The sequence below is a fragment of the Natator depressus genome, chromosome 4 (genome assembly GCF_965152275.1).
Source record: "Natator depressus isolate rNatDep1 chromosome 4, rNatDep2.hap1, whole genome shotgun sequence".
NCBI classification, from domain to species: domain Eukaryota; kingdom Metazoa; phylum Chordata; order Testudines; family Cheloniidae; genus Natator; species Natator depressus.
In genome coordinates this window covers 37,236,917-37,309,005 of record NC_134237.1, presented here as the reverse complement: position 1 = coordinate 37,309,005, position 72,089 = coordinate 37,236,917, and the positions used below count along the sequence as shown (strand labels likewise).

The following is a 72,089-nucleotide window of genomic DNA, read 5'->3' as shown; positions in this document are numbered from 1 at the left end:
AACAGCTTCTATAATACCTTATTGGTTACCCAGAAACCAACAACACAATTCCCTTAAAGTTACCCAGTCGTAGGCCTCCACTCAGACACCCAAGGCAAATATGATGAGGATTACTGAAAATCTTATTAGTCATATAAGAAAGTTCTACCAATCCCAAAGGATCGGAGACATTATCTCCCAGGTTAATGAATATTCCAGATCTTACCCGAATACACACTTACAGCCAATTCTTATTAAACTAAAATTTATTAAGAAAAGAGACAGAGTATTGGCTAAAAGATCAATATACATACAGACATGAATACGGTTCTGAGATCAGATTCACAGTAGAGATGGTGAGCTTTGTAGTTGCAAAGAGTTGTTTCAGAACTAGTACACAAGTTATAGTCCAATGTCCATATTCACAGTGATCCAGGTGGGACTGGAGATTTCAGTCTTCGGACTTAAGCTTCCTCTACATGAAGCATCAAGAAGATCTGAGATAAAAAGGATCAGGAACCAGGTGTTTTTTGTACAGTTCCAGGCCTTCTCTTGGCAGCTTGGAGTCCTTAGGCAAACAATAGGCGATTGTGGAGACTTTGAAGTAGACCTATTTCCTTAGTATCACCAGTAATTAGCTACAGGGATTAACATAAGGCAATTGCCTGTTTTTTCCATCATTCACAGGTGATTTGTTATACATTTCAACGAGAGATGAATACAGTAATATTACTATGTTTACAGTTCATTTAATTGTTAAGATTTCCTTTGTTAAGATCTCTGAATTAACAAAATACAGCATAGACAGGGACTGTTTGATTACACTGTTAACCTCTAACAATATATATGTAAACAGAAAAAAAAATACAAATGTTATCTACCTAAAGATTGAATCTGGGTCAATTATTCTGCAGGATGCTTAACCCTTTCTGTCCATGTGTCACATACTTCATACAGTAACTGGTGCCTCTTTTTAAAATGTATGCCAGGGTACGGGTCAGTGTACACAGTAGCCACTTCTTTCAATCTCAGATTACAATTTTTGGTTAATCACTACTTTGGAAATTTGTAACTGACTTTTGGTTGGTGTGTTTTTTGAAGTTCTGCTGTGATTGTTTGTAGCAAATTTACCCAAGGGAGAGTGACTGATGTCAAACACATTCAGTTACCACTAGGTCCTTTGGTGACAGTTTTACATAATCAGTGAATTGCATTAATCTTTTTTATAAAGTCTTTGATTTTGTTTGTTTTCCAAAGAATGGTTGTTATGGCATAGAGTATTTTCATGACTTAACGGTTCATTTAAGAGCCAGAAAGGGTAGGACTGGGTACAAAAACCAGGGATACTTTTGATTCACATGTGCCTTTGTTCATAGATTAGTTAGTTAATAAAGCTTCTTAATCATGTAAAGTGAATGTATTTTTATTCCTGCAGGCTGAGTAGGATGGAGAGTAAGAGGCTTCAGACTCAGTTACTTGAGAGCTACAATTTAACTAATCAGTTTAGGCAGTATTTTATCATACAAGTATTGTTATACACCTACAAGCACATTTTTTTTTAAAAAAAGAGGTGCTCTATTGTACCTACGGAAGTGCATATATAGAGGAGGGAGACTGAGTTTCTCAAATAAGCTGTTGTGTGGGGAAGACAAGCATTCATGAAAAATCAAAATGGCAAACAATTATGTACAGCCACCGCCACTGTTTTTGCCTGCAAATTTTGTGGGCCTAAGGCCCTAATTCAGGTAAGCATCCCCATTGAGGAAAGATGTTTAAGCGCATGCTTCAATGATTTTCTGAATTATGACCTAGCTTTAGGTGTTTATTTCTCCATAATAAACTGTTATCCAAAACGTTATTTTACTTACACACACACACACACACAATCTTCCCCAATGCCATTCTAAGTTACTTCGCTCTACCTAGGATAGGGAGATAACTGATATTTCAAATAATTCTTTGGTGGCCTTTGCCAATTGTTGACTTTCATTAAACGCTGATTACTATATTCTTCATTTATTAACCGTCCCCTCCCAGTACACTGTTTTCTGAGAAGGTTTTGGGGAGATTAGAGAAGCAAGGGAAGACTTTCTCAAAAAAAATCAACCCCCCGCCCCCCCCCCCCAAAAAAAGAAACACACCTAAAGGGTCTCATTCACTTCTAGTAGGATTCTGAAAAAGTTTTGGGGGTTGTTGTGGATAACCAGCTGAACATGAGCTCCTAGTGTGATGCGTTGGGCAAAATAGCTAATGTAATCCTGGAATGCATAAACAGGGGGATTTCATATAGGGGTAGAGAGGATATTTTACTTCTATATTTGGCACTGGTGCAACCAATGCTAGAATATTGTGTCCAGTTCTGATGCCCTCAATTCAAGAAGGACGTTGATAAACTGGAGAGGTTTCAGATAAGAGCCTTAAGAATGATTAAAGGATTAGAAAACATGCCTTATAGTGATAAACATGAAAAGCTCAATCTGTTTATCTTAACAAAAAGAAGGATAAGGGGTGATGTGATTAGAGTCTATAAGTACTTACATGGGGAACAAATATTTGATAATGGGCTCTTCAATCTAGGTGAAAAAGGTATAGCATGATCCAGAGACTGAAGCTGAAGCTAGACAAATTCAGACTGGAAATAAGGTGTACTGGATACTCCTATTCAGCTGAGTATCCCCGATGAGCTTCAAATGTTTTTCAGAGTCACTGCTACCCAGGACAGTCCCCCATCCTGAGAATATGGCCTATATGCTTTGTTTCTAGATGTATACATTTACCCATATTAAACCCATATGTTTTTGTGCTCAAGCAATTGAGATCTTACTGTATTAGTGATCTGTCCTCATCATTATTTACCGCTCTACCAATTTTTGTGCCATCTGCATACTTTATCAGTGATTGTTTTCTTCCAGGTTATTGATAAGCATGTTAAGTAGCATAGAGCCAAGAACTTATCCCTGCCGGACCTCACTAGAACCATGATTCCCTGTTTACAGTTATATTTTAAGACCTATTAGTTAGCCAGCTTTTAATCCATTTAATGTGTGCCATGTTAATTTTATATTTTTCTAGTCAGAGGCAGATTAAGCCTTTGTGGGGCCATGGACCAGAGCAAATGGGAGTCCCGCCCCACACCTTCCATTTGCAGTCCCCCTGCCCCCACTGTGCTCCTGCCGAGGAAATGAGCATTGGGCAGGTGGAGCAGGGCAAGCCACCTCACCCTGATCCCGCTCCTTGGCCTGAGCTCCAGGCAGGTGGAGCTGGTTGGTGTGTGGGGGCACCCATTTTTCCAGAGGCCCCCAATCCGCCACTTGTTCTAGGTTTTATCTAAATGTTGTTTAACTCTCCTTACAATGTGTATGATAATCAAGTTGGGCCATTTCCAGCACAAATCCAGGAAATGATCATCATACACATTGTAAGGAGAGTGATCACTTTAGATAAGCTATTACCAGCAGGAGAGTGGGGTGGGGGGAGAGAAAACCTTTTGTAGTGGTAAACACCCATATTTTCACATTTTGTGTGTATAAAAAGATCTTCTGTACTTTCCACAGTATGCATCCGATGAAGTGATCTGTAGCTCACGAAAGCTTATGCTCAAATAAATTGGTTAGTCTCTAAGGTGCCACAAGTACTCCTTTTCTTTTTGCAAATACAGACTAACACGGCTGTTACTCTGAAACCTGACAGGCCTGAGTCATTCCTTTTACACTTTTTAAATATTGGCACAAAACTAGCTTTTTTCCAGTCTTCTAGAAGTTCCCTCATGTTCTAAGACTTACTGAAAAATCAACATTAATGGTCTGGAGAGCTCAACAGCCAGCTCTTTTAAAATTCTTGGATGCAAGTTATCTGGACTTACCGATTTAAAAATGTCCAGTGACTTTCATTTAACTTGAGATACTAGTTGAATCAAAAGAGTGTTATATGATGAGACTACATCATCTGTTCTCCCATGACCCAATATAGAACATATATGGAAATATATATTGAACACTTCTGCCTTTCCTGCATCCTGATTTATAATACTACCATTTCCATCTAGTAAGGGGCCAATATTATTGTCAGGATTCTTTTTGTTCCTAACGTACTTAAAAATGGCCGCCTTACTGTCCTTAATTTTGCTGATCAGATTTCTCCTTGTGTCCCTTAGCTCCCTTATAAGTTTACTACAATTCTTAGATTCTGATTATATTCATTACTATCAACTTCCCCTTTCTTTCATTTGTTATATATTATTTTTATAGCTGCCTTCACTTCCACTCTAAACCAGGTTGGTTTTTAATATGGCTTTTTCTCTCAGTTGTTTCAGAGTAGCAGATGAAGTGAGCTGTAGCTTATGAAAGCTTATGCTCAAATAAATTTGTAAGTCTCTAAAGTACCACAAGTACTCCTTTTCTTTTTTCTCTCAATTGTGTTTTTTTGGGGCATCTAGACAAGTGTTCTTAAGCAATTCCCAATTATGATTAATATTTTTCTGTTTAATCAGCCCAATTTGGCTCATAATTGTTTTCAGCATTGTGAAGTTGGTCCCTTTTAAAGCACCAAGTATATGTATTACTGGACTGGACTGTATTCTGCTTGCACATTATAAATGTGATCAAATCATGTACCTACTTACCATTATAGACAGTATATCAAGAAACCAGAGAGAGCCACAGGAGAATTCAGAGAAGAACTTCTATTGCAATGGCCGGGAGGAAAAGACAGAAAAAAGATGATCATTCTTCATGTTGAGGAAAAGCCGCTTGAGATCTGGTGCTTTGGGGAACACTTTTTAGGAACAGTTCATCTCTATGAAAATATGACTGGTAATGCTGCCGAAAAAAATCAGTGAGAAGTAGAGTTCTCTCCTGTAAATGGTTAATGCTGATGGAACCCAATACAGTCAATTTCCCACCCGACCTCTGACCCCAAGATTACAAACGTTTTTCGAGAAGAAATCTGTGTGGAGTTAAGGCATTTTCCTGTCTCTCCTCCCTCTCCCCATTTTGTACATTCTGAATACCTCCACTTTTGCAAGTTTTTTTTTTAAATGGTCACTAGGAGGAAGATTAGCTTTACTTAAAAGGGGGTTGAATAATGTTGCCTCTTCATTTACATGGTGCACACAGAAAAAAATACACCGGGGCCGAGAGCAATTACTGGAAAAATGCCTCAGGAGACTGGATTTTTGGCAAGAGGTTTGTTTGTAATGTATTCATCATAAAAGGTCAACTGAGACAGCAACTTTTTTCCCACTGTGATCCTGATTTTGCAAGTAATTTTGCACACTGCTCAAGTCTTCAGTGGAAGACAAAATTATCTGTGTCAGAGGGCTTAGAAAAAAAACTAATGCTGTTACAATTATGAAATCATATTGAAAATGTGGGGTGAGATTCAGCTTGGTTTTGCACAGGCAGAAACACAAAAATATCTTTTGATAGAAGAGTTGATGTTGGAGCTGGGGTCGTGGTTATGCTGTTAAAGTGGGGAAAGCACATATCAAAGGGATGGAGTCGTTTTTTATTAAATGCGTTAAGCCTGTAAATGGATATATAAATGCTATGTATCTTAGTATGTGTTAGTAAGCTTTAATAAAATGGAAAATTACACATACACAAAATAAGTCTACTTTGAGATAGATGGAGGAAGGTTGTTTTTACTTTTCCATTTGACATATAAAATGTTAGGTACTCTACTGACATACAAGTTTTATTTATTTCCTTCAGTTCTAACTCACTAAATGCAGCTGTTCTCAGTGATTAATGTTAAGGCCTCAGTGCTGCAAACATCTTTGCAGAATCAGGGCCTAATTAGGGTCAGAAGAGTAAGGACTTTAACAGATATATTGGTGGTGGGGAAAGAGAGGAAGGAAAAAACACCAAAGCAAGTAGTCTCATTAATAAATAAGGAGGAAGACAAAATATAAGTATTTTAAAAGAACATAAGTGACTAAGCAGCCAGAATTCCATTTTCAGAAGTGATTTCGGCAATCTGAAGCATGCATCTCAGTGAAATTCAATGGCTCCTAAGTGTGTAAATCACTTTCAAATATCATAGAATCATAGAATCATAGAATATCAGGGTTGGAAGGGACCTCAGGAGGTCATCTAGTCCAACCCCCTGCTCAAAGCAGGACCAATCCCCAATTAAATCATCCCAGCCAGGGCTTTGTCAAGCCTGACCTTAAAAACTTCTAAGGAAGGAGATTCTACCACCTCCCTAGGTAATGCATTCCAGTGTTTCACCACCCTCCTAGTGAAAAAGTTTTTCCTAATATCCAACCGAAATCTCCCCAACTGCAACTTGAGACCATTACTCCTTGTCCTGTCATCTTCTACCACTGAGAATAGTCTAGAACCATCCTCTTTGGAACCACCTCTCAGGTAGTTGAAAGCAGCTATCAAATTCCCCCTCATTCTTCTCTTCCGCAGACTAAACAATCCCAGTTCCCTCAGCCTCTCCTCATAAGTCATGTGTTCCAGACCCCTAATCATTTTTGTTGCCCTTCGCTGGACTCTCTCCAATTTATCCACATCCTTCTTGTAGTGTGGGGCCCAAAACTGGACACAGTACTCCAGATGTGGCCTCACCAATGTCGAATAGAGGGGAACGATCACGTCCCTCGATCTGCTCGCTATGCCCCTACTTATACATCCCAAAATGCCATTGGCCTTCTTGGCAACAAGGGCATACTGACTCATATCCAGCTTCTCGTCCACTGTAACCCCTAGGTCCTTTTCCGCAGAACTGCGGAAAATATGAGTTGGACTTCTAAGTCACTCAGGCATTTTTGAAAACGTTACCTCAAATCAACAAATATCCTAAAAGCTACAAGCTCCTAAATTGTTCCTTTATATGTCATTAAGTGGAAAAAGAAAGAAAAGGAGAATAGAAAATGAATAAGTAGGGGGTTGTTTCCACAGAACATTTTGACAAACAATTTTTTGGTTGTTTCATTGAATTTTTCCATGGAAAGTTCTGACTTTAATTAAAAACTGAAATACTGTGGCCAGCCGAAAAACTTCAGAATTTGTCCAGGAGTATATATGTGTAAATACAGCAAGTTTCACTTAACATATACCCAGACTCTGCATAACTGATTTCTCTTTTACTGGGAAGCTGACCTCTCCCAACATTTGCTACCAAGTGACAAAGGGGTGGTTTGTATTAATTTGGACTATATGGACTTAAAGAGTCAAAAGTATTAATATGACCCTGCAACTGTCCGACCTTAAATAAGGTTCGGGGCTTGGTATACAGAGCCCGCAGCCTGCTTAGTATCATAGCGAACATATAATTAAAAATCCTTTTTAAGATACCAGGGGAAAAAAGGAAAAACAGTTAACTCATTGTAAAAAGAGAAGAAGTTAGTTGCAATGGAGTGGTTGTTGTCAAAGTTCAATCCCATTTCCTTAAAGACAAGACAAAACAACCCCTTCCCCCAAAAGGGGAAAGAAAAGAACAGCAAAGATAGAAAATGCAGCTTCTGGCTCTGGCATTGACTTTCACTTGCAATCTTGCTACCAGAAAAAAAAACCAAACAGTCACAATATGTGGTCTTACCACCTCTCCAAGACTTGGCAAACCTTTACCACCATCGGATTGTTTAGGGCATTGTTTTCAGTTGCCTCTCTGGTCACAGGCTTAAGGGAGTGTTGCAAAATATGCAGTGGTGGCCAGCTAAGCCAGACTCTTATTAGACAGAGAGAAAAAAAGAGAAGAATAGGAAACAGAAGAAATAAGGTGGGGGAAGGAAAAGGACACATGGGCAAGGGGAGACAAAATGTCATGTCCCAGGTGGTTGTCAGGATTTAATCAGAGCCAGTGGAGGTAGTAGTGTCATCTAACTCCCTCTCTCTGGCCTGGTCTGGTCAGGACATCTTTCAGGACTAGGCTGAAGAAGGTCTGGGGTCCCAGGAGATGGTGGTGTGGCAGCTAACTCCTTCCCTTTCTTTTGTCTTTCAGTCTACCAGTGTCATGGTAGTCAGCTTTTCCCCCCAGAGACTTTTCTTAAGAACCCCCAAAAGGAGTGATAGGTGGAATATCCCATCCCCTCATTTTTTCCATCAATTAGGCCTAATTTCTGACACATCAGGTTTGGTTAACTGACTTTCTGGTTTACCAGGCATGATCTTAGTACTGTCCTTGAATGATATTAATAGGACTTTTGGTTTGGACTAATTCAATCCATCTCTTTTTTGCAAATTTTCCCGTCAACATTTGTTGTTATAAGTTGTTGTAACATTTTATGAATGTTTAATCACTGTCCATAGTTGAGCTCACAATTAGGGTAAATTTGTAAGCCCAATTATTACAACAGGTGACACCAGTGTCAGAAGAAGGATGCTATTGTTGGAAACAAAGGATAATAATACTCATGAATTATATATAGATTTTGTAATAAAGTCAAAATATTTACAATCTCTTTGTTTCCTAAGTTCTAAGGAGGCTGGGAAATAGGGGAAATGAACATCTACATGCACTCTTCAGATCAAGTGCATCAGTTAAATTTTATTTATCCATCTATCTAGCTCTGTGTTTATATCAGGCTCATAACTGAGGTATCTGAGTACCTCAGTTTATGATGCACCTTAAGTAATTATCACACTGAGTGCTGTCAACATCCCCAGGCTGGCCCTATGCATAGTGGTGTGACCACAGTGGATATTAGTTGGTTATGTTTGGGTAGTGATAAAACCAAAATTGTTCTGCTTCTCACCCAAAAATGCAAAGGGGGATCTAGGAAGTTTTTTTTTTCCTGGTCAGAGTAATAACTTGCAGTGTATGGATAAGGAATGTTAAATAGTTTTGCAGAGAGAAAGAAAACTTTTTGCAGAAAGAAAACTCAGTATCAAAACCTATGCATACAGTACCTCTGCTGCCTCCAGATTCATGTGTTAGAAAATAAAAGCTCTTTCAGGTCATTTCATTAGCTGTTTCAATGAGATGATTTCATATTGTAATTAGTGGCGTGAAACACACTGCCAGCGAAAGGCAGGAATGTTAGCTAAATCATAAGTACAAGACTTTGAGTGATGTCTGACTGGTGAGATCAATGCAATATTCTAAAATTTATTTTACAGCAATGTACTTGAATTATATTTGTATTAAGACTCTAATTCATTTTTTCCAGAAAGTTGATGTTAAAAAATGCAGAAATGGAGATGACAAAATCTAGTTAAAATTTGTATTTGTTATGCAAATTAGCATCTTCACGACCCATATGTCCAACTCTGGGAATGAGCACCTGGGTTTGTACACCTTTGTGAATCTGGTCACTGTTCTTTGGAGCTGACCAACCTGAAACTGCAAACTTTGCCTCAAGTTCAGCTGGCTCACAAGTACTTTGAGCTCTTCCCGGAGCAGAAGGACCCTCCCTGACAGTGTTGCAGGACTAGTTCTTTCCAGCTGGAACTGTACTTTTCAACAAATAATATAGAATTCTAAACAGAGGGGTGACAGCTTCAAAAACCTCTCCTAACAAACAAGGCTACAGAAAGTCCTTGATATGCAGCCCTTATGTACACAATTCGGTGTACGATGGGATTTATTTGGTCAACATACCTCAGTTCAGGTTCATATCTAAATTAGTCATCACGGGGGTTCTCAAACTTCCACAGCATGAACCACAACTTAACTAAGACTGTCTTGTTGACCACCTGCCCTCCCATAATGGCCCTGTAACATGAAGAAAACGTCTGTGTCTGTTTAACTGTCTTAATGCAATGTTCACAAAAGTTGTTACTGCCTTCTAATCACCTCCTTCCCATTGTACATTGCATGTGTTTGGAATTACTCTTGCCCAAATATGTTAGCTAGAGGTGGTCTAAACATTTTTTAAAAATGCAACAACATTAAAATCTTGAACTTGTTCCTATTTTGTAGGGTCAAAGTCGACCAATTTTTCTCTCCCCCTCCCCCCAATTTGTTGTGAGTTTATCAATTATAATTGAAATTGTTATCAAAAGTGGTTATTACAGTTTGTCTATGAAAATCCAAATTTTCATTAAACAAACTATATCAACCTAATTAGAATTTTGCTTTGGAAAGAAGGTTATTTTCCCCCTGCCATTATTGAATTCCTCCTTCATGGACTCTCCCCAGACTCCCTGTTTTTGTGTGCAATTATCTTCTGATTGCATGATCATATATGAACATAAGAATTGTCATAATAGATGAGACGAGTAATCAATCTAGCAAAGTATACCATCAGCAGCCAATACTGGGTGTTTCAGATGAAGCTGTAAGGAATCATAGAATATGCTGTTATGAGATAACCTGCCCTCAGGAAAAGTTTCTTCCTAACTGCTAGTAATTAGGTATCAGCATATGCCCTGTAGTATTGGGGGTTTGTATCCTCTCCAATACTCTTCTTACTTTAAAAAAAATATTTACTTTTGGAACTCTGGATAGTCTTATTGTCCATATAAATATCTAGTCCTTTCGTGAATTCTGCACTTCTTGCTCCCAGTGATATCCTGTTCCATGTGGCTCCCTTCTGTTTGGCCCTGCCTCACTTCCAGGTCACACATCCCGAGTGTTCTTTTCCACCCCAAGATTCAGATTTTCCATGAACCAGCAACCATGCTAGTGACTATTTCCTGTTAGTTCAGCACATTTCATAGCAATCATGAAGTGTGTTAAATATATTTAAAAAAATCACTAATGATTCATACGTGTGGATTCACTACTTATACCAAAACTATCATGTGAAAAAACAAACAAACAAAAAAACTGAGAGCTGTATCCTGAAAGGTGTGGAGTGCTTTCAATTCTCCTTGGGGGTATCAGAAATTGTAGAGAATAAAACAATATAGTAAAGCCTTTCATTTATTAGTGGAACAGGACCTCAGAATTACTTAAGGTAATGAAGAGGAATGGGGGAGGAGAACAAGAACTGTTTCTATGTTTTTAAATCAGAACATTATTATTATAATAATAAGATAAAGATAAACTGTACTATATTGTATTGTACACTAATGAAGTTGTGCATACAAATGTCCCAATAGCAGCTATAATTATTCCAGAACTTAAAGGAGAGCAAAAAGTGCTGGAGAGGAAATGCTTATCAGGCACTTTACACAAGATTAGGTGCTACTTTTACAGCAAGATCTTTTCAGCAGTGCAATCCATGAGTAATAATATTTCTAAACAATCTGATTCTTTTGATATGTGCATACACTGCATTTTTAATGTTTTGTGTAAACACTCAATTTACTGGTTAGTTAATAATGATAAAACAGGTGATTAAATAAAGGTGCTGGCTTGGTATGACTGTCACAGCTGTTCATGGCTCGGCTTCAGTTACCAATAATGTTTATTACATGACAAACATATAAGACATAATGAAGCTGTTGGGATTAGTCTGAAGATTCTAATAAACAGATACAACCCGATGAGCTGTTTCATGTGGAATGGAAGCCATGGGTACTAAATAGCAAGGAACTGACGGCCCCTGCACACACATTAACAGAGTGGCAACAACATTTGAACCTGACTGTCAACACATGATTTTTGCAGGCAAAGAAGAATGAAGAGTCGCTCCAATGTCATCTTTTGACAACCAAAAACATTATTTCAAAGCAACATCCCTAGAGAAGTTTTTTGATTGTCCATAGTTAGGAGACTTGATGCCACTGGTCCAGCCATTTTGCTCCAGTGCTTCAGGAAAGAAAGTAGGAGCTGGGGAGAAGTCACCTGAACCTATCCAACCCTGAGGATATTGAACAAGAAAGGTAGGGAGCAGGCCAACCAGCCACTACCTGATGACCCATCCTCCAGAAGACAACTGAAAGTAACAAGCAGAGCCCGGGGCCCATTTGTCATTTGAATCTTCAGCTTGAGTTTTCTGGTTTGACAAAATGAAGCACAGGAACTCCAGCAGCATGCAAACTGACCAGATTTGGCAATGCTTGCTTAAAATGCTTCACAAGTAGTCTCACTGATGTAAATGTGGAATAAGCAGTACGGTACTACTGAGCACAGATCTGGCTCTAAATATGCTGATAAGGTTTGCTGAAACTTGTGCAAATCAAAGCTCCTAAGTTTCATACAGTCCTACATGAAACCACTACAGTCTCAAAACAGGGAATGTCCTTTGGTGCTGTCACAGTTCAGGGCAACTGCACTTTTACTGTCTTTCTGTGGTCCAACAAGCGCACCCACTCTCAGGCTTTTGGCTCCCCAGCCAGCACCTCCTTTGGGCAGAGACACGTGTCTTGCTTCCTCCTGACTAGGAAATTTCCAGACTGCATAGTTCCCTGCCTATTCTGTGAGTTCCCCATTAAAATCAGACTGCTACAGCAGGCCTGCTTTGCTTTTCTCCTCAGAGACTATAAACAGTGTAATTACCACAGTTATAAGTTACCATACAGCTTTTTCCAAGCAACTACATATATTCTTAAGGTAAAACATTACAAATAGCACATTAAAACAATAAAATAACCTACCCATGTGCTAATAAACTTGCTAGAGATTTGTCCGACTCCAGCAAAGGCTCTGGCCAGTAACAGCCCTTCTGATTCCACTGTTATGGGGCCAGTGGCCCTTTAGGAGAATTAGGACCTAATTGGTCCATGCCAACTCCATGGGCTACCTCTGGGAATGATTAGGTGTTCCAGGTGGTGCCCCTTTTAGCTAATTAGAATTGGAGCAGCTGAGTTAAGAGGAGAATAGTATAAAGAGGAAGTTGCCCTAAGAAAAGAGAGCTCTATCTGGTCAAGGTCTGTGGTTGCTGTAGATATGCACAGGTGGGGAAATAGATCTCTGGGTGGGAAACAAGCTATGAAGTAGGGTTGATGGAAGATAATTGAGGTGCTTCTGTCAATAAGCTTGGCTGCCTATTGTTGCTAGAGTGGGAAGAATTGTATGCCAACCCTTGCTCCAGGGAAGGGAGTAGGAAGTTTCTTTATGTTGATTTAGTGACTGTTGATAAATGATATCTGCCCTGAACGGGGGATTGATAGAAGCAAATCCTGAATTGAGACCAATTTGTCTGACAAAAAGGGGAAGTGGAAGTAGGGCACAGTGTTTGGGTCTGTGACCTCCACAAGATATTTTTTTCCTGTGGTCACAAGTTCATAAAAGCTTTAAAAAAATAAAAATAAAAATAAAAAAAAAGCACAGCTGTGAATCTGAGAGTCACTCTTTTATCCAGTTTGGGCTTCTGGCCTGGTCCTAATGTAACAGGTGATTAGAAAGCAAATGATTTCTCCTCAGGTGCAGCTTCAAATGGATGGGTCCAGAGGTGAGTAACTTGCATTTCCCTCCTGCCAAGTATGTTCTAGGAAGCTCACTCAGCTAAAAGTTCTGTCTTGGCTGGGCTATTGTTCTAAGAGTCCTTCAAAGCTCATAATACTTCCCAGAGCTTATATTCATCCTGTCTCCCTCTAAAAGAAGTTACGTACAATCTCACAATAACACACAAACACTTGCATTTTTTTTATACAAGGAACCAAGATACTTAAACTTAGTTCAATAAGGTGTAATTCATTCCTTTTCAGGTATGAAGAGCTCTGTGTGGCTCAAAAGCAGTGAAGTTGGTCCAATAAAAGATATTAACTCATCTACCTTGTCTCTCTAATAGCCTGGGACCAACATGACTACAACTGCATTACCTATTGCAGGAAACTGTCATATTTATCACAGGTGCATTCCACCCATGCTGAGACAAACAGGAAACCGTTTAACTAAAGTAAAATTTCAAATTTTATACCATTTACCACAGTGTAATATTAATTTTTACTGTGATTAGTATGTTGATGGACTTGTCATCTGGTGGGAGGAAGCATAGCTTCCTGTTTATAGCCCAGGGATGGGGGAGGTAGGTGATGACCCCCTTACCTTGCCCAGCTCTAAAATGGGGATAATACTACTTGTCTGCCTCATGTTTTGAGGCCTACTTCATAAAAATGGACTAGGTGTTGAGATCTTCAGACTGAAAGCTAAGTAAAAATATGTATATGTAAAATTAATAATTGGAGTGTATTTTTAATATATATTTTTCTTTTCTAGGTACATAGATTTCTTTCCTATCCTCGTCAATGCACCTAGTCACTTTGTTTGATAACACAACACTTTCATTCAGAGGATGCTCCCAAATGATCTGCTTTCCTGGTCCTGAAGGCCAAGATCATCACCATTCCCATTGGATCAGGCACACTCCTGGTATCAGGTATAACAGAGCATCCCTTGTTGTTCACATGGTGGCTTTTTCGTTAATGAACCATAGAAGAAGTGTAATGTAACTGCTTACTATGTCTAATATGAAGCAAATCAATTTTATTAATGAGATATATTTAACACTGGCAATGTCATACTATCATGTTTGTAAACCAATGCATTAAGTCTTAAAATTCAAAATTTCTTACAGCACCGGTGTATGCTTGAGGAGCCAGCTGCACTGAAGTTCAGTTTCTATGACATGATCACAGCTGGATCCCAAGTCCTTCTAGAGTTAAGAATTCTGTAGAAGAGATATCTTGAACTTCGGTGGTACAGTACACATACAGAAAGTTGGTTAACTTACTTTCTCACCCCCTTGAGGTGAGAAATACAGGTGTAGATGATGAAAGTAGACTGTAGGCTAACTTTTTCAAACTTGGTGGCTAAGTTATGGTACCCAATTCCACTTTCATGTACAAATACCTCTTATACCTACGTGCCCAAGTCAGAAATGGTGCCTCATATGGATGTGCAAATTGCAGATTATGCTTCCCCTCTCTGTAGTGTTATCTGAAACTTAGAGGTCCTGAATATCTCTATTGTAGCGGCCCAAAGAGGAAGCCGTATACTTCCATAAATGGATATGCTCTCACCTTCATACTCAGCCTTATATTTGCAAGTTCTGTGAACATTAACTGAAAATCTGTGTATTAATCTTCAGGCATTAAGAAGAGGTTATACACTTATGATTAAGGATATGTATGGAAAATTATTTTTTTCCTGTCTCCAGACAGTTTAGTTATCTTTTATGATATGTTGTAGAATAGCAGCAGTGCCTACTCACTTCAGAAAATTAGGGCATCAAAATATATAAATCACTGGATCCATAAAAGTTATTCCCTTTGCCTAAAAATGTCTAATGAGAAGCAAAATACAATAGATTTACAGGATATTCTGTGTTGAAAGGGCAGATACAGTATAGAGATATGACAGTAATGTAATTTTCCCAGCTTTTGTCATTTTAATTTCCACTCAGGAAAATTAGGGTTGTAAATCTTGTTCTAATGCCTAGTGATTCATATTAAAAGTTAGCTTTTGCCCTAAAAGGTATTACACGCCTAACTGCCATTACACATAGTTAGTACTGAAAGGTGAAATCTTAGCCAGGTGTTCTCCCAGGCAACAAACACTGGTGCACTTGCTGTACCATTCTTGAACATCCTACATGGTAACTTTTAGTCATGCACCCAGCCCACTTTCAGTCACTTATCAGTTCCAAGGATGACCAGAAGAATCAAGGGCTGTTCTCCCCACTGGGATACTGACTAGCCTCCAACCTTGCACACCATGTAGACTCTGGCCTGGAGAAAGTGAGGTTGAAATACAACAAGAATTACTATATTGCATTTTATTTACCCATCTACTAATATAGTACTGTAATTTATGTCATAACCACAACTTAATGCCTAAAGAAATTGGCATGTTAGAACATACATGTTGAAAGGAATTCAAATTCAGATCTTTTCGGGGCACATGATCTCTAGTCCTAAGAAGCCTAACTAGAGCCTTGTCTACAATAGGGGATTTTTTATAAGTCCCCACTGCAGATAACTCTGATTACAACATTGGGAACAAGAAGTCTCCCACTTTTCAGCTTTGCTATGGCTAGTGACAATGGGAACTCTAGTAGCAATCAAGCCTTTCTGGGTTCAGCAGCCAGTTCAAGGACTGATGGTAAAACCTGTACATAGCTAGTCCAATTGACACCAACTTTAGGCCAGCTGTGTAATATTTTTAAGTGTTTCAGATTGAATTTTTTTGTTACACACGTGGCTGTCAATTTCACTTCCAGCTGGCAACATGAAAACCCTCCTGGAGAAGCAGTTACCTTTATCATAAATTTAACCTGACGGCTACTCTGCAGCACTTTCAATTAAAATCCAAATGTGTTGGGGAAATGATATTTTGTAGTAAGCCTGTATGTATGCATCTTGCTCCAAGTCAGGATCAGGATTCTACTGTGCTAGGCTCTTCAACAACACAGAGATAAATATTATACTGTAATGGCACACCATTACCTGCACATTCCAGTGCTACAGTTAAGTAACAGGATAGGGCTCAGTTGGCCATTTCAGCAGACCTAGGCATTGGAAGCCACCCTTCACCAAAGAGCACTGGCTGTAATTATGGAACTCCCTCATGCATGCATTGCATATATGTGAGGGATGACAACTCAAGGCTGCAGACTGTAGTGTGCAGCAGCGAAGCCAGTCAAATCAGATTTCTCCCATTTGAACTTTGCTAATTCCACAGAGGTTTCCTGCTTTCTGTGCTGCTGAATGCATTTATTAGAAGCAGCAGGAACCTAGCATTTGAAAAGCTTTGACTCGCAGGAGGTGAAAGTTTGAGCATCAGTAAAAGCTTTTTCTGCTTGGAGTGTAAAGCTTTAAACTACATATTTGATAGATTCATCAGCTCCTCATTTTCCTATTTCCTGGCCATGTCTGCTCCTGAGGCCTGACCCAGTCTCCATTCCTTGCTTTAAGTCACAGGCTTTGTCACCTTTTGATGCCATGTCAGGAAGATCATCCGTGCATCATTTCAGCATCAACTATATTTGTCTCCAAAGCTTCAGATTCTGTTTCATTGAAAACAAAATTAACTTTCTAGCCTACCTAGTCATAAAGAGAACCTGTAAACATGAATTAAGTGTAATCTAATGCAGTGATATCTGCCTGAAGCTACAGAAAGCGTTAAACAATTGATCCAATAGGAATGAACTAGGGTACACATGCTGTAGGGACTTGCTGGTTCAGCATCTAATTTGTGAAAGCCACAGACACCCTGTATCAGTAAAACCAGTGAAGATTCACAAGTGGTGAATCTGCAAGTGAGTTATGCAGGCCATCTCAAACAAATGCTAATAAAACAAGATAGATCTAGGTATAATAGAGGGAGATATGATACACATTTAACAATTAATAGCTAAACCAGAGGCATGTAAAACATGTTCCTTTCTTCTGGTTACTAATGATAGATAGAAAGCAGCTGAGAAATGATCCACTTACAGAAAGAAACCAAGTTCAAAAGTTTATTGGGGTCTCACCACATTGAAATTCTGATTCTTTAATGTAAGTTTTTTATACATTGTTTTTTTAGTTAGACTTACATAAAATGTATACAACTACAAACAGTGAGGGCAAAGTGCTGAAGCTGATGGCAGTTGAGCCCTCCCAACCTTGTAAGGGGTGCTCAGTACCTCACAATATTAGGTCCCCTACAATTATTTTTCCTAATTAAGAAATTCTGAACCTTTGGTCTGTCCTTGAGCCTTAACTAAAAACTGGTACTGAAATTCCTTGCTGCACGAGGCTACCAGTAAGAGTAGATAAATATTATAAATAAACAGCAGATGGTTTATCATGGTTACCAAATACTTTCAAGATACTGGGCTTGATGGAGCTCCCTTTGAGGTAAATAGCAAAATTCCCTTTGACTCCAGTAGGAAGAAGATTGGGCCAATAAGCCCAACTATATTTGTCTTGTGTGTGTTGTATCTATATGGGACTGACAGATATTATCTGAGGAATGAATAACCTAGAGCAACCCTTGAGAATCTGAGCAAATGAATGGTCTATTCTTTAAGGGGCATACTGCTGAATATGCACCTCACTGGGCAATTTCCATGTGAAGGTACTTCATTGTTTCCAGAAGGATGTGGAACACCATCATAGGTAGCAACTATGAGCTTTAGTGGTTGGTGGAAGGACTTGGATTGAAGAGAAATCCGTTAAAATAGATTGTCTACAGCTCTGAGGGGCCACAAGATTCTTTTTCCTGAAGAGCTTAAGATCTCAGGGTAAAATCTTTTTCCCCTTGAAACTGATGGTAAAACTTCTATAGATTTCACTGGGACCAAGATTTCACCCAAAATAATCAAGAAAAATTAAAGATGGGGTGGGGTAGGAGATGCACAGACAAGTGAAGGGTTGGATTTTTAAAGTGAAGTGCCCAGTGGGGTTTTTTAAAGCATCTAGGCATGTAGCTTTCAGCCATCCATAAAGTCCTCCAGACTACATAAACCTGGATTTATTTTTGTTCCCTTCTCAAACAACCTTGATGGAATTTCTCTATTGACTTATCTCCCAGACAAAGGAAGGAAAGAAACAAGAAAGGGGAGAGGGGGCAGCAGTATGGCATGGACAAAAAGGGGAAAATGTGGTGGCAGACCAAGACCTTGGTATGACTAAAAGCTATTAGCAATTAAAAAGTTTTGGTTTTTTTTTTGTTCTCCATGCTGTGAGCCACTTAACAGCTGTGGGATGGATGCTCAGTCAGCAGGGGTAGCTAGAGGGAAAGAGTAGAAGTCCGTTTCACCCCCCCCTCCTCCAAACCCTGCTCCTTGCTTTGGTGGGGGATGGGGGACAGAGGGAGAATGAAGACACTAGCTACCTTCCCATCCCTTCCAATCTGGAGGGGAAGAAAGGTACTTTTGGAGAGAAGAAAGAAGAGATGTGCACAGAGCTCCTGGCATGGGGGTGGGGGGGAAGAATGGGGGACCCTGATATGGGGCCAGTGGGAGCATGGAGAAAAGGGGTCCAACCAGGTCCCTCGCAGAGATGGTGGGAATGGAGTATGTTCACAAAACCCCTGGCATGAGGAGGAAGGGACATAGAGACCCTGACATGGAACGAATAATACAGAGATCCTGGTAGGAGAGGGGGAGTGGGAGATTATGGGGAGTCACTGAAATAGGGGGGGATAGGAGGGTGGCTGTCCTGCTCATAGTCTTCCGTCCTGGTTTGAGGCTTTGTTTCGTAGGGCTGACTTAAAAGCTCCCTTGAGCTCTTATCTGAAACAGACAAAGCTGATTAGAAATCCTGTAACATTTTTGACATCTTCATATTAAGTTAGCATGTGTCTAAAAGTAGAATGAGGAAATCGCACTCTCTAAGCATTTAACACTGTTCTCTAGTGAGTGTGTCTCATTTCAGGTCAATGCATCCATTCCATTAGTAGTATGTTAGCAGTAGTAGCTGTGCCTGTGTTGTGTTTGACTCACAAAATCTGTAACTCAGCAAAATGGAGCACATTTCATATTTTTATAAAATGTTTCCAGTACTTAATTTGAACCCTTTCATGTATCTTTCCTTAGGTGCTATATTATCTTCCATTCTGAAAAATCAGTCCCAATAGGAATAAACATTTTTCAAACAGGTTGTATTATCTCACTGATCTATGTTCTGCTTCTCTCATATTCTGAGGATCTAGAGAATGGAACTGATTTATGAAAAGGACTTTACTGATGAAGAAAGATTAAAAACTAAATAGATAGTGCTTTGCTAAGCCAAGACTTAGGGGGAATATAGACTGCTATTGTGCCATATTTAAAGAGTGGAAATGGGAAAGAGGAATTATTTAGCATAAAGGAATATAACTAGGAGCAAAGATATTAAATTTAATAAGGATTCAGGGCAAGGTGGTATTTACCTTACTCATGTTGAACAGCACCTGACACCATGAGTAGTCTCACTGAAGTCAGTGGGATTTCTTGCAGAATAAGATGCTCATCAGTGTTAAGATACATGTCAGATCTGGGCTCAGATATGAACTTTTCGTCAAGGATTATGTTATAATAATACAATCTTCCCTTAGTACGTGCTGACCCCGGGACAGACTAGTGGCTAAACTATGAGTCAAGTCTCCACCCACTCCTCACCATGTGCCCTGGAGAGGAAACGGCAACAAGCTACAGTCATCTTCTGAAGATAAGCAAAACAGTTGACAGAACATATTATGTTCTTCCTTTTTGTATACATACATCTTTTGATGTTTAGGTAACAGAAGAGAGTGGAATTGAGATGGTGTACATTATGAGTTATAGTATGGAACATATGGCTTTGAAAAAAGTTATGATGGACTGGATCAAAGCTCATGGGATTAATTGACTATTTAAAGTCAACTAAATGGCAGGGGAATGTCCTGCCCGTAAGATTTATTTATAAGACTAGGAAATAACCATAAATATGTGTATTCTGTTGAACCATATATTGATTTCAGATTTGATCATAAGAAGGGGTTTTGGTGTCTTCCCTTAAAAGAAGGAAAAATAAAACATGTAGAAGAGGCCAAAGATCAAAAATATCCATCCATCAACTTGAAGGTAACTTTAAAAAAAAAAAACCCTGTATGAGTTTTAAACTTTAGAACTCAAAATACTGAAATAAACTTTTCTGTTCCAATTAAATACAGCTATATGGCTTAGGGGTAAGGAGAATTTCGAACACACTAGCATAGCCTGACAATAATAATGATTGATAAATACCTAACTCTTTATAAAACACTTTTCATCAGTAGATCTTTCTGTGCTAGATTTTAATCACAGCTTTACTCATTTTTAATGAACGGTTTCAAGAAGTGTCTAGAAAGATGAATATTTTCCTCATTATTCCTTTATTTCATCAGTGCAGGTCTTTTCTCTCAAGTTACTTCAGAGATCACAAAGTAGAACTGTCCAATCTGCTGTACAGACTGGGACAATCTCCATCCTCATGGCTGAGGCAGGAGGCACAAAAAGTGAGGTAACATTACAGATGGAACAGGGGCAAAATGCTTGTATCAGATGGAAATTCCTAGATATCCATCCACATGCAAGTACAGGAAAAGATATTTGTATTTCCATGTTTACTTAGAATGTGTGAAACTAGCATGCTGTCTGTAAACATCTCTCAAGGAAGCAAAACAATCATAACAAATATCCCCTGCCCCTTCACAAATACTGTAATTAGAAATGTGAAGCAATATTTCAAAAAAAAAACATGGCTACAATTCTGTATCTGGCTCCGTGCAGTCAGGCCTGTACATCCACACAAAGCAGCGCTGAAGTCAATAAAGTGCTGCAAGCATTTAGGGATCCAATCACAGAGCTAAAGCCCATACGAGTATTTAACTTTACACAAGTACAGTGAATGAATAGAAACACTGAGGAAGGGATTTGGCAGTTCTTTAATCCTGTTTTATTAAAATGTGTGTTCGACATAAAAAGTGAAGAATAAATTTATGCATTAATTTATTTGTCTTTCTTTTGTTTGTTTTAAAATCTAGAATAACTTGGGAAATCAAATCTTTAACAGCAACAATCATATCCATCTTAATTTTGGTCTTTCCTAAGCTTATTCTGCTTCAGTACGCAAAATCCCCATGACACCAACACATTGCTTCAGTGCTTTTGTAATTCTGTGAACTAAGTACTGGAGGACAAAATTGAGTCCATCTGTCACACACGGCTAGGGGTACTGAATTGCTGTAGCACACGGAATGTTGACCATTTGAAATTCCAGGGTTGCACCAATATATAATCTTGAAGATAATTGACCAGGATTTCTCCAGTACTATAATATATTCTTCTGTTAGGCAGGCCTACAGTTACTGACTGGAGGTGTTCAACTCTTCCCCTCCATGTATTTGATCAAATGTAGTCATAAACAATAAGGCTCATAAACTCCCATTATGGAGATGAAGAAGTACTAAAAAACCCTCATTTTTTTTTTTAACTGAAAGTTTAGATCCTGGAGAATGTGTACAGAAAATTGTCTCTAGCTGGCAACTGTGAATCGAAATATGCAAAATGTGCTTTAATAGGTGAGGCATAGCCAAACAATATTATGGCCCCAATTCAAGAAAGTATTTAAGCGTGTGCTTATGTCCCAGTGATGTCAGTGAGACTGAAGCATGTGATTAAAGGAACATACGTGCTTTAATGTATTTCTAAATCGGGGTCTATGTACCTAAATGAGTGCAAGGCCAACAATAGCATCCAACTTTTTGTGGGGGCTCCGCAACACTCTGTCCTTTGTCCCCTTCTCTTGTTCCACTATACTTTATCTCTGGGCAATGTTCTTCACAAATACAACTTCTTCTACCATCTATTTCAACTCCACACCCATCTCCAAAATGATTTTAGCCCAAACTAAAATCTCGTTCTGTGTCTCTGATATCTCGTGGATTTCTAGCCATCAGCTCAAACTCAACATAGCTACAATAGGACTCTTAATCTTTCTCCCCAAACCCTCCCAACTACCTCCTATCTCAATCACTGTGGACAATATTGCTATTATGCCTGTTACTGAGGCCCATAACTTCGGTGTCATCTTCAACTTGGACCTCTTTCTAGGTTGTCGCATGCGGGTTATGTCTGAAACTTACAGATTCTTTCTTCATAGCACTTTAAAATATGACCTTTCCTTTCTATCTGCACAGCTAGAACTCATCCAGGCTGTCATCATCTCATGTTGGTTGTTACAGCATGGCCTACACAAAGGCAATCTTGGCCCACTCATATACATTCACAATGCTGCTGCAAAGATCATTTTTCTTTTCCTGTCACTTTGACCATGTCACCCCTCTCTTTGCATCCCTCCACTGGCTCCTATTTCTCTCTAGGATCAAATATAAGCTCTTTATATTCAGCTTCAAGGCCCTTCACAGCCTTTTCCCACACTACCTATCATCTCTCATTCAATATTAAAAAGTGCAATCCCACCTCCAACCAGTCCATGATGCCAGCCTCCGTTGCGCACTTGTTAAAATTGCAAACCAACACTTCAGTGCTTTCTCCCATTCTGCCCCTCAGATGTGGTAGGAGCTGCCTGCAAAATCCTCCTTTAAAACTCTGCTTAAGACTCTCCTTTTCTGTGATGCCTAGAAAATCTTGACAACAGTTAGGTCATTTTTCAGAGTAACAGCCGTGTTAGTCTGTATTCGCAAAAAAGAAAAGGAGTACTTGTGGCACCTTAGAGACTAACCAATTTACTTGAGCATAAGCTTTCGTGAGCTACAGCTCACTTCATCGGATGCATTCAGTGGAAAATACAGAAGATGGTTTTTATACACACAGACCATGAAAAAATACTCCCCTCTGCCATGTACATTGGTCAAACTGGACAGTCTCTACGTAAAAGAATAAATGGACACAAATCAGATGTCAAGAATTATAACATTCATAAACCAGTCGGAGAACACTTCAATCTCTCTGGTCACGCGATTACAGACATGAAAGTTGCGATATTACAACAAAAAAACTTCAAATCCAGACTCGGGCAAGAGACTGTTGAATTGGAATTCATTTGCAAATTGGATACCTTGCATAATGACTTAGCCACTTCCAGTCTCTATTCAAGCCTATTTCCCCTTGTTTTTTCCTACCCCCCTTCCCCCCCGACATTCTTGTTAAACCCTGGATTTGTGCTGGAAATGGCCCACCTTGATTATCATACACATTGTAAGGAGAGTGATCACTTTAGATAAGCTATTACCAGCAGGAGAGTGGGGTGGGGGGAGGTATTTTTTCCACGGTTTGTGTGTATAAAAAGATCTTCTGTACTTTCCACAGTATGCATCCGATGAAGTGAGCTGTAGCTCACGAAAGCTTATGCTCAAATAAATTGGTTAGTCTCTAAGATGCCACAAGTACTCCTTTTCTTTTAGTTAGGTCATTGGTATGCTGAAGCATGCCAGTCCCTCACAGTTTGAATCTGACCCTGCCATTTCTTATGTACATGGTACTCATTATGGTATATCATGAAAAATCATAGTTTGCAGTATAATAAATGGAAACACTGAACTGTACATGTGGAATGGGACTACTTATGTACTCAAAATTAAGCAAAATGCTTAACTGCTTTGCTGGATGGGGACTCTAATGCATAAAATAGTAACAGATTAGGTTGTGTTCAGTGGCCTGGCCTTTCTTTTAATGCACACTGTGCATGAGTGTATTACATTGGGCAAAGCCAATTCCTGACTTCAGGGTGAACAGTGGCTATCAGACACATCGAACAAACCCGAAGAGCCAGTGATGCTTTAGGCTGAGAAAGAAGACTTATTTTCAGAAGATTGCATTTCACGTTTGATTAAGAATTTAATGTGTAGTTAGTAATACCTCATATAGGACATGTTTTGGGGGTGGAGAAGTGGTGAGCAATGTTCTTTGTGGACTGTCAATTACAGTTGGGACTGCTTCTTTGAATATAGGTGTTCTGGAGCTGCTGAAAAATGAGGAGTGGGGACATCAAGGGTAGAGCAAGATGTCAAGTAGCAAAAGCTAATATGCTGAAGAGAAAGTGGAGTTAACAGATACAAATGAGCAGCATGAGACAAACAGCTTTCCGAAACCAGAGAATATTTCTTTGTTAGGAGATTTGCAGTCAAGTTAAAAAGGGGGTTAGAAGCATGAGTGCAAGATAGTTTCTTCAAAGGCTGCTTCATGAAACGTGCTGTAAAGGAAAGCAAGGCTATATTTTGAAGACACAACAATAAATAGAAGTTGAAGAGAAGCAGAAGCAGTGGGGTAGAGTGAGGGAAAAGTTTGGGACCCCAAGTCCTAAAACTGTGTCTCTGAAGTCACATAAATAAGATTGGCTTTTTAAAAATGGGATGTTGTTTGTGAGAGGTCCTCCACAGTTCATGCTTATTTTAGTTAAATAGTAACACTGTGGGAGATGGGTGAGAGCTGAGCAAAAGGATTAGCAACACAGAGGCAAACAGAAACTGGAGAGAGCACCAATTGGCAAGCCTCTAAGGGTGAAGAGTCATCAGAATAAGACTGACTGACTGAGACCACTGAGTTTCTGTGTGTGGCCTATCTTTGAGGACAGGAGAAAGAGGACAAAATGAACCAAGAGAAGTCTGAGTCCCTGAGCCATGAAGAGCAAACCCCCTATACAATAGTAGGATTAAGGAAAACGGACATATAAATTAAAATTAAGTAACCGATTAACTGAAACTAAAATTAATAGGTCTATAACTTCATCCATTTAATTCATTCTCGCAGGCTTATTAAAGATATTTTAAACTCTGTATTGCCAATTTATTATTAATTCTGGAACTTTATTTAAGGGCAAAGTATGTAGTACCTTTCAGGGTTTACCTAAGTATAAAATGGCCAACATTCACTGACTATGAACAAGACAATTACAGTATAATTAATTATTCATAATTTATAGTGAGATCCTTATCACTAGTTAACGGTTATATTTAGTTTCTCTAGCCCCATACTGAGAAGGATTAGAATCCATTATAGTAAACTAAGTAGTTCATTTTACTTATGTTACATTGGCATGAATCTACTGGCTACATCTACTATTGAAAATTGGTGAAATTATCAGGAATTGATTTTCAGAAGACTAGTAAATGCACAATAAAGAGGGATCCAAAAAAAGGGGGACATGAACCTTTAGGTCAGCAACAGAAGTAAAGTGTGGTGGGAACATGAAACAGAATGTGACTAAGTAGGAACATAGGTATTGCCATGATGGATTAGACCAACGGTCCATCTACTCCTGTGTCCAACAGATGCTTCAGAGGAATATACAAGAAACCTGCAGCTGGCAGTTATGGATTAATCTGTCTAAATGGCATATTTCTCTTAATCCTCATTTAGTTAGATGTTGGGTTTTGCCCTGAAGCATGAGGGTTTATATCCCTACCTAAACCATTTTTTAAATACTTGGTGATATAATTATGGGTACTCTTGTTAGCCATAGAAATATCCTAGCCATGTTTGAATCCTGCTAAGCTCTTGATTTCAGTTATGTTTTATGGCAATGAGTTGGCCTAAAACTGCTGAAAGAATGGATGCAAAAAGGAGATGTTTTGGGCCAGATTTTTAAGGTATTGAGGCAGCTAAAAATGGGAGTTAGGCATCTAAGCACTTCTGAAAATCTACTAGGTACCAAGTGCATCTTTATGTGCCTATCTCCCTTTAAAAATCTGCCCCTAAATTTGACTGTCATATTTATCTTATCTATTCTAATCCTTCCGCCCTCTCACTGCTACAACAATGTAAATGTGAGCCATTATAGCATGCATTGATCAATGGATGTTTTGCAACAAATAACTTGTATTCATTTAGTCTATTTAGCCTCAGCTACTTTTCCTTTTCACATTGTCCCACTCGTATGCAAGTGGCAACCACAACCAATTTGGTTGACTTAATATAGACACATTAAGATGAGGAATGATGTGGGAGCTGTCACATGGTGCTATCATAGAAACGGGGCTAAACAATTACACCAACACATTAAGAAGACCACTTTGAAATATTTGCATTTGTTTCTGTTAGTGTAATGACTATGTATTATTTCAAGAGATAAAATTGGATTTCTTTGGGACCTCAAAGAATCACAAGAGTAAAATCATCTGAAGGGTAAAACAAATTCTGATAAATTTGTACCGGTATCATTGAAACGTAATAGTGCTGGTGACTTTTCTACTCAACATCATTATTATCAACTTGTTCATCGTTATGATCTCTGTCAAGAGTGTGTGGATTATGACCATCTTCATTGCCTTGGCATGTACACCGTTCTGTGCAGGGCCGGTTGTTCTGAGTACAAGCACAGTTGATTGTGCAGCAACCTCTACTGGTACAGACACAAATATGGTCGTGTAGCAGCTCAGATGCCACTGGGCCCTTGAAGAATACAGGAAGTAGTTCATCATTCACACTTTTGCATCCATGTTGCAATAGTGATCCAATATCTGGTATACATGTGTGTTCAGACATCCAAATGTTTGTTTACCATGATGCGTTTTTGACACACTCTTCAAAACTGTCCTCAAGTGTTAAGGAGTTTGGCCAGTGATTGTTCTTTTTGATGGCTAGTTTGAGATGCAAGCAATTCAGGTCTCTTTGGGTATCCTTGTCTTTGACTGGTCATTCAGCACTATTACCAACTTCCTTGCTGCAGAAATTATGGCTTGTCCAGAACTGTCTGTTTTTTTTTTTTTTTTTTGCATCCAACATTAGATCCTGTCTACTGCTACCTTTCTGCCATTTTCACAGTTACTGTTGTCATATCTGTCAAACAATTTGATTACAGAATTAACTGTGTCAAATACCTTTTAGGATCTACCTCATTCAATTAATCCAATGTGTGGAATTTGTCTTCAGCCATCATTTGTATGACAGGCATGGTATCTCTGATGAACACTGTGGTTTCTTTGTTTCATGCTGTTAGCTCATGAATTCTTTCAGTTTGAGCTTCCAATTGATGCCCTAATGTAGCTGTCTGTTTTTCTGATTGTTTCAGCAGCATGGAAGAGGGACTTGTGCATAGGTCTTATTGGGTGACTAAGAATAATTGTCATTTAAATATGATCTCCGCATCTTGCTAAGGAGAGGACTCTGCAGAAAACAATTTCTGGACTGATAGCTGCTGTGATTGTCCTTCCCTTGCCAGACTTAAATTTGGTCATCTTGGCCATGTCAGCATATGTTTGATGCAATATTTAATGACTGGGCTGAAGAAGCTATATGTACCATCAGAATCTAGTTCTGCACCTTTCTCAAATCTCTCATTTGTTGTTCACCAACATCTTCTATTTTCATTTGAGATTCTTGTAAATTTGATGTTACATGCAGTCTTGTAGATAAGTTTGATAAACACCTCTGGATGTGATTCAGGGTCAAACCTGTTAATCAGGTTCACTCACCAGAAAACCACCCACAAAGCATTTGGATGACTTAAATTCCTGCTTCAGATTACTAGCTGCTTGGATAGCATCAGCTAATGTTGTTGCACTGTGTAAAACAATGGTAACTTGCCTTGTCCTTGCTGTGCACAGAATTAAATTGAAGAACCATCATGTTTTTCTAATCTTGCCTGTAATTTACTACTGGAATAGCTTCCAGTTTCTACATCTGAGGAAAATAGGGCTTTATATCTTTCTAGCAGCTTGGAGTGGATCAGATATAAGATAATTGTCTATCTTTTCAATCAGTTGATAAAATGCAGTGTCATAAGGTGACACTACTGATGCAATGTAAACCAGATGGTTTTGCTTTAAGAGTCATTTTATTCAAGTAGGAAGAAAGGTGTGTTGAGTGATAAACTGCATCCTTAGCCATCAAGTCTTCTACAAATATTCAGCACAACATGTTATCTCCTCTTTGAAGTGCTGCCTCCCCTTAGATTGGTTGCTCATAAAATAGAAGCATTTGAGAGAAGTTTTTTGTCTTTCTTGTTTTTCTCAAGTAAATAATGTGACAGGACCAAACACTGAAGGATGTGCTTGCTCTGGTGTCTATAGAAGCAGGTGAACATGATGCTTTCTAATCAGATTCAGAGTTAGTTTTCTTTTCTGTATTCAATACAGCTCTGACATGCACCAAATTCAACTAGTTCATGTATTTCTGAAAACAACTATTGTGATAGAGTATTGGTGGCACATCATCTAAACTAGAAAACTCATCCAGTAGCTGCCAGTACAATTCATCTCTCCTGGCTTCTGCTGTCAGCATCACAGAATTCTGTCCAGCACTGGTGGCTTTTGACAGTTTTGTAATCCATTGATTTTCTTGACAAATAACACATTTTTTTCAAAGTTTGTGGCGAGTCCTTTTCTCTTTGATGTAAGCTTTAAGGGGCTTTTATCCTTCATGTCCAGATACTGAAATTTACCTGTGGAGGTAAAATTACTAAAAAATATTGTTAGGATTACCACCTACACTACTACCATTTTTCCTTTTGTACATGTGTACAGACTGATGCTAAATTAGATATAAATTAGGTCTATTTTAGTATCAAAATTGCCATTTTTATTTAGTGAGCACTTTGATTGAAGCCCAATATGAAACTGTGTATCTAACACTAATCCTTACCTGTGTATAAGTGTCACTGAAATTAAAAGCTAGTTTCTGGAATATCTCAAAGGCTAGTTCTGCATGCATAGGCATTTACAAATTAAAACCTTCTACCAGGCAGAGAAAGTGCTACATTGTATAGACAAAAGCTTACAAATAGAGAAGCATTACATTATGAATTCACATAAATTTACACCTACCCACAATGCAGTACAAACTAGGGGCATGCAATCTATTGCTACTGGTGTAAAACCTTCAGTGTGAGACTGATCTGGTCAGCAAATTTCAACTGAAAATATAGAAAACTATTATAATCACTTATTAGCTATTTTGACAATTAAGAATATTTGATGTGAAAACATTTCATGTTAGTATACTGCAAAATGTTGATTTTTGACATTTTGGGCACATATTTAACAGTTTTATCATTTCTGAAAATTATTTGTGCATGCAAACCAATAAACATATTTTAATACATTGTTGTTTGGAAGCTCTGGCTAACAAATACCACATTACAGTTTTTACTTTTAAAATTAATTTCAGCACCTTAATTAGTCATGTTGCAGTATTTCTGGAACTGTGCCAAAAAAGAAGATCCTTCTCAATTTTAGGTACTATTGTTTCACTATGCCTATAGGCTTACAGCCCCACCTGACAGCTTCACATCATGCCTCATCTAAATTTACATGACATTGGGTGTGTGTAGGGTGGTTACATTAAACTCCAAAAATATGGTTCGTTTTGGAGAATTGCCACATGCCTGTCCTAATTTTAACTATTTCTTTTAAATTCCTTATGCTTTATATCTGTAAGAAGCTTAGCAGTCTTGTAAAGCATACAAAGCCAAAATGACCGTCCACAAATTGATCATATTTTTATACAGTGAAACCAGCCTTAAATGACATGTCAAGGGATTGATAAAAATCAATTGCTTAGAGGTCTTGTAATAAGTTGGAGCATAATTGTACTCAGTGGGTCATACACTCATTTGGTTTAAATTGGCATACTCCATTGACTTTAATGAAGCTATGCCTATTTACACCATGTGAGGGTTTATCCCAATATAGATGGTGAAACTTTGGAAAGGTTTCTTAAGACAGCTTTCCTAACAAGGATGGTATCTTACAGAGATTATATGGTATAGCTTTCATTTTTATTGGTCAAAAATTTAAAAGCATGGTTATTATTAATAGGAGTAGTGTTTATTATTATATGTTATTTGTATTGCCATACTGCCCCAAGACCCTGATGAAGTGGATTTTGCATTGGGCGCTAAAACTGTTCAGGCTTAAATTGGTTCTCTCTCCTCCAGTAGAGAACTTCGTTGTCTAGGACCCTCTGATGAGAGTGCCCTGTATTCCATTCCCAAATTTTTGTCCTGGGCTGTTGTCACTTGTCAGTAGATAATAAATGGAGCGGCAATGTTGGGAATAGCCTAGGCTCAGTCTGTTGAGAGCCTTTAAATATTCACAGATTACAAAGTCGGAAGGGACCATTGTAATTGTCTAGTCTGACCTCCTGAATAACACAAACCAGAGGATTTCTCTGAATTAATTCCTGTTTGAACTACAGCATGTGTTTTAGAAAAATATCTAATCTTGATTTTAAAATTTCCAGTGATGGAGACTCCACCACAACTCTTGATAAGTTGTTCCAATGGTTAATTACCCTCACTGTTAAAACATGTGCCTTATGTTGAGTCTGAATTTGTCTAACTTCCACTTCCAGACTTTGGGTCTCATACCTTTGTTGGCTAGATTGAAGAGCCCACTGTTACCAAACGTCTGTTCCACATGTAGCTATTTATAGTGTGTGATCAAATCATCCCTTAGTCTTTTCTTTGATAAGTACATAGATTTAGCTCCTTAAATCTTTCACTATAGGCATGTTTTCCAAGCTGTTAATTATTCTTATGGCTCTTCACTGAACCCTCTTAAAATTTTCAACTTCTTCCTTCTATTGTTGACACTAGAATTGGGCACAGTATTCCAGCAGCGGTCACATCAGTGCCAAATATAAAGCTAATATAACCTCTCTACTCCTACTTGATATTCCTTTGTTTATACGTCTAAGTATCAATTAGCTTTTTTGGCCACAGCTCTGTACTGAGAGTTCTGCTATGTATCCACTGTGACTCCCCAGTCTTTTTCAGAGTCACTGATTCCCAGGATACAGTTCCCGTTCCTGTAAGTATGGCCTCAGTTCTTTATTCCTAGATGTATGACTTTACATTTGATCATATTGAAACATGTTTTTTTCCCAAGTGCCCCGCTTACCATGAGATCCAGATTACACTGTTTCAGTGACCTGTCCTCTTCACTATTTATGACTCCCCTAATAATTGTCATCTGCAAACTTTATCTGTAACGATTTTGGTTTTCTTCCAGGTCATTGTTAAAATGTTAAATAGCATGTGGCCGATGGTAGATTCCCATGGGACCACTCTGGAAATATACATGATTGATGATGATTCCCCATTTACAATGACATTTTGAGATCTATCATTTAGCTAGTTCAGGACCTTGAAATAAACAGAGGAGTCAGTGAGCACAATGTGTTCTTGGCATATTTTCTGGCTCAGTAGGGAGGCCATCAAATGTTTCACAAATTAGGTTTACTGAATAACCTTGATGTTTAGCCATATGTAGGTCAAATTACAGTAGTCCAGTCTTTAAGTGATGAACAAATAGCTCATCATCTGAGATAAAAGGCATATTTTTTTTGTCAAGCTGGAAGTGGAAGAAGGTGTTTCTAGCAAATGACATCCTTACCTGAATGTTAAGGAGCTGTGATTAACAGGAACCTAAGGCTTCCCACTATTTTGATTTTAGGAGTGTGGGTGCAAGTGCCTTTACTGTACCATCCATTAAGTGCCTGAATTAGCACATCAAAACAGTCCCCTCTTCTTACTACCATCATTTCAACTTGCCTGAGTTAAGCTTGACCTAGTTGTTTTTCATCCAAGTGCTTATTTCTCACAAACATTGTGACATTTGTGTGATAGTGGTGTTCATATCTTCGAGATGGAAGTATGAACCTGGATATTATCACACTGGAGAAGGTATTGGAGTCCAGAGAATTTTACTGTCCCTCTTGCATGTCTCAAACATGTGTTTCTTTGGAGAGGAGAGTGAATTGATTCCTGTGTACTTACAAATATTTATGAGAAGTTGAGATCAAGCAGGAAACAAAATCTTCAGCAATGTATTAATTGATGTTTCTGCTTATGATTTTTATTTTATAAAGGGCACTCGTTAATATTAATGATTAATTATAAAATAAAAATAATGTATAACAGCCTTAGTTTTTTTTTCCTTTTAAAAGCTATTACTGTGCATGCAATATGCCGTTCTTCTTGACATAAATAGCAACAGACAGATATAAAGTAGAGGGAATATCTTCCATGTAACAGTTGCTTAAAATACTTCCCGCGCTCAGTTTTTTCAGTCTGTATACACATGTAACCTTCAATGAAATCAATGGGAATTCTGACTTTGTAAAAAGACTTTTTTTTTTTAAATGTATATAAGATAAGGACATAAGCAACCAGTCCTTATATGGTCTGTATGATGTCCAAACCAATTAGATTCAAGAAATATAGTATAGTAATTTGCCATTGAAATGCTGTACTATGCATGCAGTGTGCCTTTCTCTTTACCTTTTCATGATATCTGGAAGATGTAAGGAAGAAATGTTACATTGACATCATGTCATGTCTGGTATGGAACACTGTGGCATGGAAGAGTCACAAATATTATAAGAATGCGTGAATAGGAACAGTTATATTAACAAATGCTTCCTCTGGGATCATTGTAAAGGATGATGCAGAATGCATTGTTGGCATGCAGTGATGGAGCACATGGATATATATTTTTAAAATGTGGTATCCTGGTTTTGTTTCTCTTTGAAAGTCATGTATGTATTTATACATTTTTGTTGTTCACAGAGCAACAGGAACTGGATACAAAGATGTGTGTAATATTAAAGGATACACTTTCACAGAAGTTCATGAGGACCAAGCCATGCAACTCCCATTAGCATCCATATCAGCTATGCCCCGGTAAGTGTAAATTAAATAAAAAGTCAAGGAAATTCAGAGTTAAGGCTAGCTTAATTAACCATGATGGCTGTGTTTAGCTGTTTTGGCACATACATAATGCACAAGATACACTAATATGAGTTCCCTAGTATGGAATACCTGAGCACAACAGGAAAAAAATTAAAAGAGAAGAATTAAACTCGGAATTTACTTTCACTGTATACATTTGTTATCACATTGCTCAGAGGCACACAGTCCCTGCATGGTGTGAGATAATTGCACATATTTCCACAGTCCACAAATACCATATAAATTGTAGAGAACTGAATGGAATGTTGAATATTTATTGGAAACCAAATAAAACTGTCTGTCTTGTCTGCCATGCAAGAAATCAATTGCGTGTATGTAAGTAATTTATGTGCATCTATATAAATATAGAGATATAATTATGACATTGCAGAGAGACAGAGTGCATGGGAATTGGGGGAGAGAGTGTGTCAAATCCTACTATATTAGACTGCTCACTGTAAAATGGTGTACCTTATCAATGAATGTTTATATTTAGTTCAGTAGAGCAGGGAGCTAGTATGCTTACAATAGTGGAAGCCGTTACATATAAAGAAAATACTAAAAGTGCATAATCTATTTTATTTGAAAATATCTGACTGCTTATATTTTGTTAAATAAGATCAATGTGTGATTGATGGTCCACAAATCCAAATGTATGTTTCCAGATTATCCAGTAGCATCTACAACCTTGTCATGAGACCTCCTTGACACCAAATGCTACATCATTTCAAAACTGCTTACATGCTGATTGCCTGAATATAGTTCTAGAAGCTATTCATAATCATAATTAAATGTCTTCATCACTGTTATAACCAATATCACTCACAGTGTAAGAGAGAGAGAGAATTAGGCTAATGTTCCAACTTGCACTCAGCAGGAGCCCTTGGCATTATTCTGAATACTCTTATTTGGATTTTTTTAATCAGAAATTTGTTTTTAAGTTAGAATGTCCTGGTTTGAAAAATCTGACTTAGATTAAAATATTTCTTTTTGGGTGGTGTGGTTCGGAGTTATTTTCCAATGCACTCAGTAAAGAAGTCAGTCACCGAAAATAATATAAAGATAGATGGCTGGATAAATGTAGAATATTAATGTCTGTGTTTGTTGCTGAGCATCTGACAGCTGCCAGATTTGCCTATATGTATTTATCTACTATCCTGTACTATTTATTCATCTGAAACACACTTTAAAATGAAGTATATGAAAGATAATATGTAAATTAGGCCTGTTTTAGGCAATCAGAACCTTGAATCATTCAAGAGCAGTTAACATTAAAACTTTTTTAAAAAAAAACCTTATTTTATTCTTTTGTAATATATGCATGTTTTATTTTTAAAGCTGAAGTTCTCTAAATATAGCAGCTGAGGCAGGGGTGGGGGAAGGCTAAAATCAGAGAGTAAAGGAGAATAAAAAGAAATGTGAGAGATGGGAATTTATGTGGTGAATATGGAGAGGTGGGAAGTACAATGCAGTCAGATCCTGGGGTTCACGGTGCAGCACTACATACAGATGAAGGGAATGAGGGGAAAGTGTGATCTTGAATGGCAGGGGTAAATTCAAAGTTCCTTGGTGTGACAGGGTACTGATTAAAAAGGCTGCAGAATCAGTCCCCTGCCATGCCAGCCCTATTTAGGTGAATAAAGTGGATCTGGTTGGAAAGAACTTGCCCTAACTGGGGAATGAGAGCCAGCTGCCAGCGCAATTAGCCCAGGGCTCTATAAGAGCCTGGGATGAAGGAAGCCAAGGTGGTGAGATGGAGGAGAGTGAGTGCAGGGAGAAAGTCCTTTCTCACCTCTCTTCCCCACCCCCGGATCAGGCACAAAGAACCTAGAGCTGTGTACGCTGTATGGTGAGAAGGTGGTGGGAACGCAGACTTGTAAATAAAAGCGCCAGTGGTTTTAGAACCAGAGGGTCTCTGAGTGACTTTATTTGAACCAAGCAAAGACAGGAGCCAAGAGGGCCAACTGCGCTTGGCTACACTTGGGTTAAACAGCTGTGCCAAGATGTGTCATGGGACCCTGATATCCCTTGAGGTTATCTATCCACAGTTCTTCTGTAATAATTGTAATGTCCTCCTTAATAGTGAATCTGATCTCAAAGAAAATACTTCTACATTTTCTCATTCACTCCTTTCCAGATTAAATTTAGTCTAATGAGGCTGACCTAATGACAATAGAAGTTTCTAGCCTAATCAATATTTTTCACATATTGCAGAGATCTGACTGACACAATGTGTCTATGTCCATATTTTACATTACATCTTATAAGGAGACAATGGGCTGGCATCTATTTGTATATGCACAACATTGCATATGCAAGGACTCGAGTGAGGGTTTTTCTTATAAAGTGCTCAGCTCAATTGTGTTTTCATAAATAAAATTGTAGGAAACAAAAATGGAGGCTGTTTAGAAAAGTTCCTCAGATAAGGTTCCTTTTCCAATTACTAGTACAGTTTTTGTGCTATCAGATTTCTAGTGTTACTGGGTCTGTTGCTTAGGGGAGGGATCCTCAGCGTTGGGATTCCCTCCAAGACTTTTTCTACGCGGCTTATCCAGAACGCTTCATCCAGTTCTTTGGGATCTGAAAACTCAGTTTGAATCCAGTTTTACTGGATCAGACTACTTTATTAGTCACGTAGCTCTATGCCCCCGCTGGCCAGGTCCAGATGCAGGGTTTAGGCACAGAGTGATACCATAATTCAAAATCATGTGTCACACTACACGGTTTATATACATTTTTCATAGCTACAAACATATATACTACTAAAAAAGAAAAGGAGTACTAGTGGCACCTTAGAGACTAACCAATTTATTTGAGCATAAGCTTTCGTGAGCTACAGCTCACTTCATCGGATGCATGTAGCTCACGAAAGCTTATGCTCAAATAAATTGGTTAGTCTCTAAGGTGCCACTAGTACTCCTTTTCTTTTTGCGAATATAGACTAACAGGGCTGCTACTCTGAAACCTGATATATACTACTTGAATCTAATTGGTATGGACTCCTACAGATCATGTAAGGAACAGTAGATAGTATAAGGACCAATAGCTTATCTCCTCACCTTATCTACATTTTAAGCTTATCAGTTAAGGGTGTTCCCACTTATCTCAATAAGCCTAAAACCACCTTCTCCAGCACACAGCCTTATTTACAGTTTAACCTTGCACTTAAATCAAGTTATCTGTAGTTTACTCATGCCCAGCAAGATCTATGCCTACAAGCAGGATTTTGGGAAGGCCATGCAGGAAGTGCAAAGTGCTCATGCAGGTTGAATTGGTGCTTGGGCCTATGCAGATCTTCCCCTCCTTCTCATCACCCCCTGAAGGTAGCATGTGGAGATGCTTTGAAGCTAGGGGGCAGTTTGCCCTCTACACATTTCCTCATCACTTAGTATCAGCTACTCTAGTTGGGTGCTGGGGAGGGGGTTTGTCCCGTAATAATTAGTTAAACTGGAGTTATAATGTAATTTGAAACACCAGCTTCATTGAAAAAGGAAGGACAGAAAGAGTTTAAGCAGGGCTGCCAAGTGCTGTCATGTGTCCTACATTCCTGCATCTCTGTTGCATTCCTAAGCATCCAGATGAACAGTGGGTAGCCTAGCATGTCCCTGCAATGGCACCTACTGAGTTGGCAGCTAGGTGCTTCTCCTGTCAAGGCTTCCCATACTCCATCTCAAGGAAAGAGCAGCCAAGAAGAGAAGGAAAAGGAAGTAGCAGGATGATTGAGGGTCCCAGTAGTGACTCCAGGCTCCCCCCAGTCACAGATTAGCACAAACCACCCCACAGCAAATTCAACAGCCCCAGCAACCCTCCCATTCTCCTTCCAGTATACCCAGGCAAGCAACACATACCTCACAACCAACCATTTCTGCCTACCCAAGCAAACGACCAGCACCTCCAGCTGTCACAGTACCTCCTAGTTGCCCCTCATCTCCCATCCTGCAGCCCTCAATAATCTCTAGCATCCACTCATATACCCCATACATGGCTACCAAACTGTGTGTGCAGCTCTGTGTCTTAACCCCACCACTGCTTGGGCAGGATGAGTTGACCATAAACAAAAGGTTTTGGTTATATGTAGATTATATGAAGCCGAGCTTATTTACCAATTTGCACAAAGTGTCACATGTAGCTGCAGGGAACTTGGCAGCCAAGATTGAGTCATGATGTGCCTCTTCTCAGTAGGTTACCACTAGGTGACACTACTTCTTCCTAAATATAAAGTAGGAAGCCACAGGGAGCTGTCTGAGCAATGATGTAGACAGCCTGCTTGCTTCTGCTCCAGACCTTGCCTTTCTGTGAACCCTAGACTCTAGCTCCTGTCCATGGCTTGATTCTAACTCAGCTATTTGCCTCCTGTCTGCAACTTGGCACCTGACCCAGCTCAATCCTGACTCTGCTACTCATTTCCTGACCATGGCTTGGTAAGTGACCTGTGCACAAAGTCTGCCCATGGCCCAGCCCTGACATCAGCCCTGACAGTTAACTCAGACCTGCTTCAGCTGTCTCACCTATCCAACTCCTCCACAGAAGATGGAAGTGGTTCTCCGAGGGCCTGGGACCTGCAAGACCAAGTTACCTGTCTGAAAGTGGAGAACCTTGTGCTACAGATCCAAGCTATGGAGTTTGCCATGGAAGCACAGTCCCTGCACAAGCAGTTAGCCCGCTCTCAGGCCCATGTGATGCAGCTCTCTGCCAAAGCACAGACTGTATGCAAGCAGCTGGTATGCTCACAGGGAGGAGCAGCTATACTATGTACCCAAGCCGACTACCCACTGAACAGTTTGACACAGACAGTCGGAAATTCCAGGGGTTTCTGAATCAGTGCAGGCTGCTCTTCCTGCTCTGCTGCAGAACATATTCCACAGACCAGATACAGGTAGAGCTATTAGTCATCCTTCTCACTGGCAAAGCACTCGACTGGGCTTCCCCCTTTTGGGGCTTGAGTAGCGACCTTCTGCAGCCTACTAGTTGGTTCATGCTGGTATATAAACCACAAAGCCATCACAGGGAGCTGTCTGAGCAATGATGCAGACCACCTGCTTGCTTCCATTCCAGACCTTGCCTCATTGTGAACCCCAGACTTTGGCTCCTGACCCAGCTCAACTCTGATTCTTTAGCCTGACTTCCTGACCCAGAATCCACTACTTGTCTTTTGTATTGGTTGCAGCTATGTGTCAGAAGCAGAGAGTGACAAGAAAGCCAAGAGAAACCCATACAACAGCAAGAGAAAACAGTCCTGAGTGTGATCCTGAGAGGAAGCAGAGAAACGGAGCTTCTTGATGCATAAGACTGTCTGGAAAAACAGACTTGGAAATTGTGAGCAAGGAAACTGACTGCTGTTGTTTGTTCCTATTGTGTTAAGGGAAACATGATTTTGTGTACATTCTTTCAAATGAAATTTTGAAATAGAAATACCTGACTAATATCAACACTTTCTCTTCCTAATGGAAGTTGGTAAGACCCCAAATATTGGGTAATTGTTTAGTTCGAGGAGCAACTATGGTTGTGGAGGTGTTCATGAAAACACGAACCAAACACAGGCTTAGAACAATTTGATTAATGTTCACTTTTGCTCACTATTCTCTGGTTGTGAAGACTACAATAGGCAAGAAAGCGATATTCATCCCATGATGCAAGTCCTGGTTGAATGTCATGGTTCAAAGATGACTTTTTTCAGCCATTTTGTGGTTAAAAATGTTGAGAAATGCTTGTCTAGAAGGATATAGACTTGATGAAAAATTCTCTCAGAGAGGAATGCTTTCTCATCTGTTCCCACAATGCTGCCTCTTGGGACCAACTGGTCCCTTTATGGAGGAGTTCAGGGTGTATTCCCTTTTACCCCCCCAAAAATCTTAGTGGGCCAAATAGGTGCATCCTATACTCTGAGACCAAAAGGAGGACCAGGAAGCAACTTGATGTAGCAGGGAGACCCCCTACATTGAAGGGACAGTAAGTACAACTTTATGAAAAATATAGGCCAAACCTTGCCCAAGAGTTAATACCCCCAAAATGAGACAGAATCATGCATTTATAATGCGTGCACGGCTATTGCTGGAAAATGCACCATTTTTCCAAGCAATACTTCCTTATTGAATATTTTCATGACATTAAGGGACTAAATAAGGATGTCCTTTACTATAGAGGGACAGATTGTCACCCTATTCGGACCGTATGGGGGAACAGGAAAGTAAAACACTTTCTACGCTGCTAGTCATCAGAACAAATTTGAAATCAGGAGTAGATAGCACACTTATACTGCAGGACATTCCTGACAAAAACACTCTTGGGGTTAGGAGGCTTCACTTCCTTAGTGTGTGGTTACTAAAAACTCGAATGCGTTTCTAGTGACAATGTAAAGAATTGCAGGATAGTACTTGACTCTGTTCTTATTCTAGCCAGTGTTACAGTAAGACAGAGACTATTTTTGTGGGGAGATAAAGGATGGAGAAGTCAGCCAGCTTCATTGCCTCCCAAAGATAGATTATGAAAAAAGTGCCATCGCCTATATTTTCCCTTATGGTACAAGATTACAGAAGCAGCCAAGAGTCGTCATGGAAGACAGCAGCCTACGGTAAGGTGTCGTTGTGGCAGCAGGATGTAGGCTACATGAGCTACATCAGCCCGGGTCTGCCAACTATTCATGGACCTTGGTGGATGTTCATATTGCTACTAGAACCTCAGCCTTGCTTTGATTTCTAGTAAGTTTGAGTTCTGGTACAACTAAAGCTGGATCTTCAAGCTATCTTCCCAAAATATACATCCCTGAAATATGTAGTTACTTGGTGGAGAATGATGAGTGCAACTGGAGAAGGACGGTCATGTTTCAGGAGGAACCTAGTTGTCTGTGATACAAGGGACTCAGGAATACACGGTGGAGTCAGCAACGACAGAGTTAAAGAGCTTTAGTATGTAACACTAGCCTCTTTGTATACTTAATGAAGATCATTTTCCTGTAACTCTGCTTTCCTACTGCATTACTTGTTGCTAATGAAACACTTGGGACTCAGTAGTAATAGGTATATTTGCCCATCATTTTCTTGGTTTTAAGGCTCCTTGGTCAGATACCTTTTGTGAGGTGATTGCTTTACAATGTTTCATTAATTAGGCTGTTCTGAGCCCTCTTCCTAGACTGAATTGTTACCGCTGTTCAATCTTCAGGAAGGTGGAAATCTGCAAGCAATTTCGTAAAGAAGAAAATTACTTGCCATTAACTGGAGTTCTTCAGCTTATTTTGCTTGTACAGATCCACAGATCTGTACAGATTCTATTTATCTCCTTTTTTTGAAATATGTGCTGTGGAAGGAGGATAGAAGCTCAGGAAGTTAAGACATGATGGAGATACTATTAGGTGGGTGCAAAACTAGTTGGAAAACTATTCCCAGAGAGTAGTTATCAGTGGTTCACAGTCATGCTGGAAGGGCATAATGAGTGGGGTCCCACAAGGAACGGTTTTGGGTCCGGTTCTGTTCCATATCTTCATCAATCATTTAGATAATGGCATAGAGAGTACACACATAACGTTTGCAGACGATACCAAGCTGGGAGGGGTTGCAAGTGCTTTGGAGGATAGGATTAAAATTCAAAATGTTCCGGACAAACTGGAGAAATGGGCTGAAATAAATAGAATGAAATTCAATAAGGACAAATGCAATGTACTCCATTTAGGAACGAACAATCAGTTGCGCACACACACAAAATGGGAAATGACTGCCTAGGAAGGAGGACTGCGGAAAGGGATCTGGGGTTCATAGTGGACCATAAGCTAAATATGAGTCAACAGTGTGACACTGTTGCAAAAAAAGCAAACATCATTCTGGGATGTATGATCAGGAGTGTTGTAAGTAAGACACGAGAAGTAATTCTTCTGCTCTACTCTCCGCTGATTAGGCCTCAGCTAGAGTATTGTATCCAGTTCTGGGTGCCACATTTCAGGAAAGATGTGGACAAATTTGAGAAAGTCCAGAGAAGAGCAACAAAAATGATTAAAGGTCTAGAAAACGTGACTTATGAGGGAAGATTGAAAAAATTGGGTTTGTTTAGTCTGGAAAAGAGAAGACTGAGAGGGGACATAACAGTTTTCAAGTACATAAAAGGTTGTTACAAGGAGGAGGGAGAAGAATTGTTCTTCTTAACCTCTGAGGATAGGACAAGAAGCAATGGACTCAAATTGCAGCAAGCGAGGTTTAGGTTGGACATTAGGAAAAACTTCCTAACTCTCAAGGTGGTTAAGCACTGGAATAAATTGCCTAGGGAGGCTGTGAAATCTCCATCATTGGAGACTTTTAAAAGCAGGTTAGACATGAGTACAGGGGACTGGACTAGATGACCTTTTGAGGTCCCTTCGAGTCCTATGATTCTATGCTCTTTTATTATTATAATTATGTATTATTTATTTTATTGCTATCTCAGGCTTGATGCCAGTCTGTGGGTGCATTAAGGCTTCTGGTTCCTACTTAACTAATTATTTTAATAAAGTTGGAGTTTTCAGAACTCCCTGAGTGTGGCTGTGTGGAATCTAGGAAGAGGAGTGTGTGAGGTTTTTTTTTTTTTTTTTTTTAATAACTTCTAATTTTATCATGTTTGATAATAGACTTATCAAACTTGTTAGATTTGGGAATTAAATTATTTCTGTGTCTTTAATTTGAGTGCTAATTCAAATTAAGATTTACCACAATGCACTGGAAGTATCTTTGCCACTATTTCATTAATGTAAAAAGGCCTCTTCCAACTTCTCACCTTAACATTATAATTCTAATCTGTGTCTGATAATACTGTTGTGATATCTTTTGGTTCTTGTTTGCCACAAAAGTTTGTACTAGAGAATTCAAAAGACTCAAAATGCTATAGCTAAATGCAGGAATAATTTATGGTCTGAGATGAGTAATCTGTAACTGTAAATCTCTTTCTGATTTGGGCAAATTTTCAAATAATGTCTGGCTTGTTTAGTCAAATCTTTATTCCACAATTTGATCAAATACATCTAGCAAGCACATCCTGTTTTTACTCATTGATTCTTTGTACGATTTAAAGCTCTTTCTTCATCTGCATTCTATGTACACCAATGTAAAAGGCAGCAAACAATGATTACATGTATTTGGCAAAAAATACAAAGTAAGGAAAAGCTGGTATAAAAGTACATGTTTGGGGCTGATTTTCTTTCTAAATATCTTTGAGATGTTCAGAATGCATGTCTTAATAAGGCTTCCATGCATACTGCAATCTCATTAGTACAAAATTAAATTACAAGAGCTATTGATGTGTCAGAAAATCAAGCAAGGTTTTCAAAGATCTGTAGACACCTAGAGATCCAAAACCCAGAATTCTGCACTCTGAAGGCACGGATTCCTGCATAAAACACTCTTAATCTTTCATTCATTAATATGGAATGGACCTCTCCAATCTAACAAATACATTCATGGTTAAATTTCTTTTCCTGTATTTTCCTTTGCTGATCAAACTTCTGCTTTGCATCAGCTTCAGTCTCTGGACTGATGGCAGGTATTCTGTCTGAATTATTGTGTGGGATAAGCAAGTGTTTGTTTGCAAAATTTCAAACAGCACAGCTTGCTGTCTGTCTGAATTATTTTTGAGTACATTAAAGATGCCTTTAGTTTACAGCTGTCTCATATTTAATAAGTGTACAGAGTTTAGATGACAGCAAGAAAAAAGACATGCCAATTTTTGGGTTTGGGTTTTTTATTACAGAAGTCACTTTAAAAAACATCTAACTTCCATTAAGGGTTGATAAAATTTAATGTGCAAGGGGTTTAGTAGGAATTTATTTTTCAGTACACAAAATAAATGGATTAGGTATCTGTATGTGGTGAGGTGTTCTAGCATTAGAAATTGAAAAAGTGTCATTAGAAACAAACGAGATATGACAGAGAGATAAAAATGTAGCATTTACATGCCACTTGACCAAACCTCAACCTTACATAAATGTACCTCCATTTTCTGCAGGGAAAAAATAATTTAGTTTCCTTGTATTTTTTACCTCAAGGACTCTGATCAATGCTGAATTATGGAATATATATTTTATACAGTGGATTTTTGTCCACTGTGAAACCAGCAGGACCTCACTGGTGACCTGGGACAAATCTTTCAAATAAAAAAGCAAGGATATTAATCTACTTCACCTTTTAGCTATTGTGGTCTTTTTTTTTTTTTTCAACCTGAACTCATTCTAAAATAAGATAAAAGTTATAGTCTCACAGAATTTTTATGACTTGGATATTATGCTTTTATATGTTGGCAAAATAGATCGTTTACCTTAAACTGTCATAAAAATGTTCAGGACAAGATTCTTGGATTAGATTTTGATGTGTTTATTCATACTGAGCAGTACTGTTGATTTATGACTTTGTGTAAGTAAAGGTGGCAAAATCAAGCCCTCTGTGATTGTTTTTCACAACATACAGAACCATTTCTGAAGTGCACCATACTCAGGCCAAAAAGGGGATTTCTGTAGGTGGTAATCATTAACACAATTTTACAAATATCCATATCTCAGGTCCAAAGAGCTAATCCCAATTATGAATCCTAAATTCTAATTCATCAACCCATCAGTATTCAAACTCTGAATTTCCCCCTTCTGTGAAAATATAAGCTTCTGCTACTCTTATATGTGTACAAAAATGGACTACTCTGGCAATACAATTTACGTCAATTAAGTGTATGTAGTAGAAGAATGATCTCAGAAGTCTAGCACTAGAAAGACATGGGATGAATGCCACAAGAGAGTAATATATGTAAATAATAGTTTTAAGAAAGGGCATGGTTCCCTCCACCCACATGAAATTTCAGCATAAATAGAAAACAGTAGTTTTTTACTATTTTAGTCTAAAGAAAAATATAAAACTCTAATTCAGAGAACTTAGACAAATTGGGCAGAGGGTCTGGTCTGACAGTAACGAAGCTGTGGATGATGGTATCCAGTCTATTCCCCGTGTTTAGCTTAATTATAAAACCCTCTAAGGGCCAGATTGAGTGCTCCCCTTCTCTGATATATACATTCGTTTTTCTGCATACTCTGGGGAATGTAATCTTAGCTGCTTCCCTGGCATCATCTTTTCCACATAATACTAACCTCAGTAGAATCATTTCCATGCTGCGATTGCTATGACGGGTCACCATCTTCCCAGAGGGCAGCTTGATTTCACTCTTTTGGAAACAGTGGGAGGCTGTGTCAGTTTTGACAAAGGGGGCCACCATTTGCCTGTGGGAAGCCTGCAGGCTCAATCCCACTGTGAACAAGAGGAGATGACAGCCATTTGAAAAGAGACTATTTTTCATGGAATTCTCTGTAGCTGAACATTGTCAGCCCTTAAAGAAGAAACTTTCACTCATAAAAGAGTAATGGCAAAAAATGCCATTAATACAAAACAAAAACTGCCTGTTACACTATATCTACTCCACAGGGAAGGCAGGAGTGGGAAATCAGGCTGAGTGTGTGTGTCGAGGAATGTGCCAGTCAGGAAAAACACGGATGTGTGTAGCTGGGCAATGTGGGAGACAGGACAAGAGGGAAATTAGGGAGGCGCTGTCTGTAGGAGGTTGTGGGGGGGTTAAGTCGAAGCCCACACTACTTAAAACTCCACACTACTACAGTGAGGCATGGCTTAGTCATAGTCATAGAGATCAAGGCCAGAAAGGACCACCAAGTCATCTGATCTGACTTCCTGTATATCACAGAACAGGAACACTACCCATGACCTGCACACTAAAACCAACAACTGAAATTAGACCAAAGGATAACAGCTCACCGGAGACTAGGCTCTTATGTGCTACAGGGAGGCTTAGGTGAGTAGAGTATAGACCCACTTGACGGGTGTGGGTATGTGACTGATTTCATACCCTACATGGCTTTTTACTGGCCCAAGCTCTGCCTTCCAATCTACACTGCTATTTTTAGTCATATAGTGTCTTGCTGCCTCCCAGCTGCCTCAGCCTTTCCCTACCACAGGAAAATATTCCAACAATGGGGAAAGGTTCTAGCTGGGTGAGAGAGGCAGCGGACCTCCCCTTGCCAGAGCCTTTCACTGATGTGTAGCTACACAGTGCAGTGTGTGGACACAGCTTGCTTTTGACTGAGGTGTGTAGCTACATATACCCTACAAGATGTTGAAAGTAGTGTATAGTGTAGACATAACCCAAATGTGGGCAGGGGAATGTTCGGAGACAGCAATGAGGGGGAAACTGGAGTACATCTGAAGAGGAATGTGGACATTATGAATGGGAAAATCTGGTCAGTTTCCTCTGTCTTCTTTGTGCTGCTCCAGGGTGGGAGAAAGAGCATACTGTGAATCTGGCCTTGAAAATTAAAATAAAATATTTACGATTGATACTAAATGTTTCCAAATTATTAGAAATATCACTTGGTGACATTCTGTTTGTTTAGCATTCATGTATGAAATTTTAAACTATTATTTTTTAAAAACTCCCAGATGGAATTGAAGTTGAGTAGATACAGTTTTCCCCAAAGGAAACCCAAACATAGAATCATAGGACTGGAAGGGACCTCGAGAGGTTATCTAGTCTACTCCCCTCCCTCAAGGCAGGACTAAGTGTTATCTAGACCATCCCTGAAAGGTGTTTGTCCAACCTGCTCTTAAAAATCCCCAATGATGGAGATTCCACAACCTCCCTAGGCAATTTATTCCAGTGCTTAACCACTCTGACAGGAAGTTTTTCCTAATGTCTAACCTAAACCGCTCTTGCTGCAATTTAAGTCCATTGCTTCTTGTCCTATCCTCAGAGGTTAAGAAGAACAATTCTTCTCCCTCCTCCTTGTAACAACCTTTTATGTACTTGAAAACTGTTATGTCCCCTCTCAGTCTTCTCTTTTCCAGACTAAACAAACCCAATTTTTTCAATCTTCCCTCATAAGTCACGTTTTCTAGACCTTTAATCATTTTTGTTGCTCTTCTCTGGACTTTCTCAAATTTGTCCACATCTTTCCTGAAATGTGGCACCCAGAACTGGATACAATACTCCAGCTGAGGCCTAATCAGCGGAGAGTAGAGCAGAAGAATTACTTCTCGTGTCTTACTTACAACACTCCTGATCATACATCCCAGAATGATGTTTGCTTTTTTTGCAACAGTGTCACACTGTTGACTCATATTTAGCTTATGGTCCACTATGAACTCCAGATCCCTTTCCGCAGTACTCCTTCCTAGGCAGTCATTTCCCATTTTATATGTGTGCAACTGATTGTTCCTTCCTAAATGGAGTACTTTGCACTTGTCCTTATTGAATTTCATCCTATTTATTTCAGCCCATTTCTTCAGTTTGTCCGGAACATTTTGAATTTTAATCCTATCCTCCAAAGCACTTGCAACCTCTCCCAGCTTGGTATCGTCTGCAAACTTTATGTGTGTACTCTCTATGCCATTATCTAAATGATTGATGAAGATATGGAACAGAACCAGACCCAGAACTGTTCCTTGTGGGATCCCACTCGTTATGCTCTTCCAGCATGACTGTGAACCACTGATAACTATTCTCTGGGAACGATTTTCCAACCAGTTATGCACCCACCTTGTAGTAGCTCCATCTAGGTTGTATTTTCCTAGTTTGTTTATGAGAAGGTCATGTGAGACAGTATCAAAAGCCTTACTAAATTCAAGATATACCACATCTACTGCTTCCCCCCTATCCACAAAGTTTGTTACCCTGTCAAAGAAAGCTGTCAGGTTGGTAGACATGATTTGTTCTTGACAAATCCATGCTGACTTTTACTTATCACCTCATTATCTTCTAGGTGTTTGCTAATTGATTTCTTATTTATTTGCTCCATTATCTCTCCGGGTACAGAAGTTAAGATGACTGGTCTGTAATTTCCCCGGGTTGTCCTTATTTTCCTTTTTACAGATGAGCACTATATTTGCCCTTTTCCAGTATTCTTGAATGTCTCCCATCTTCCATGATTTTTCAAAGATAATTGCTAATGGCTCAGTTATCTCCTTAGTCAGCTCCTCGAGTATTCTAGGATGCATTTCATCAGGCCCTGGTGATTTGAAGACATCTAACTTGTCTAAGTAATTTTTGACTTGTTCTTTCTCTATTTTAGCCTCTGATCCTACCTCATTTTCACCAACATTCACTATCTTAAACATATTAAGGTATAGACATACATAGTTAAGGCAACAGGCAACCTTAACTCTATCCTGTACTGGGGGTGTGTCGGGGGGAGGGTGAATGAAAAAAATCTAATGTCTGAAACACTAGTTTACTCTAGTCTTGTACTAAAGCCGCTGTTATACACTAATCATTTTAAGATTAACCTTAAATCTTTAAATTTTGTGGATTTATTTTATTTTATTTTATTTTTTATTTATGAAGGGTGATAATGATAACATCCTTGGTATGTATTTTACTCCAAAATACTAATATGCACTCTTAATCTTAGCTTCAACTTAATGTAGTTTTAGTCTGGCAATATGAACTAGAGACAAATATGACAAATGAAAATTCCATGATTTAAAAAAGTAAAAAATTCCAAGAATTTCTAAAAATAAGCAGTTGAATGTCAGCATTTTGTACTGTGCTTATGGTTTACTGGTAGGCCTGACCTGAGTCAGGACCCCCATGCAATCCATCTCGAATTTAGGGAGAAGTCTGATTCATGACTCAGTTTCACAATTTGGGCCTATCTGCATAATGGGACTGAATCCCAACATTCCAAAATTGGAGAAAAGTGAAGATACAGATATGAGTCTAAATCTTGTAGATTGTGCTCATCTCTACTTATAAGGCCAGATTCTGATCTCCTTAGTCACAGTGGACTGCACCATACTCCATGAATATCCCTATTGACTTCAGTTGAACTACTCATGGAGTAAAATGCTATTCAGCATGTGTAAATGTATCAGAATCTATCCTGCTATGTTCAGTAACAATATCTAGAATAGGTTTCAGAGTAACAGCCGTGTTAGTCTGTATTCGTAAAAAGAAAAAAGAAAAGGAGTACTTGTGGCACCTTAGAGACTAACCAGTTTATTTGAGCATGAGCTTTCGTGAGCTACAGCTCGAGTTTCCACGATATGCTATGCATCCGATGAAGTGAGCTGTAGCTCACGAAAGCTCATGCTCAAATAAACTGGTTAGTCTCTAAGGTGCCACAAGTACTCCTTTTCTAATATCTAGAATAGCTGATCAAACTGTTTCCTGCAGTTTGTATTAGACAATCACTGAAATAGTCCATTTGTGTTTCTACTTTATTTCTGTTCACAAAGCCTATATCCTGTGCTTATTGCAACCAAAACGTATAGTTAATGACTCATACTAAACCCTTTTTAAAACAGGCACCCTAAAACTTCCATTTTTTTAACTTGTCAGTTCCACTGGCAGATAATTTACTCCAAAATACTGATGATATACCATTTGATTTTATTCAGCATTGGCTGAATTTACCCTTTGCGTCATGGCTAATTATCTCTTGACAGCACCTTTGAGTGGGGATTATTGTTTAAATAATTCCCAGGTCTTCTATTAGTACTTCCATTGCTAATCATAACAGAGTAAATGCAGTGTTTACACTGATATAAGATAGAGAGCATTTTATAATTAAGCCCTGTATAGGTAGAATATAATTACCATGCACTACCTTACTTTGTTTTTACATGCTATCACTGCACTTCAAACAACTTATATAGCTATAGAGACAGAATACATGATAACATGTGGTGGGATGTGTGTCTGAGGGAAAACTTTAGTGACACGAGAATGGGATAATTTTGTGAGTGACAAAGGTGAACAATCCAAACGTGTTCCACCATTTTGTGGAAGAAAAGTTATTTTAGAAGTATTTTAGAGTTTTGAATTTTTATTGGAATTGCATTTAGTATCCCTCATCCCATAAACTCAAGTTGCCTTATTTGTGTACAACCCTCAGAGTGACAGAAATATCAGAATAATTTTTAAAACCTCTGTTAATGTCTAAAATGCTGTTTCTCAACACAAAGATGACTGTTTTACCATCTGATATCTCATGAACAAAGGCTAAATATGAAAGACTTGTACAATCAGAAACCGAGGTATCCCAGTGGGGAGCAGCAGGTGTTTTTTTTTAGCTCTGATGGATTGTGAAGTACTGGAATTTAAACCTGTTGTTGGTCCGGCATGTTGTTGATCCATGTATATTGTCAGTCTTGGAAAATGGACCAGTGTAATTTTGGGATAAAATGATGTATTTAGGGGAAAAGAGAAAATCACCATTGAAGGAAGGCTTTAGTTTACTTTCTGTTATTATGGAGAAGTGAAAATCAAGTCTGCAGCCAGCTTCTATTGCAAAAACGTTTTTATATCCTCCATATACCTTTGACTGAGAGAACCCATGTTGCCTGAAAATTGCTGGATTTATTTTAAAGTTTCTGCAAAATTTGATTTTTTTTAATTACAAGTCATTAAAAATTAACTTGCTTTCAAATGTTTACTTGTATTTAACATTATTTAATCTCCCTTTAGCTCAAAACTAGTCTGTTACTATACCTCCAAACTATAGTTAAAGCTCATTGAACATCAATGCACCAGCTTATTTGAACAGAATAGGCTAAGCAAATGTATTAACAATTGGGAAAATTCCTTTATTAAGAAATTAAACAAGTTATTAACAATTATTTGTAGGTAGTTTGGAGCTCAATGTTCTTTCCATTGATTTCAGTAGCAATTATGCATCCAATATTGCTCCAATTATTGTCAGTAAGATTTTGTTTTTTCATTCCATCTCAACTATTTAATTTTTTTTAAATTGACTTCATTGATTCAACCAGTTCTAATTTGGATAATTTATTACCTTTTTCATAATTCAAAAACAGTGGGACCCACAATGAAAATAAGGAGCAGTATATTTCAAACTGATAGAAGGAAATATTTTTACACAACACATTTCACCTAGGGAACTCATTACTGGAAGATATTATTGAAGACAAGAGCACAGTGGGATTCAAAATCAGTTATATGGATAATACTAATATCCTCATCTCCACCAGCAAGATTAAAAATGCATAAAGGATATTAAGCCTCATGCATCAGCACATAAACCATCCTATAAATGTATGGGGTTAGGAAGAAAAGCTTGTCTATAGGCATGTTATTAAAAAAATGGAGTTTTTTTACACTTGGTTCTGGCCACTGTAAAATAGAATAATAGAATATTAGGGTTGGAAGAGATCTCAGGAGGTCATCTAGTCGAATCCCCTGCTTAAAACAGGAACAATACCAACTAAAAAAACAGGAGTACTTGTGGCACCTTAGAGACTAACCAATTTATTTGAGCATAAGCTTTCGTGAGCTACAGCTCACTTCATCGGATGTGGAGAAAATACAGTGGGGAGATTTATATACACAGAGAACATGAAACAATAGGTGTTACCATACACACTGTAATGAGAGTGATCACTTAAGGTGAGCTATTACCAGCAGGAGAGAAAAAAAAAAACCTTTTGTAGTGATAATCAAGGTGGGCCATTTCCAGCAGTTGACAAGAACGTCTGAGGAACAGCGGGGGGTTGAAGGGGGGAAATAAACATGGGGAAATAGTTTTACTTTGTGGAATGACACATCCACTCCCAGTCTTTATTCAAGCCTAAGTTAATTGTATCCAGTTTGCAAATTAATTCCAATTCAGCAGTCTCTTGTTGGAGTCTGTTTTTGAAGTTTTTTTGTTGAAGAATTGCCACTTTTAGGTCTGTAATCGAGTGACCAAAGAGATTGAAGTGTTCTCCGACTGGTTTTTGAATGTTATAATTCTTGACGTCTGATTTGTGTCCATTTATTCTTTTACGTAGAGACTGTCCAGTTTGGCCAATGTACATGACAGAGGGGCATTGCTGGCACATGATGGCATATATCCTGAAGGACGACCCATCACTCTCACAAATCTTGGGAGACAGGCTAGTCCTTGCTTACAGACAGCCCCCCAACCTGAAGCAAATACTCACCAGCAACCACATACCACACAACAGAACCACTAACCCAGGAACCTATCCTTGCAACAAAACCCATTGCCAACTGTGTCCACATATCTATTCAGGGGACACCATCACAGGGCCTAATCACATCAGCCACACTATCAGAGGCTCATTCACCTGCACATCTACCAATGTGATATATACCATCATGTGCCAGCAATGCCCCTCTGCCATGTACATTAGCCAAACTGGACAGTCTCTACATAAAAGAATAAATGGACACAAATCAGACGTCAAGAATTATAACATTCAAAAACGAGCCGGAGAACACTTCAATCTCTTTGGTCACTCGATTACAGACCTCAAAGTGGCAATTCTTCAACAAAAAAAACCTTCAAAAACAGACTCCAACCAGAGACTGCTGAATTGGAATTAATAATAAACCAGCTCTCCTGGATTCCTTGCCCCCTCATATTAGCCTCCCATGGGATCCTGCCCATCAGATCCCTAAGGAAGTCAAATTCTGCTTTTCTGAAGTCCAGGGTCTGTATTTTGCTACTCTCCTTTCTTCCTTTTGTCAGGATCCTGAACTCAACCATCTCATGGTCACTTCTGCCTAGGTTGCCACCCACTTCTACTTCCCCTACCAATTCTTCCCTGTTTGTAAGCAGAAGGTCAAGAGGAGCACGGCCCCTAGTTGTTTCCTCCAGCACTTGTACCAGGAAGTTATCCCCAACACTCTCCAAAAATATCCTGGATTGTTTGTGCATTGCTGTATTGCTCTCCCAGCAGATGTCAGGGTGATTGAAGTCCCCCATTAGAACCAGGGCCTGTGATCTGGAAACTTCAATTAGTTGTCCGAAGAAAGCCTCGTCTACCTCATCCTTCTGATCCTGTGGTCTATAGCACATGCCCACCATGACATCATCGTTGTTGCTCTCGCCTCTAGACTTAACTGAAAGACTCTCAACAGGCTTTTCTCCAGTTTCATACTGCCCTTCCTGAACAGTTTATACCCATCCATGACAGTGCTCCAGTCATGTGAACTGCCACACCAAGTTTCTGTTATTCCAATCACATCATAGTTCCTTGATTGTGCCAGGACGTCCAATTCTTCCTGCCTTTTTCCCAGGCTTCTTGGGTTTGTGGACATGCACCTAAGATCATAGAATATCAGGGTCGGAAGGGACCTCAGGAGGTCATCTAGTCCAACCCCCTGCTCAAAGCAGGACCAGTCCCCAGTTTTTGCCCAGATCCCTAATTGGCCCCCTCAAGGATTGAACTCACAACCCTGGGTTTAGCAGGCCAATGCTCAAACCACTGAGCTATCCCTCCCCCTTAACTAGCCCATTGCCCTACTTTCTCAGTATGAATCAGGAGGCTTCTCATCTTGTACCCTCCTCCTTGTGTTTCCTCCCAGTATCCCACTTCCCCACTTACCTCTGGGCTTAGGTCACCATTCCCCGGTGAACCTAGTTTAAAGCCCTCCTCACTAGGTTAGCAAGCCTGCCTGCGAAGACGCTCTTCCCTCTCTTGTTAGGTGGATCCCATCTCTTCCTAGCAATCCTTCTTCCCCGAACAACATCCCATGGTCAAAGAATTCAAAGCCCTCTCTCCAACACAACCTGCGTAACCAGGCATTCACCTCCACAATTTGACGGTCCCTACATGGGCCTTTTCCTTCAACAGCGAGGATGGAAGAGAACACGACTTGCACCTCAAACTCCTTTATCCTCCTTCCCAGAGCCACATAGTCTGCAGTATCCAATACAATACAAGTATCAATACAATACAATACAAGTATCCCCATTAGCTTTAGTGGGACAATTTGTGTAAGAACTACCATGAAAGTACTGTAGAATCAGGCTGCTAGAAAGTAGCTAGTTTAATAAGTCAGAGATACCAGAAAGTTCTCTAGCAATGTCAATGGGGTCTTTCTTTCACATACTTGAGGAGAATATGATTCCTTCATAACTTTTTTATTTAAAGGGAGCAGGAGATGACAGGACATTTTTGTATGTTGATAAGAAAAATCTTAGCATATATACATATGCATAAATTGGTCCATTGTGGTAGTAGACTATGCTGCACTGAAATAAAGTGCCTTCATTATATTTCTGTGATAAATATCTCCCTCCACAGCTGCGATTATCAAAGGACTTGATTAAGGGATTGATTTGAATGAAACAGCATAATTGACCCAGGAGGAAAGATGAATTAATATGGACAACAAAGCCTTTAAGTAAGCATGATATATTAGGATGTAGCACTGGGAAATGTCAGCAGTCATGATTCATTATTTTGTAGTCATCTTTTGATTGAAAAAAGGATATTTGTTTTTATTACATACAGTACTTACATTTTCCAGCATAACATAGTCTTCATAGTTTTAAAGTAGTCTTCAAAAGGTCAAACAAGGATGTCTTGCCTCGCTCGTCCATAAGCTCATGCTGTGTATTAGTTTGACAAAGAAATATGTAATGGACACTTAGCTGGATTCCTTTTTGTGAGCAACAATAAACAAAGTATAAGGTTATTGGAATAATACTACAGTTTTTCACTTTTTATTGAGGGGAAAAATAAGAGAGGCAAAAACTTTATGAAATATTGAAATTCAATTTCTGAAAGATTCAAACAGCATTTAAACTTTTCCGTGCTCTATATTTTTAAGTGCAAATTGCCAGGGATATATATCTTTTGTATTTTGCCATTTAATGCCCCTATGAACTAATGTTAATACACTTTGATAGTACTTTTCATCCTGAAATCACTTTACAATATTAACTGAGGAATCTTCACAACATTCCTATAAGGTAGATTGGTTTTATTATCCCTATTTTGTAGATGGGGAAACTCAAAAGTGAGACAAAGAAATCAAGAAGTGAAGTACCGAGTGAGAGTCAGGGTCAGAGCAATTCTTGTTACTAATGTAGTTTTGTTTTGAAAATGCTTTTGCTTCTTTAACAGAAAGCATAAGATATGCACGTGTGGACATAATATAAACATTTTCTGCTTTGATTAATAATGAAAGTGTCAAGGAATGATTTTGGAAAAGGTTATTGAGTTAGAAGTCAAGATGTGATATCAGGCTTCTGACGGAGTGTTCACAGAATTAGTGAAATAAATAGAGCTAGTAGTGGCTAGCATCACTAGAATCTTTCTCCCTCCCAATGATGCCTGCCCAGTTTTCTCCCTGCTAGACTTTCCCATATATAATTTCACATTTCCCCACCATTTCTGTCCCTGATTTGTCATGTGTACTGTCTGTAACTGACAAGGAAAGGATGCTCAGGTCTATCCAATTCACTGCAGTACTTGGGAAGAGAATGTCAAGAGCATGGAGGATCTTGTCAGATTCCTAAAACAGTAACCCCACATCCCTGCTGATTAAGTTCTGAGAGTGCAAGAATTTTTTTAGTGCTGTCCTTGCACATGCCTTTGCTGGGCTCTATGAAATGTTCTGGCTACCTCCAAATTGCTTAACTCAATCACCAGAATAAGTTCCAATAAAACAAGCATTATTCTTTGCAAAACAATATGTCTTGGAATTGAGGAATTGTGTTAATTTCTAGAACCTACTTCTTGCTTCAAGGAATGTCATATCTAAAGTTATCATTTCAGCTACTTAAGGCAAGGAGTGCAAATTAGTTGAATGTTAAATTTAGACATAGATAAATGGAAAAAAAAATCTTGAATTTTATGACCCGCAATAATGAACACTCTAATCTGGTATCAAATGCTGCAAAAAATATACAGGGCTATCTTAAACAACAAAAATGTTATTTTCACCAAATCCATATTTTTTCTGTCAGGCCTAATTTAGACCTGGTGTGGGCTGGCAAACAAATAGGGCCAATTCTGCATTACCCCACTAGCTCCTCCAATTTTGCTGAAATCAGTGGGAATGTAGGGTCAGAAGGAATGTAAGAACAAACATATAGAGTTCAGACCGGTTCCCAAGCTTCTTTCATTGACACCCCTAGAACTAGACCCCTTGCAGAATCAGGAACTGAGTGATGCTTCCCTGGGATGATGTTACGGAATGATGTGGAAGATAGCATCATCCTCCCATCTTTATATTAGAGTTACATAGATTTATTAGTCCTGGAGCCTTCACAATGCTCATGGAATCTGTTAACTTCATCTAAAGACAAGCAAAAAATATAGTATAAAATAGCTTCAAGTCCCTCTTTAAAACTGACCTCTACCAAAACTGCCATCTGATAACTGTTAGGCAGGTCAGAACATAAGAATAGCCATACTGGGTCGGACTAGTGGTCCATCTAGTTCAGTATCCTGTCTTCTGACAGTGACTGATGCCAGATGCTTCAAGGGGAATGAACAGAACAGAGAAGTTATAAAGTGATCCATCCCACTGCCATCCAATCCTGGCTTCTGGAAGTCAGGGGAGTTGTGGTGGCTGCTACTGATTGGCTGTGTGCACAATTGTAGACAGTCTATGCTAAAAGTACCCTATTATCTGATCGTATTAATGAGTAAGTAATGATCCCTTATAAAGAACACCCGTGATATTATACAGCAATCATCCTAAATATTTAGCAAATTAATGAAATGTATATCTCTATCTCTCTATGTCTACTTTGAAAAGTTCAGACTATATCTTTAAGTAGAATATTGTAGGTTCCTTTGCGCATAAGGAGTCTTTCCTAATTAAAATATTTCATTTGTAGATAATTGCAATTTTTTAAAAAAACTTTGTACTATAACAAGTAGCTCTACTTTGTTGACATATATGGCACAGGAACAAAAGCTTAAATGAATGTGGTAAAACTGAGCTCACTGATACTAATTCAGAAGAAAGGAACATTGAAACAATTTATATTTGATGGGTCAGTTCTTTGTGCATGCTTCTTTGTGCAACTCTGTCTAAAATAAAATTGTATTGAAGTTTTCATATATCACCTAGTATGAGGTCCTTTGAACTGGTACTCAGCCCAGAAATGCTCTGTATCTGCTTCAATTCCAATTTCAATTTTTATTTCAATTCACTAGGCATCATGTTTTTCTATGTAATCTCTAGGGATCCCAAACAGTCTACAAAAAAGTCCATTTTACTGCCCTAGTTATGGTGTTACTTGATGCTTCAGACTAGTTAAGTGCACGAGAAGTAAAATACTCAGCATGAGCTGAAACTTAAAAAAAATAATAGTTACACTTTCAATTGTAAAGAGATGGGTCCCCCTATTTTGTTGTTGAAATTGCTGTGAAACAATAAGGGACTGTCCAGCTCCAATGCAGATTGAGCCCTACATCTCATACAATCTGATTCTGATCCAGTAAAGTACTTAAGTCCATGATTAACTTTAATCATGTAAGTAGCCCAATTGAAGTCAGTCATATGCTTAAATTGAGCACATGCTTACATTCTTTGCTGGGTTGGTGTCTCAATGGAGTATCATTTAAATGCCCATCAGGATGTATCCAGATAAAAAGCACAATAAAAAGCTTCTTTACTGTAAGTGCTATTTTATAGTTCTATGTGCTCAGTGATAAATTTATTAGTAAATGAAGGTAATGAGGGAAAATGCTGTGAACCAAAACCAGAATAGGGATAGAAAAGCTGCATTTAACTCTTATTTGTTTTCATTGTGTACAAAGTAGACAGAAAAACTGCATATTTATGTGATGACTGAGCCTGCGGGGCAGGAGGGATCCAGAGCTCGGGCTCCAGACCGAGCCGGAAGTCTTCACAGCAATGAAAGGGCCCCGCAGCCTGAGCCCAGCGAGCCTGAGTGAGCTGGCATTGGTCAGCCGCCGGTTTTTCTTTATTATGTAGACATACCCTTATTGAGAATTCAAGTGGCCTTAATTCAGTTTCATTTAATTCACTTCCAAGGTAAATTAAGATAAACTGAATTTTAAGGCTACTTGAATTCTTCATAAGAGAGTCCACAAGGGGTTTAGTGTAGTATAACTAATCTACATTTAATGTTAACTTGGATTAATTTTCCTGCATCTCCCAATGTAAACAAGACTAAGTCTGCCAGAATCAATAGAATAATAGAGTTCAGAAGTGCTGACTCCTAGACTCTGGGACTGCTAAACCATAGATGCTAATGCTCTCGGAATATGTGGGCCAAATTGATCTCTGATGTAACTCACATTGTGTGTGAATCTAGTTCTGTGGATCCAATTGTCTCCTCATATATTCTTATGCAACATCCATAGATGTTAATGGGAATTGTTCATGCGTATCTAAAGGCAGATTTGGACCCAAAATGACAACAACATCCATTTATAGAAAATAAGAATTACTTTCATTATAGTAGTGAGGAGTCTTCCAAATGTCAGATTAGAGATATAAACTGGAGAGCAGGACTACAATTTTTGTCCTTTGGAGTATCCATTTCTCAATTTGATGGAGAGGAAAATAAATGGGAGACATAGTTCATTACTTCCTGTTTATGGACAGCTTGTAACTTTTTGTCAATTTACCATGCATGTTTAGTTGTTACATAACTGAGAGAGTGGGAGTGGAAGAATTAGGATTATTTAAAATCATTATAGATTTAATTCAATAGCAATCCTTCTAAAAATAACCTTCAAATACTTTACTTCCCCCACAGAGGATTACTTGTTGTTAAGTAAAAGATATACAAAGCCACAGTGAGTGCTCAAGAAAGCAACCCAAGATGAAGGACATTGCTGACGTGGCTTGAATTAAACAGAGAAGGGCACACACTGTAGTTGTAAAACAACAGGTCTTTAGTTTTGTTAGATTCAAAGAAGAGAGCCTTTCCCCACTAGTACAGCATGAGCAAATGAGGAAAGTTCATGTTAAAAGAACTGTAATTCTAGGAAATCTATTTAATCTAAAGATTAAATAAAAAATAGGCATGCAAGGAAAGTATGATGACTTTGCTCTTTCCTCTAAAGGTGACGTAGAAGTGTACACAGGCCCTGTGTACTCTGCAATTCTTAATTTGTCACAAAGTCCACTGCTCACCATGGAATTCTCCTTCATAATCTAATTTTCCTTTTATTTAAGTTTCTAGCCTTCATAATCGGTAAGGTAAAGTGTCTTCCTGAATCAGCAGATAGCCTGAAACACTGACTTTGGCAACTGTGAATTGCCATATTGATTTCAATGGGGTGCTGTTTCTGAAAGCTTAAGATGGTAATTTAAATATTGACATTTAATTATTTCACTGCCAAACCTGAGCCAGACTGTGATGCCTTTATGCATACTGACTAGGACCTTTGAAGTCTAAGGGACTACTTGTAGAACAAGGTACTATTCAGCAAGGATTTTAGGTATAACTATTTTATCAGAAACATCCAGTTTATCCAAGACATTCAGCCAATATGCTTATCCCACACTCTGCAATTGTCTCTCATGCCTTCTCATGTGCCTTTAATCCTAGTTGTCCCCTATCCATTTATCAAATTGTCCAGCTTCCATTTTGACAACACCTATAGTGCAGGGATGTATTGTCAATACAAAAGTCTGTGACACACTAAAAACTGACAATTTGGAGATTGTATGAAACAAATAGAATTTAATATTTTGAAATATTTACTACTATACTGGGAAGACTATGGTGATAGTTTTACACTTGGTGAGGTTTGAAAATGTTTAGTTAATGTTTTATTGCATTTGGGAAAAAACGGTTTTCAGGAGTTTGAACAAAAAGCAAATATATATGAACTATTTAGGAAAGAGTTTAAAGTGATGCAAATTTATTTAAATCAAGACATGTGAAAACATAGTTTTCTTTTCTTTTTGATGCCCCAACCTGGATAAAAGGCCCTTCTAGGATTTCCGGTGCTGTGTCAGCTGCTGCTACCCCTTTTCATTTCACATCACTGAGCAGCAAATTATGCCAGGCCCAGGTATCAATGGTAACATGCTACTGAGGGAAAAGGATTTCTGTGACCTCCGTCCTCTCCAGCACACCCAGACAGAAAGGAGGTATAATTCAATGCAGAGCCTATGGGTAATCAACACAATTCTGTGCTGTGTGGCTTTTGTCTCTGGCTACATCATTTCACATAAGGTAAACTGAGAATTTTACGTAAGGTAAAGTGGCAGGGTAAATACAGTAGTAGGACTGCTTGTGTTCAGGAGGATTAATAGATATGGGCTTTTGTAGTCTAAGCTCTGAATATACAAGTGTTTTCCTCCTTCAGTAGTACTATAGCCTTCCAATAGGAGTAGTGGAGACAAAACTACCTAACTAGTTTAAAGACAGGACTTGATAAATTTATGAGTGGATCATATGATGGGATTGCCTGTGTTAGCAGGGAACTGGACTTGCTGTTCCTATGTACCCTCTAACTAGCACTAGCAATATAGCTACCATGACATCCTTGGCCTATTACATCTTTACCAGTGACTCAAGCCACAATTTTCAGATACAAAAAGAAGCATTTCCATCCTCCTATCATGATCAATCTCAAGATCCCAACTAAGGAACGTTGAGTTGAAAGATTATAGTTTTTAATCTTTGAAAAATATATATATATACCTAAGGTATTTTTGTGTCTGAAACTGGTTTTGCAAGTGGAGTGAGTCAAAAACGATGAAAAATGTCCGTAGCAAATTTTGCTTTATACTGAAATTGTGGGTTTTGCTTTTGAGCATTTTGATTTTTGCCTAATCTAATTGAAAAAAACTGCTAAGAGTTTTTGGGGTTTTATGTTTGTTTTTAACAAGAAGCACATTGCTAACAAATAGAATGCAAAGATCACATGACCTGTGCTTGGGGTTAGTCTGTTGGGCATGAAGAAAGTCACTTCCACTTTGGTGAATACCAGCTTTCAGTCTGTAATTGTCCTCCATGACTGTATTTAAACTTCTATTTATTAAACCTACACTTCTCAATGAAATAACGGTCAATTTAGAGCTGGTGAAATTTGGCTGATCATCCCACCAGTTTAGTTGTTATATGGTCATGCTTGTTTTCCAAACTGAAAGGGATCACATGCATTCTTTTGCAATTTCCCAATATAATGATTTTTTTTTCTATTGGGCTTAGGCCATTAACAAGCTTTTAACTTAAGAACATAAAAACGGCCCTACTGGGTCAGACCAAATGTCCATCTAGCCCAGTATCCTGTCTTCTGATAGTGGCCAGTGCCAGGTGCCCCAGAGGAAATGAACAGAACAGGTAATCATCAAGTGATCTATCTCCTATTGCTCATTCCCAGCTTCTGGCAAACAGAGGCTAGGGACACCATTCCTGCCCATTCTGGCTAATAGCCATGGATGGACCGATCCTCCCTGAATTTATCTAGTTCTTTTTTGAACCCTGTTATGATCTTGAACTTAACAATATCCTCTGGCAAGGAGTTCCACAGGTTGACTGTGCGTTGTGTGAAGAAATACTCCTTTTATTTGTTTTAAACCTGCTGCCTATTAATTTCATTTGGTGACCCCTAGTTCTTGTGTCATGAGAAGGAGTAAACAACACTTCCTTATCTTATTTCTCTACAACATTCATGATTTTATAGACTTTAATCACATCTCCCCTTAGCTGTCTCTTTTCCAAGCTGAAAAGTCCCAGTCTTATTAATCTCTCCTCATATGGAAGCCGTTCCATGCCCCTTATCATTTTTCTTGCCCTTTTCTGAACCTTTTCCAATTGCAATATGTCTTTTTTGAGATGGGGTGACCACATCTGCACACAGTATTCAAGATGTGGGCATACCATGGATTTATATAGAGGCACCATGATATTTTCTGTCCTATTATCTATTCCTTTCTTAATTATTCCCAGCATTCTGTTTGCTTTTTTGACTGCCGCTGCACATTGAATGAATGTTTTCAGAGAACTATCCACAATGACTCCAAGATCTCTTTCTTGAGTGGTAACAGCTAATTTAGATCCCATCATTTTCTATGTATAGTTGGGATTATACTTTCCAATGTGCATTGCTTTGCATTTATCAACATTAAATTTCATCTGCCATTTTGTTGCCCAGTCACCCAGTTTTGAGAAATCCTTTTGTAGCTCTTCACAATCTGTCTGGGTCTTAACTATCTTTAGTAATTTTGTATCATCTGCAAATTTTGCCACCTGTCATAAATATAAAGGGAAGGGTAAACCCCTTTAAAATCCCTCCTGGCTAGAGGAAAACTCCTCTCACCTGTAAAGGGTTAAGAAGCTAAAGGTAACCTCGCTGGCACCTGACCAAAATGACCAATGAGGAGACAAGATACTTTCAAAAGCTGGGAGGAGGGAGAAAAACAAAGGGTCTGTGTCTGTCTGTATGCTGCTTTTGCCGGGGACAGAACAGGAATGGAGTCTTAGAACTTTTAGTAAGTAATCTAGCTAGGTATGTGTTAGATAATGATTTCTTTAAATGGCTGAGAAAAGAGTTGTGCTGAATAGAATGACTATTCTTGTCTGTGTGTCTTTTTTGTAACTTAAGGTTTTGCCTAGAGGGATTCTCTATGTTTTGAATCTAATTACCTTGTAAGGTATCTACCATCCTGATTTTACAGAGGTGATTCCTTTACTTCTATTAAAAGTCTTCTTGTAAGAAAACTGAATGCTTTTTCCTTGTTCTAAGATCAAAGGGTTTGGGTCTGTGGTCACCTATGCAAATTGGTGAGGATTTTTACCAAACCTTCCCCAGGAAGTGGGGTGCAAGGGTTGGGAGGATTTTGGGGGGAAAGACGTGTCCAAACTATGTTTTCCCAGTAAACCCAGATAAAGTTTGGTGGTGACAGTGGAAATCCAAGAGTAAAATAATTTTGTACCTTGGGGAAGTTTTAACCTAAGCTGATAAAAGTAAGCTTAGGAGGTTTTCATGCAGGTCCCCACATCTGTACCCTAGAGTTCAGAGTGGGGAAGGAACCTTGACACCACCTCACTGTTTACCCCTTTTCCTGGATCATTTATAAGTATGTTGAATAGGACTGGTCCCAGAACAGACCCCTGGGAGACCACTATTTACCCCTCTCCATTCTGAAAACTGACCATTTATACCTACCAGTCCATGAGAGCACCTTCCCTCTTATCCCATTGCAGCTTACTTTGCATAAGAGGCTTTGGTGAGGGACCTTGTCAAAGTCTTTCTGAAAATCTAAGTACACTATATCCACTGGATCCCCTTGGTCCACATGCTTTTTGACCCCCTCAAAGAATTCTAGTAGATTGGTGAGGCATGATTTCCTCTAAAACCATATTGACTCTTCCTCAACAGATTATATTCATCTATATGTCTGACAATATTGTTCTTTATTATAGTTTCAACCAGTTTCCCTGGTACTGAAGTCAGACTTACAGGCCTGTAATTGCCAGGATCACCTCTGGAGCCCTTTTTAAAAATTGGCATCACATTAGCTATCCTCCAGTCATCTGATACAGAAACTAATTTAACTTACAGACTACAGTTCCTTCAGAACTCTTGGGTGAATACCATCTGGTCCTGGTGACTTATTGCTGTTTAATTTATCAATTTGTTCCAAAACCACCTCTAATGATACCTCAGATCTGTCACCTTTTTGGAATGGAATGGTAAAGCTTTGGCAGCAGGTAAGTAAAATTGTCCTTTATCTGAGGAAGATTTTGTTCTTGTTCCCAATGAAACAAAGTTTCCAGAAATAAAGTGCCAAGTTGCCTTTTCTACACTTCCTTAAATGGGGATACTCCTAAAATGTGGGGCAGTCACTTCAATAAGCAATTAGAATTAGAGGTAACCACAGACCCCAACTATCATGATGCTCATCTTCATTGTTTAAATTAGCTGGCCCCAAAAATATCCAAGACACTCAACAAACTGGTCCTCCTGTGACTGAGATGCAAAACTGTAGAGCCTGTGTGTTCCTCAGAATTTCAATACATTATGGAGTAGCTGTGCTTTGAAGTTTCTCCCCTGGTCATTGAAGAGAGTCTGAGTTATCCCATACACACTGAGAACCTGTGAGATAGAGCTTGTGTCACAATCTATGCTCTCCAGTCACTTAATGCTACAAATTCAGGACATTTTTTAAGAAGTTTAGCCTTAGATAACAGTTCTAGGGCTGACCAAAAATGTAATATTTTGTAATTTAAAGATTCATTTTTTTTCAAAATTCCCTGTGAATTATTTTTGATCAAAAAATCAAAAATGATTTTTTAAATTTTTTAATCCATTTTTTCCTTTCTCCCTTCCTCCCTATTTTTACGTGTTTATTCTCCCTTTTCCAAATGACAAAATGAAAAACTGAAAACCAAAAATTTTTCAGTTTTCATTTTTTTGTTGAAAAACTGAAAACATTCAAATGACACAAATTCTTCTTCAAATTTTTATTTTTAAAAAGCCATGTTCCCTCAAAGTTTTGACTGGAAAGTGTCTACCTGTGCATTTGCACAACCTGTTGTGAGAGATCATCTTTACTTTGTAGCTCTCTAAGGGTTTTTTGTTTTGGTTTGGGTTTTTTTGTGACCAGCATGACAGGATAGATGTAACAGCAATGCTTGTAGATCAGTCATCTTTAACAGAAGCAGGATAGGTAACAGGTAAAGGGGTAGGGCATCAGCAGTGAAGTTCATTTTCAATGGGTGGGGTCTAACATAAAACTCTTATTCTTGCAGAATGATATCCTGCACTTAGCTGCTCTGAACTTTGATATTTCATGACTTTTCAGTGAGTTAGTTTGCAAACTTTTTAATGGCATTTTCCAAGGTTATTCTTTAAAAAAGAGAGACAAATTAAAGAGATTGCCTGTTAAATAATTTACAATGGAATACTGTCTTGTGCAAGATGTGTACTGGGAACCTTAGCTTTTGAAATATGCCACACTAACCTTTCAATATACAGAGGGTTTTTTTTCTTCATGTAATAAAATCACAGAATAAAAAAAATTTACAGCCATCTGTAATAGAAACATACAAGTCAGAATAATTTAGGGAGATTTGAAACAGATGTCTTAACTCAGACCTTCTAAATATTGGATAGTTTTAGATAAACCCTTAATGCCTATGTAGGGAGTTTTGGTCTGTTTGGTTTTGTTACAGAATCTTATAACAATTGAAAAGCTTTGTAAAAGAAGCAAAACATTCATAAACACTTGCTGGTTGGAACCATTTACTAAAATGTGAATAAAAGTCTGGGAGAGGCAGAGCCCAATAACTTTCTATTCTTTTAACATGTTAATCTTTTATAGTGATGTGTCTCAGACCATAAATCACATGCTTTCACTGCACCTACTGTGTAACTGTGTACAGTACTGTACAAAAATATATTGTTGATGGCAAATAAATTAGAAAGAAACATAAGATTGATAACACTATCTAATAACCTACCCATTTTATAGAGTGATTGTGTTAGAAATCAAATACTAGTAAGTGAAGACAAAGTAACTGTGCAATTTGAAGTGCGTTAACCTCTTTAAGAAACATCTAAATGCTCTCTCTTTGTTCACCACATTCTGTTTAGAACAAATTGTTATTTTAAAGCGTATAGCTAATTATTCATCTCACACCCAGAATCAGAATCTCCTTGTGTTTCGTGTACTGTATGTGCTCATGCAAAACCATATGTAGGTTATTATTACCAATTTAAAAATAGCATGGTACTCAGCTTCTTTAAAACTGTGATGCATCAGTAAACAGTGTTCTCTATTAGCTCACCTAAATGTATCATTTTTAAATATTAGTCTATTACTTGTTTTGTTTTTTAATCACTGGTGTCCGCTGTAATTATTTTCTCCCTCTTGCATTGCTGCAATCAGATATTTATAAAGAGTTTTCCATGACTGTCATTTTTTTGTAATTGTGAAGATGAGGGACCGTTCCTGGATCCCACCATGTCTGCACTGCGTGGCTTCCCCAATGGAGGTATTGGAGAACAGAGGTGATGCGCAGGAATGAGTTGCCACATTCTGCACTGTCTGGTGCTCCTCTGCACTGCTGGGCTCTCCAGACCCAGACACACTGAGATACAGTCAGATATCCAGTCTGAAGGTGATAAGTGAATGGATCACTGCAGTTAGAACCCTATTTAGGAGGAAGAGACAAAGTTTCTAGCACTCTTGAGAAAGAAAAAGCCAATTTTGTTTTTTGTCTTTCACATTAACTGATCTTCTTGGGAAAATGCCGTGTTAAACAGGACCCTGAAATTTCATATCATTTTGAGGTGTAGGAGACAGATGCATTCAGTGGAAGGAGATGATTATTGACTTAGCTAGTTCTTCAGCGCATATCCCCTTCTAACCAATGTTATTTCAGTCTTGCCAAGGTTGAACTAGTGTCAGCTTCACTTCATCCAGTTTTTGATCTCTTATTGAGATTGTAACATCCTTATGATGATGTTGATTGTGTTTGTGAGAAAGGAGCTATACAAGAGTGTGTTGTCTGCCTGGTGATGGCATCGAAGTCTGTGGTATCTCACTACCCAACAATGTGGTCTCATGTAGATATTAAAGAGGGAATGTCATTGCAGGAGCAGGATAGATCTCTGTATGACTGTATATATGAGGATTTGGGGGAAGATGAACAATTGAGTGTTTCTACTCTGAATCTGGAGAGGAATCTCTAGAGCCATTGGAGTTTTGTGCTATTCACTGCAGGGATGTCATGTGAGTGAACCTGCAATACATTGTGGTTGACTGTGCCAAAAGCTGAAGAGTTAAGCACTAGTGGCTTTGAGCTGTGGTCTGCATCCATTGCCATGAGGTGCAAATTTTTTTTTAATATCAATAAGGCTGTCCCCAGGTTGGAAATCTGATTGTGAAGCATCCAGGATGTTGGCAGATGTCTCGTGGTGGTGGAGCTTGGCTGTGTCTACTTTCATGATTTTTGGATACAATTTTCAAAAGATCCTAAGTGAGTTAGGAAGTCCCAGTGGGTATGTTTACACAGCATTTTGGAGTGACTTGGAGTGAGCCATTTAGATGGGGTCGACAGACTTGGGTTAGCAGGGCTCATGCTATCACTTTAGAAATGACTGTATAGACAGCACTTTGAAATTGCAGCTCAGACTGGAGCCCACACTGTTCCCTAAGCTTCAGAGCCTGAGCTCCAGCTCAAGCTGCAAGTTCAAATGCTGTGTAGACATACCCCTGGACTTCCAATGAGACTGGTCTCTAAGTCACTTATGAAAATGGGACTTCGGCTCCTAAGCCTCATTGTAGGTCAATGAGACTTTGGCTTCTAAGCCACTTAGGAACTTCTGAAAATTTGACCCTCTGTTGACAGATGCTGCTCAACAATCGGAACAACATTATGTTACCAGGAATGAAAAGAAAATTTGATAGTTTCTCTGAAGCAGTGGTTCTCAACCTATTTACCATTGTGGGCAGCATATGCAGCTCTCTATATGTTATGTGGGTTGTATCCACGCAATATATAAACTACCTGTATCACCCTGAGGATGTCACATGGGCCGCAGCTGTGTGCTGATTGGCCCGCAAACTGGGAACCACTGCTCTAAAGGAATAATTGTAGAAAACAGCTTCCATAGACTTTGTGCAGTTTATGCTGAATGGTTTGGACTACAACAGAGACAAGACATGGCATGTCTTGGCATCTTTTTTTGCAGATGGTCACAGGTCTTTATAGTTAGATAGAACCCAAAAATATCAGGTATAAATAGCATAGGCTCATAAACCTTATCTTTACAATGTACAAGAAGTGGCACTTTTAATTACTTTGTTACAAAAAGAAAATCAATACTTACTCATCAATCTGTGGTTGAGAGTTTGTTACCTTCCTGCAGTTCAGTGAAGATCACTAAATCAATGTCCCTTTTTAGCAATTAAAATTCTTCTAAGTGTGAAAAATATTCAAATGGACAATATCCAGAATAGCTTAAATACAAAGATTATTCAACTGCAGTCCAAGCAACATCATTTTACTTTATGCAGTTTTTAAACTCTTTTCTTGTATCAAGGTTATTACATGGCACAATTTTATAAAATGACAACCCTTCAGAGTCAGGAGTGGTAAATACCCTCTGACTTCACCAAAATGAATGTGGGGAAGCTGGAAAAAAAGATTCAGAGAAAGAAAGAATAAATATGATAACTTTAAGAAAATCTAATGAGAAAGCTATAGGAAGTCTAACATTAATTCCTGAATTTCATGCAATCACTTTAAAACCATAAAATAGCCATATTTTGCTTAATTATATTCCTACTCAATGGCCTCTACACAATGTATCCTACTAAAAATTCAGTACTCACATTTGTATTAATACACAATGGATCTTAACATTTTGATATTTAATGTACTCTGGTCTTTACCTGTATCTTGGTACTAACTATGAGAATTAGAATGTACAATATCACAAATACTGAAGTAAATTTAACTACTAGGAATAATTAACATCAAGTTTTTAATGGTTTGTATATGACATGTTGGCTAGCATTTGGGGAAAGTGAAGTCAGAAATAATATGAAATGCTACTGAAACATTATGGGTGAAATTCTGCCTCAGTTAAGCCTGTGCAACTTCTTGAAACTAATGAAGTCACCAAATTGGTGAGGGTAAAAATGTATTGCTCCAGAATATCTTTAACCGAAATCTTCAATGGGAAAAAAACTATGCATGGTACATTACCCATATTTTTCCTGTTTTTGAAAAAATCTTAACAAGGAGGGGGGAAATCACATGGATCCTGAATGTGTACTGTGACAGACACAGACCAGTGGGGTACAGGAGTCTGATAGAAGGCAAATATACTAGCCACTGGATGAATAGTTTTCTGTTCCCTGAGTGACCAGAACAGAGGCTTCCCTAGAGCAATCAGGAACCTGCTAGAACCAATTAAGACAGGCAAGCTAATGAAGACACCTGGAGCCATTTAAGAACTTACTAGAATCAATTATGGCAGACAGGCTAATCAGGACACCTGGTTTAAAAAGGACCTCCCATCAATTAGTGGGGGTGTGCAAGGAGTGCTGCTGGAGGACTGAGGAGTGCAAGCATGATCAGGCTTCAGGAGGAAGATCCTTCGGTGAGGCTAAAGAAGGTGCTGGGGGGAAGTAGCCCAGGGAGTTGACCTGGTCTGTGAGAAACACCAGAAGGGAAGGTCTAATTTGGAAAGGGATCTGGCCTGTCCCCGACCCACCAGGTGGGACACAGAGACTGTGGGGATTGTTCTCTGTTTCCCCCATGCTGGCCAGTGATAAGGTTAGCTGAGTAATGGCAGGTTTGAACCTCTAGCAGAAGTGGCCAAACTGAGGGTGTCTGTGAACCTCTGAGGTGAGCAAATCTGCAAAAAAAGCACAGGACCCACCAAGGCCGAGGAGGAACTTTGTCACAATACCAAGCTGACCATCCAGCAAAGACTTACTAGCAGTTCTTCCATCTACAGAAAAGGTATTATAATACATGTTAGGATATAGATATGCAGGCCTGCCTGTAAAGGCCTATACTTTCAGAATTTAGGTATATGTTTATCATTTAGCTAGTTATACAAGTATAAAAGAGAGAACCAAAATCACTGTCTGACAGTGTAAGGGCCTTCTCTTACTGTGACAGTCTGCGGCCCTGTTTTTAAACTAAGGTCTATGGCTAAGCAGCAGAGGCAGCCATAAGCTGGGAAGTGTATGGTCACATCCTCACATTCCAAACTAGTCACATTGAAATAAGGTGCTATTGGGCTGTTAGGAATACAATTGTGTCCTGATACTGCCTATCACCTCCAGAGAAAGGGAAGAGCCTAGAAGATTTAAAGAAAACTTAGTTTAATAGCATCCTGTCTGGTAAGAACTCACATTAATAGCTGGGGTATGAAATTCTCATTTCTTTATTGTTCTATCACTGTAGTCTCCATTTCCCTATTGTTTGTCTGTATAATCTCTGTCTGGTTCTGTGATTGTTTCTGCCTGCTGTATAATTAATTTTGTTGGGTGTAAGCTAATTAAGGTGGTGGGATATAATTGGTTAAATAATCATGTTACAATATGTTAGGATTGGTTAGTTAAATTTCACTAAAACGATTGGTTAAGGTATAGCTAAGCAGAACTCAAGTTTTACTATATAGTCTGCAGTCAATCAGGAAGTAAGGGGGTGGGTGGGAAATGGGGGTGGGGAAGTTGGAATCATGTTTTGCTAAGGGTGGGAATGGGAACAGGGACACAGGCAAGGCTCTGTGGTGTCAGAGCTGGGAAGGGGGACACTAAGGAAGGAAATTGGAATAATTGCTTGCTGGAAATTAACCCCAATAAACATTGAATTGTTTGCACCTTCGGACTTTGGGTATTGTTGCTCTCTGTTCGTGCGAGAAGGACCAGGGAAATAAGTGGGTGAAGGAATAAGCCCCCTAACAATACACTAAAATGGAGGAACCCAACTCCTTTACATGTCATATATATCTGGTTAATATTGGGAACCAAACTAACTGGCATCTTCTAAATCTAAAGGAAAAACTGTGAAAACTAGAGAGCTAAAAGAATATCTTATCATGTAAAGCCAGAAATTCTTGAAAGTGAAAACCATCAACTCATGGATAAATCACTTTTTGGTATCATTCTGAGATAGAATTTTAAAATGGAAATTATAAACCTGTGAAAAATCACATAAGAATGCCTGGGATTAATGTTTTGTTTTTTTAGGGCACCACTTAAGAGGACCCTGGTTTCAAATTAACACCAACAGCTCCCCCAAGAATCCATATGCCAAGTTTTTAATCAGCTAAGGATAAAAATATGGATGACTTCAGATTTGTAAAGCCATCCAATCAGAACCCAATGCTACAGTTGGGTTTCTGGTTCTGTTTAGAAATTGCTGAACTTGTAAAAGAACAGCATTTGCACTTTCAACATCATCTCATACAAACCTCAATCCTAGTGCTGATTTGACTTCAGACCTGAAGCTGAGTCCTCAGTTTTTCTATCTAATCTAGATCCAAACACTGCCTCCTCATCCCTGTCGTAATTTAATCATTGATTTACTCCCTTATAGCATTTTTTCTCATTTGATGCTTCAGTGAAGCCATAATGTAGGATTTGTGCCATAACATCCATTTCCATGGGCTATGAGAGAAATAGTACCCAATGGCCAGTTATCAACTGATGCTCAGCGTTAATGAATATCCCACACTATTTCACTCCTGATTGACACTTGACAGGTTTTTTTTTCTCCCCCCACTGACAATGTGGTAAAGTCACTCAGCATGTTGGTTCATCCTGTAGTTTGCTGCATCAGTCAGACTCAGCAGCAGACATCAATTGAGGGAAACGTAATTGCCATGCTGTTAAAGATGGATGTGATGATGATCAGGTGGGACACAGTAAAACTAGGGTACAAAATATATAGGAATGACAGAGTAGGTCACACTGGTGGGGGAGTGGCACTACATGTGAAAGAAAGCATAAATGTCAAACATAGTAAAAATCTTAAATTAATCAAACTATACCATAGAATCTTTATGGATAGAAATTCCATGCTTGAATAATAAGAGTATAGTAATAGGACTATTCTACCAATCACCTGACCAGGATCATGACAGTGATTGTGAAATTCTCAGGGAGATTAGAGATGCTATGAAAACACAAAAAAACAATAATAATGGAGAATTTCAAATGTCCCCATATTGACTGGGTATATGTCACCTAAGGACAGGATGCAGAGACAAAATTTCTATACTCAATTAATGACTGCTCATTGGAACCCACAAGGGAAGAGGCAATTCTTGATTTAGTCCTAAGTGGCACACAGGATTTGGTCCAAGAGGTAAATACAGCTGAGCTTGGTAATAGTGACCAAAATGTAATTAAATCAGACATCCCTGTAGGGAGGACAAAACCAAAGAAACCTACCACAGTAACATTTAACTTCAAAAACAGGAACTAAACAAAAATGAGGAAGCTAATTAAATGGATATTACAAGGAAGTCACAAGAGCGGAATGCCAGCAAGCTGCCTGGAAACTATTTAAAAATACCAGAATAGAGACTCAAAATAAATATATCCCCCCCACCCCCAAATAAATAAAGTAAAACAATCAGAGAACCAAAAAAGCCACCATGGCTAAATAATAGAGTAAAAGAGGTGGTGAGAGGCAAAAAGGCATCTTTTTAAAAATTGGAAGTCAAATAGTACTGAGAAAAATAGTAAGGAGCACAAACTCTGACAAGTTCAAGTGTAAAAGTATAATTAAGTAGACCCCAAAAAAAAGAGTTTGAAGAGCAACTAGCAAAAGACATGAAAACTAACAGTATTTTTTCAAGTCTATCAGAAGCTGGAAGCCTGCAAAACAATCAGTGGGGCCACTATATGATCAAGGTGCTAAAGGAGCACTCAAGGAAGACAAGGCCATTGCCAAGAAGCTTAATCAATTCTTTTCATAAGGTCACCAAAAGGTCACCCAGAGGGTGCCTAGAACATGGAAAAATTGGGAGGCTGCCCTCATCCTCTAGGTGGGTGTTATGGTGCAGGCCTACCCAGACAGCAGCCCTGCCTTTGTTAATTATATGGCTATAATTAGGTGGGCACCCAATATGTTTGGAGGCATGTCATAAGCAGTTTCCTTTAAGGGCAGCAACACAAACTGGAATAAGGTGGCATCACACCCTGTGGTTCAAGGGCATAACACCAAGGGTGCCAGGGGTTTGTTCAGACCGCAACCAGCTTGAAAGGGGCCCGGGCACATAATAGTATTTGCTGGGCATTTAACAATGGTGGTTGTTTTCACAATCCCTGTAAATATAGGTATGTTTGCAAGACATATTTGCATAATGTTGTTTGCAGGGCGAGCTGGGTCAAATAAGTGTTTTCACCTGTTGGGCACATTTCAGGCCCTGGGTAAATAGTTGGGTAAACCCCTAGCAAAAAACAAAACAAAAGTCCCTCCCGCTACATTAACCTACTTGGGCTTTGAGCTGAACTTTGCTTCCAGGGTTGTTGCCCTGAGGTGGGCGTTTTGTGCCCAGTTGGCAGCAGCAACGGCTGTCATAGCCAGACCACACAATTACGTACAAGTCACTACACAGATGTAGTAAGACTTGTGGGTGTGGAAAAGTTTTCTAACTCAATTTAATGGGGTATCATTGTGCAGGTACAAATGGTTATTAATTTGGGGCTATTATAAGGGTATGCCTCTGGTGCGACAACAGGGCAGTGGTACAGGTTATCAATCACCAAACTTCCAGATTGCACAGGATTGGAAAGTTGGTAAGGGCATTTGTTCTTCAATGTTTAACCTTCAACATCTGTTTTTTCTTCCAAGCATGTGCCGGGCATGGATAATGGCATAGCAGATGCCTTGTCTCATTTCCAGTTTGCCCAATGACGAGTCCTGTCAATTCAAGGATCCAGAGAATGGGTCACCTATGCAGCCTTCCATTAAGGGCTGTTGTTCCAGTACCAGGTCAAGAACAATGCAGCTCCTGGTGCCCCTTG

General features: G+C 38.8%; 1 pseudogene; it reads left to right on the top strand.

The window, feature by feature from the left end:
• Positions 1-13,561: 13,561 nt before the first annotated feature.
• On the top strand, positions 13,562-64,598 carry LOC141986232 (bifunctional heparan sulfate N-deacetylase/N-sulfotransferase 3-like; annotated as a pseudogene).
• Positions 64,599-72,089: the final 7,491 nt, after the last annotated feature.